This window comes from Brachyhypopomus gauderio, chromosome 14 (assembly GCF_052324685.1).
Source record: "Brachyhypopomus gauderio isolate BG-103 chromosome 14, BGAUD_0.2, whole genome shotgun sequence".
Classification (NCBI taxonomy): domain Eukaryota; kingdom Metazoa; phylum Chordata; class Actinopteri; order Gymnotiformes; family Hypopomidae; genus Brachyhypopomus; species Brachyhypopomus gauderio.
In genome coordinates, this window is record NC_135224.1 from 8,152,211 (window position 1) to 8,224,299 (window position 72,089).

Here is a 72,089-nt window from a genome sequence, read left to right on the forward strand (position 1 = left end):
ATTTCAAAGGGTGTGTAGGTACAAACCCTTTGCAACCTTTAAACATAAGTAAATTAATTTAAAAATACATTTTACACTCACTGGCCACTTCATTACATACACCTGTCTAAACTGCTCGTTAATGCAAATCACAGCAACTCATTGCATTTAGAGATGTAGACATGGTCAAGACAATATGCTGCAGTTCATACCGAGCATCAAAATGGGGAAGAAAAGTGATTTAAGTGACTTTGAATGTGGCATGGTTGTTGGAGCCAGACGGGAGTTTACAGAGAATGGTCCAAAAAAGAGAAAATATCCAGTGAGTGGCAGTTCTGTGGGCCCAAATGCCTTGTTGATGCCAGAGGTCAGAGGAGAATGGCCAGACTGGTTCAAGCTGATAGAACGGCAACAGTAACTCAAATCATTACAACCAAATTGTTACAACCGAGGCTTGCAGAAGAGGATCTCTGAACGCACAACACATCGAACTTTGAGGTGGATGGGCTACAGCAGGATGGGCTACATTGGGTGCCACTCCTGTCAGCTAAGAATAGGCTAAAATTCACACAGGCTCACCAAAATTAGACAACAGAAGATTGGAAAAATGTTGCCTGGTCTGATGAGTCTCAATTTCTGCTGCGACATTCAGATGGATTTCTTAGAAGGGGTCAGAATTTGGCTTCAAGAACATTACATTTTTACATTTACATTTTATGGCATTAGGTAAACACCCTTATCCAGAGCGACTTACATTTTATACAAGTGAGCAATTGAGGGTTAAGAGCCTTGCTCAGGGGCACCTCAGTCATGGCCTCAGGTCTGGGAATCGAACCCACGACCCTCCGGTCACAAGACCAATTCCCTAACCACCAGGCCATGACTGCCTGACAACATGAAAGTATGGATCCATCCAGAGGTTCAGGCTGGTGGTGGTGGTGCAAAGGTGTGAGGGATATTTTCCTTAGTACCAATTGAGCATTGTGTCAACACCATAGCCTACATCAGTATTGTTGCTGACCATGTCCATCCCTTTATGACCACCCATATGTGTACCCATCATCTGATGGCTTCTGATGACTTCTAGCAGGATAACGCGCCATGTCATAAAGCGTAAATCATCTCAGACTGGTTTCTTGAACACGACAATGAGTTCACTGTACTCGAATGGCCTCCACAGTCACCAGATCTCAATCCAATAGAGCACCTTTGGGATGTGGTAGAATGAATCTCCAACAAATTCAGCCAACAAATCTCCAACAACTGCGTGATGCCATATATATATATATATATACACTACTACTTTACTATTACTGCCTGACTAGATTTAGATTTAGAATTAAATGGATTTGTCTGGATTTATGCATATTATATTTGTGTTTCCCTATAAAGGGTAATATTAGAATTGGTCTAAAATTCCTTAAGTTTGATGAGATCATGTTTCTTTAGCAGAAGCCTTTGGAAGTATACATGTTGGAAGTGTGCCTGTTTCTATGAAAGCATTTAAACATTTAAATATGAAGTCATTTTAACACTAAAAATAAGTATTTAAAATTTTCAATGTTTTTAAAATGGAGTTGGAATTGGATTTTTAAAGGTGTCTTCTAAAGTGCAGTATATTACTAGTCCCAACTTCACTTTTGCTCCACTTTAAAACTTTCCACAAATAGCTGTGTGGAAGCTACCACCCTTCATATTCTACCCTCTGAAAAAAGTCCTGTATATCTGTCCCTGAATATCCACGCTGTTTGACCTTTTCTCTTAGGATGCTGCTATTATGTTTATAGGGCATCGAGGAGTACTTAGAGAGTCACCAAGCTTCATTTCAGCAAAATTACTTCTCTACCCTCAGGTCGTATGTGCATCAGTTTTATCCACTTTCAATATCAAAGGAGGTGGGAGGGAACTGCAAAAGGCAATTGAGTCTTTTGACAGTTCCATCTTGGCCAATCAATAAGCATTAACGTCTAAACCTAGCAACAATCAGGCCTTACATTGCATCAATCAATTTACTTTGTGGTGTGTCCCTTTCTCTCGGTTATCTTACATTCCGAGTGTGGCACTGTGATTTAAAAACAAATGCAGATTACTGTTATAGAGACAGAAAATTATTCTTTAACAAAAGCATTTATGCATTTATCTCAAGGTTAATATATATATATATATATATATATATATATATATATATATATATATATATGTGTGTGTGTGTGTGTGTGTGTGTGTGTGTGTGTGTGTGTGTGTGTGTATTTATTTGAATTGGAGATCAGTACTCAGTAATAGGAGCTGGATGTTCTACATTAAAAAAGAAAAAGAAAGGAAGAAAACCTTGAGGTAAAATTTGGTTCATTTTTAGATAAATCTAGGATTTTCTAGTTTGTTACTTTTTATTCCATTCATTATAAATCTGACACTTTTCTGTTCCATCCCGAAGACAGCAGTAAATGCCAGCCTCTTTTGACATTCGACTTCAAACGACTGCAATTTTCTGCTCACAAAAGCAATTTCATCCAGCTGAAGTAAATAGCACTTGGAGGTTAAAATGTCAAACAGTTTATGCTAATTCCACCCTCATGATTCTTGGTCTGACTTATTAACGGCCAGTCTTATATTCTTCTATAATCTGTGAAGAGATTTTTTCACCCCACATATTGCTTAAGGGGCTTTTGCTAGGACCAGGTGCATATCAGTGATAAAACCAGTAGTTGTGAACCATGTCAAGCTAAGTCAAACAGCTTATGGGAAACAATACTATGTACACAAATGTAATCTGTTTATCATTTATATGGTCCACACTTTCTACTGAAGTTCTTAACTCCTCAAATCTTTTCTACATACATTGTACATATCATCAATCATCATCTGAGAATGAAGAATACTAATCACAGTCCAAACTGATTTGAAAAGAATGCTCCACTCAATATCTCCATTCAAATTCTATGTGCAAAATTATTTTGTGGAAGAAAAGGCTTAAAAAACTGATAAATCAACTCCAGAGAAAACTTCCACTCCTATTGATTCGGCCATATTTCTGTCTTACTTTCTTTGTTTTATTTTTGTTTTATGTTTATTTGTATCCAGCTTTAGCTTCAAGGTTGTTTTTATACAAAGATAAAAAATCTTGTGGTTTAAACAAGGTCGGTAGCCAGTGACTGGATGAGGAGGGCTCTCTTTCTGTCTCACACTCACACCTGTACCATCAAACACACGCTGGCTGCCTCTTCTCACAGGCCTCTCTAAGATCAAGATATTACTTTTCGGCAAGAGCCTCAGGCAATTGAACGGCATGTTTGCCAACGCTGTGCGTTTGCTCAAATTGGTGTCATTTTTATTACCTAAAAGTGGCCCTGGGGCACGAACGGAGTCTGAAAGGGGACCCCGTGGACTACTTCTAAAGTTAGACTCCCGGTATTAAGTGGACTGAATTAAATCTCCAAATGTGTATAGGGGAGAGGATAGGGCCTTTAGGACCACCGCAAGCAAGGCCATGATTGGCTAAAGGAGTAATGAGAAAAATTAAGGTGGATTCTCTTGGGCCTGAAATATGATTAGGTTACTCAAATATTAAGCTCCTCTTTGTTCACCAATATGGTTGACTAGGAACATGAAACAAAGAATAGAGGCAACATACTGGACTTCCACAACAGCAATAGAGCACAGTATACTCTTATAACAGTTTGGACTAAACTCAATAGCCGCCATATTCCTCCTCTTGATATATCCACACAGAACCTAAATGTGGAAACCTGCCACGCCAGTTCATCGGTGAATGGCAACTTCCCACGCTGTAGATCTTTCCATTTCAACCAAGCACCTGCAACACCAGAGCCCATCATCAAAATGAAAATGAAACATTTGTTCTGGGCTCCTATGCGCCGCTCTTATGAGGCAGAGCATTAGCGTGAGCTAAGGGACGTGACGGCCTGTGATTGATGGCGAGCAGGCAGGGGCTAACTTTAGCCCTTAATGGTTTAAAATATGCTTGCGTCGCTCTCTCGTGCTCGGGCCAAATGAGCCCATGTGCCGATTTATCAAAGTGCCTGGGGCCGCGGCTGAAAATCAGACGCTTGCTTCCTAATGCCTGTGATGAATGTTCTTCTTTATTTTTCTTTATTTATCCCTTTCACTTGCGTCCTGGTAACGGGACGCTTTTAGCGATTAATTTTAATCAATACGTGTTTGGATGGAGGGGACCTCACTTATCATAGGGCGTGTCTTTGATGCGTTCCATCATCGGAGAAGATAGCCTGGATGTTGTTCTGCGGAGCGATGGCCTTTGGCAGAGCATCTGAAGCAAGCGTAACCAAATTGAATAGTGCTAGCAGGTCAAAAACAATTTTTGGATATCAAAATGCACAATTGGCTTTACAGTCTAAAAGAATTTGAAAAGTATAAATTACAAGCTTAGACAACACAATATTGTGTGCTGTAGCGAGAACTGTTATTTCAGAGTTGCTAGCTATCATCCCCCCCTCCAATATAGTATTGATATAACAATCTTCCATGTCCATCCGTTCAACTAAACGATTGTGGACTTCTTGTTGAGTCTGGCTCTCATGAACAATCTGTCATCTGTGCATCCTGCCTGATCCTGGGCTTTCTGTTTCCCGACCAAGACACACCCCAACTCTCCTGACCCCTGACCTCTGGAAAGGTCATGCAGCATCACCTGGATTTGGACGCACAAAATGCCATTACCCTGTCGGGAGAAGTAACTGTTAAACGCTACTTCACAGAAACCCATCAGAACCAGCTGGAGCTCTGTACCGTGGTACACGCACATGGATTTTTTTCCCCTGACAAAGTCGGTGAAGAAGCCCTTCTCTTTGTAGAAGAGAGAATTGTGCCTGAATAAACTCAACCAGTGTCACCCAAACACTGCTTTGAAACAAACCAAAAAAGGCAGCATGAATGCAAAGCTTTTTATACAACCCAATACCTAAGCCTTTATTTTTAAAAAAAGTAAATGTCAATCATTATTGTTTGCTGAATAAGTGTGTGGTCTTACGACAAAGTTACAATCGGAAACACTGCACATCTTACTTCAAGCTTCTGTCGATGACCACGGGCATTTATTTTGTTCTTCCTGTATCTCCTCATTTGAAGCAGACAATTTTATTTTGACAGCAATTTGTATGTAAAGTGTAGCCGGGCAGCACTGCAGAGTCTGATCACTGCCTTCTGCCATCTGCTGATATTGCTTTCTCTTTCTAGAACATTCACAGACATCTGCATTGCATTTCTTAGAAGGGGTGTTGGCATCCAGCTAACTGACAACCAGAAACATTTTCCTGGTCTCACTTTCAATTTACCTTTCACATTGTTTTATATTCTCCTTAATATTTTTTTTCTGATATTTAATACGCAATTTCACAACAGAAAATGAAATAGCCTATTTGCTTACTTTCTCTCTCTCTCTCTCTCTCTCTCTCTCTCCATCTGTGTTATTCATAGGTGTATTAAGCCAAAAGCTCTTACCCAAGTACTTAAGTTGCATTACTTTTGGGTGCTGGAGGTTTGTTCTTCAGTCTGCTGAAGATATTGAACAGTAGTTAAAGGGATGTAGTAGAGTATTTCTCTCTTCATGTGAAAGTGAACAGGTGAGTCTGCACATTGTAGGATGGGGCCCAGAGTTTATCTTCAGAAAGGTGATGCTCAGGGTTTCAAACCATGTCAGCAAAAATGAATATCCTATGGTCTGAGATTCAACACAGATTTGATCTCTGTCACTTATTACACAAAAACAGGATGTTAAGTAGAACTGTCTATAACAAAACCACTTAATTACAAATGACAAAATACATAAAAAAAATTTTATTGATCATTTTAAGTGTGTGGCGTAAGACTGAGAAGCAAAGGGTTATGGCTGTTATAGAAAAGCTTTTCTACACCCTGTGCTTTACCCTACCCTTGAGATTACCCTATTTCACATGATCAACCAAGTGACTAAACAGTAATCGGTACTGAATTAGCACCTTTTCAAGAACCTGAAGACCTTGGTTCTTTAGATGATGTAAAGAGAAAACCACTAGCATCTCTAATTGGCATCTCTAAATGATGTAAGCACCTTAAACAACAGGCACACATCAGACACATCAGGCACATTCAGTACACAAGAACCATAAATAAACCTGCCTTTAAAAGAATGCTTTATTATAAATGCTCTCCTTGTATAATGTCCTCTCTGAATAAGAATGTTACCCAGGCCACCTCAACAACCAACAGATTTTTATAGTTTTATTGAAACTGGCCACTGTAAGCTGAAATGTGAGGTCTTCAATGTGAGGCCTGTGGTCACAGGAGAAATGTGGAGCCATGTGGTACAACTTGTGTTCACTCTTCCAATCCATGCCACCTTGACAAAATTTAGCCTCTCACCTGATTTACAGGGTTGTCCAGGTCACCCTCTTCACCCCCCACACTGGACACTAAAGCAGAGACAGATTTACACCATCCAAAATCATTTCCTAAACTAGAACTCATGAGCCTTCCATATATTAGCAAGCCAGTGCTAGCCCACTTAAGGTTTCTGTCGATTGCATCACAGTGCGCATGCGTGTTTGTGTGTTCATTTCTGATCTGATGGGTTTCTTTAATTAGTTAGTGTGTTGGTCTATTGTATATTGGCCTGTCAGACTGCTCACCACAAGACTGTCTGGGTTTCATTGGATTTCGCCACTACTTACAAAGTTGAACCAAGCTTAGTGAGTTTAGTGCAAATATTTTGCTGTATTAGTGTTGTTTTAGGCTTGTGACCTGACTATTAATAAAATATAATTGATGGCATTCAATGAACATTAAGTTCATTAACTGTACGTTGGCAAAGCAAGATGGACATTTTATTTGACTGATGACACAAAATGAAATCTTCAAGTTATTTAGACTCAAGAATTGGTTCGTTCGGCTGCACATCCATTGACACAAATGTCTGTAAATGGATAATAAAAAGCCAAGACCACAGAAAACCCCTCTTGAGAGGATGCTGCAGGAGAGGTTTCCTTGCTGACATGAGTAGACCTCCGGGAAGCTCATTCTGTCTTCAAATGGATCTTCAAGAACTCTACTGGGATCTCCACACAACCTATACACCTGAAACTTTTTAAAATGCTGAGTACCTTGAACTTGAGATTCCTCTCCATGAAATTCACACTCATCCAACAAGAAGGAAAAAAAAAAGATTTACCATGTTACGTTTCACATGTCTGTTTCCTCAAGTTCTCCTCCTCTATGTTTTTCGTGTGATATATACTACATATAAAGGCATGCGGTGAGGTTTCTATCAACAACACGTATACATACAGTATCCACTATTCTGAAGGAATGCAATGGGGTTTCTTTCAGACACCCACATGATTTTGATTATTGTATTGTATGCAGCGCTCCAGAACACAGGCGGAAAGGAAAGTTCCTCCGGTTCCTCCCGTTCCTCTCCTCCTGCGGCCATATGGAGCATCAGACTCAGGTTCTGCCTCTAGCACTCTTCCTGTAGTGCAGCATTCACAAGTATATGATAGTCTTACAGTCCTAAAAGTCCCTATGTATACACTGACATAAACTGACATTTCTGGAGCCTTGTGATGGCTGCTACCTAGTTGCCATGCCTGTTTACACTGGCTATGTGTAATGAAATCCAAACTGACAAGCAAACAGCACTTAAATTCCATCCCATGTTTAGCGATGCCACATATTCATTCCCTTCCTCCAACTACCTGGACTGCTGGCAGATACATGTTCCCTAAGGCTGTTTTTTTTTATAAATAAATAAACTCTTGTGACTATAAAGAAATGAATTTTGATCTTGATGTACTTGGGAATTTCAAACCACCCAACTGAATTTTCTAAAAAGATAAAGGCAAGACTGGCCTGTGATCAGCATGCAAAGCCACCACAAGGTACCAGTAAGACTGTCCTCAGATCAGCCTATACAGTAAGAGCATTTTTTAGCTCACCACAAGGTGAATGCAAGACTGTCCTGAGATCAGGCTATAATACCATGTTTTACCTCACCACAAGTCCAGTGAGCTGGAGCCCTGTCTCACCTCATTTAACAGAGCAGTAAAAAAACACTGCAAAACCCCCCAAACAGCCATATTAGGGGAAAAACATTGCAGAAAATAATAAAACAACTCTAATAATACATTAAGCAAAAATGTTCAAGTTATATAATCGTATTGAGTAGATTTAATTTAATTCTGGCATAAAAAGTCAAAAGGGCAGTTCTCATTTTGAAACTTTAATGCTTTAAAACAATGAAATCATAACAGCTAGATACGCCATTTATTTATTTATTTAAATAATATTATTCATATAATATGTCTATTTTCTTGCATTTGAAAATAGCTTCTGGTCCCCCACCAGGGAAGAGACTCTCTGCCAGCAGAGGTGTAAAAAACGGGACCCTTGGAGATAGCAAGAACACCGAAGCCCATCCAACCTTGGAAGAAGCTTATGTGCTTGAAGGCATCTAGCTGTGTGTCGCCTGTGTTAACGGGCTTATGTTTTATTTAACATCGCATGCGCTGTGTTAAACTCAACCACAACACCTCAGCCCATGAAAGTATTTTCTCTTCCAAACAGGGTGCAAAGATGAGAGGGGTTTTTTTTTTTTTTTTTTTTGAGATCTGGCAGAAAATAGCTTCCTGAGATCCATCTCCTGTACCAGCTTTTGGAGATTCGTTTCCTGATTTAACTCCCTGTGAAAAATGCACCAGAAAATAATGTTCCCTAAATTGTCGTGTCTTGGCTATTTTCTCTAGGAGATGAAATTTGTAATGCAGCCTTTTTCTTGCTTTTTCATTCTCATGTTAGGGGGAGAACTTAATGTTTCTGCATGACTTCAGCACATGGGCTCAGGACGTTTTCCCATAATATGCACATGGTACATTTATGGTGCCTCATATTTTAAAGCCAGTGTTCTCCAGAATTATTGAGGAAAAGATGAGCAATGGAGTCTATGGAAACAATTTTTAAAAATATATAACATGATGCATTGTAATATGTAATATAAAATAAATGTGGGAAATAATCACAGAATGCATACATAAAAAAAGGCTATCCTTTATGAACAAGACATTGGCTGTAATAAAATAGCATCACACCTGAAAATGCTCTACTTAGAGCAAAAATTAAGTTCCAAACAATTGGAGCAATAATAAACCTGCCCTAAGAAGAAAGGGTATTTGGCCCCATGCATAATTAGTACGATGGTAAAGAAGCAAAACTTTCTCCAAAGATCACAGTTGAACAATTGCAGGAGCTCGTTATATTCTGGGTTCACAAAACCTCCAAAACTACAATTAGAGACCCTCTCCATGCCAATAAATGATTTAGTAGGCTTGCTAAAGCTTCTGCTGTAGTCCAAACCCAAACAAAAATGCCAGGAGGTTCCTAACCATTACTGAACGTTTAATAGAAACCGTGCTCTATGGTCAAACGAGACATACGGTCAGTATGCTTTTGGTCAGTAAACACCTGAAGTGGTTTGATAAAGCTAAAAGGGTACATAGCAAGCTTCAGGAACAAACCTAATTGTCTAATTTAATTGAATTCCTTTTAACTTTGTATAAAAATCTGGCTGTCTTTTGGCGGGAGAATAGGAATGGGTCGGGTTGGATATTCTGGCAGGACACAGATCCAAAGTACTTGGGATAAGACAGACTGTCTACCAGTGGGGACCCTGGAGAAATGTTATGTTGAAGGATGGACTCTGATACATCTGTGTGTGATCACGCAGTTCATTCAGCAATATATAAGAATCAGTAAGCAAGATATTAGCAAGACGTAAGAAGTCCATGTTAAATGCAGAGGTTGAAGTTGATTTGGAGGGGAAAAAACACATGTTCTGTTTGGTATTTGTTGTAATGTGTGTGTTCACTGAAATGTCAGACTGCTCTCATATTTAGTGCATTATCAAGATAATGAAAATAAGAAGCACTGACCATTTCTGCCCGTTCAGAAGGGCAGCCAGCATTCTGACTTCACCATCAACATCACTGCATGTTCATCAAAAATTTGCATGCTATCATTATTGTTAATTATTCTGAAACTACAGCTGAAGAAATTACGCTGTCACCTAATTGTTTATGGATCATCTAGTCTTCTTTTCAAAAGCTGCTATAGTTTGAAATTAAATTCAATTACTGCACTAATTATCAGACAGTCAAATCAGGAGAGGAAGAGTGAGATGGACTGGTTCATGATAGGCCAGCACAATAAAAGAGAACAATTATCTTGGAATTGATCGTATACTCTGATAATTGAACTTTGCAAGGAGTAAAAATCAATTATAATCAGACTGAGATTCCCTGCAAGTCCACTTTCACCAGACACCTTATTTTTCACATCAGCTCTTGCGTAGCATTGTGGGTAGGTCAAGTGAGATGTGATAATCGCCGGAGCCGTTAAAAGGTGTCCTTTTCATTCCAGTTACATTCCAGCTAATATTTCTGCAATGGGTGGCCTAGTTCTTACATCTGTTTAGAGAGCTTTAGCCCTCTGCCCATTTGAAATCAGGAAGAGACTGCCCACTGTGGCAGCAGTTGGCGTGTTTGCACACTCGGCACATGCATCATGTCACAGGCCTGTGCTACACGGCTGTTATGTCATTCTGAACCGTCATTATTGGTCAAAGCCAAACAAGATAGCCCTCATCAATCCACATTACCCTAGCGTCACCTGCATCGGGGGGATTAGGTTGCCATTACCAGGATTTCTTTTATAGTAACCGCGGTGTACGTGCAAATCCACTCACCCTTTTACTTATCTCCTCTTAGCATATCTTTTGCCACTGACTTACTGAATATGAAGCCTCCATCTCATAAGTCCTATATACCCCACACTGCGTGTGTTAAAGTTGCAGACTGTGAAGTTGCAGACACACTTAAGGAGCCTAAACAGTGAATTTGCTTACTAGTAAGTGAATAAAACATGGTATCCAGGATTTCGTCCATGACAATACATGTTTCATAATGTATATATGGTGATGCATTCTGAGTCAAATTCAGGCAAGCTATATCATTTTCTCAGACAGGACTCAATTATAGTATTTCATGGACTGGTATAAATTTATACAGGGTTCTCAAGAGTCTAAAATCCTTGAACAAATCAGCTGGCATAGCAGAAATCTCCTAACTAGTTTTATTTTTTTCAAGTACAACAACTAAACAAGTTGGGTCAAATGTCAGATACCTTAAGCCAATATCTATTTTCAGAGAATACACTTCATGCTATCCAACTATCATTTCTTGTTCTTCTTCTTGTGTGTCAAATAATAATGTGTGGGGCTTTAAAATGGAAAATGTAAGTGCCACATATTTTTATGTACTCACAAGGCCAGTGTAGCCATTAATAAATGAAATAACAGTGTTCTGACAACAATGCACTCTATACACTCTAAAACCATGGCAATTGGCAGAAAACAAATTATAATACAACACAAATATAAAAACAAATAAACAAAGATCTCAATAAATGTTAAATGAAGTAAATAAAGTCCTTCAGCCCTGCCCTATGGTTTTAGTCTGATATGCTTTTAATCGCATTCTTCTATTCAGGCGCATGAGCAGGTACTCATAGGCTCAGAAGCCTCACTACACCAGATATAAAATCAATTTTTTGTGCACAAAATTACATGAAATTACATGGAACCAATGCTTCTCCAAAACCATTGGCTTGTCCTCAGATGCCACATATAACTGCCATAGTTGAACCAGCTGATGTATGTACACTATGGGGAATCATTATAGTATTGATACAAAAAAAGAAAAAAAGAAAGAAAAAAGAAATCAATTAGCCTATCAACTCCAATATCTTCTGATAAACAGGCTGGATCAGCTACTGTATACATGTTTTGTGGGCCCAACTGTAACAGACCCTGCTCCCCTCATGGTGCAAGCCTGGTCCCAACATATCTTCAAGGCATGGACTCAGCTGTGAGATCACACCATGAAGAAACAGGCTATCTGCTTAAATCTTAAAGCATGAAGTTCTAAACTTCACATTTGAAAATCGGTCGACCCTGAAAGCTGCTAATGATTCAGTAATCCATGCCAGTCGTTCCTGTAGGCATATGCCTGGGATTATGGGACAAGTTCTTGTTTTCTTTATTTCAGACTTTTATTTTATTCGTTATATTTTTCATGTGATTTCCTGAAACACAAAAACCACTGAAAATTACATTCCCCCCTTTAGACTTAGAGGGTCTTGGCACCCCTGCTCCTTTCCTCTACCATTTCCCTCGGTCATTTCAACCTTGTCAGAATAGGTCGTTTTATTTTTCAGAAGTCATTTGTCTGTGCACATGATACCCTTCCCCTAAACTTCACACGTGATGTTCTTTACCAATTGACAAACCAACCACACATACTGATGAGTTTAACATGAAATACCTCAAAAACACTGGACCATGCCAAATTAGTTGTGATGCAGTGGAGCACAGGTCTGAGCTGATAACGCTGTAGTGAGATCAGTAGTGGTGCATATCACTAGGAACAGTTTTAGAACCTGTCAACACCCTTGAATGGTCAGTTATACACAGAGACTTCACACCTATAATTGCTCCTTTGCATTCTGTAAAAGAGTGTAAAAAAATAATTTCTAAAGAATGCCATATATATTTTTTAAATGTGATCTTTTATTAAAAAAAAATCACAATCTGACAGATACCACCCTCTACTCTAATTATACCAGCTCTGAGGTTGCATTGCTCAGTACGTTTCCATTGCTGTAGCTATTTTCCTTCAGAACAACATCTCCCCTGAGATTCCCCTAATGGGAGATATTTTGTTCGAAAATGTTTTGTGTGTCCACTATACGTTCTAGAATACATACAGTAGTGCTCTCTACTATGGTTCTTTTAACTGGAAGGTTTATCATCTACAAAACTTCCATTTTGCCATTGGTTCAAAAAAGGGGGATGTCAGTATGATTTTTTAAACAGATTTTTAACAGGTTCCATTTTCAAAGGTATTCTAATGACATCTTAAAAATCTGAAAATCTGGGATGTTCCCCTTTAAGAGCACGCAGAGTACAAACTTGACAGAGAGAGGGCAGGAAGAGAGAACACGGCTGCACGCACGAATCCCCCGAAGAGTGATAAATTGGATGATCTTGTATGAGGGAATGCTAATAGATGTCCGAGGTCAGAACGGACCCCTCGACTTCAGTCTCCTCCATTATTATTTCTCACCTTGTTAGCCCCAAAACCGGCCGCAAAGCCCGCCAGCAAGGCCCGTGCTGCGTGATCAATACAGCAGTGAGCCAATACTGCAGGAGAAACCAAGCATGGCATACTGAGGAGAACAGCACCGGGAGGTTAGTGGGGAGAGATAGACAAAGGGGATCAGGGGAGGGGAGGGGAGGTGTAGGGGGGGTTCACAGTGATATAATGGTGGAAGGCTTTGAAATAATTGGCACTACCTCTTCCTGGTCTGATGGATCAAGAACCACCAGGGAAGGCCTGTACTGTTCAATTATTCATGTGTGTATATGCCCGTTACTCCAGCCCAGTGTAATGCCCACCCCAAATGTACCCTTTAGTTTTTTTTTTTTTTTTTTTTTTTTTTTTTTTTTTGTTGCTGTTGCACTGCACAATCAGTGGCAATGGTTCAGGAAATAATCTAGAGCCTTGAAATGTCTTTGTTTTTCAGATCAAGGCTCCCGAAGGTTGTCTACACAGTCAAGAAGAAGAAGAGGCTGAGGGCATGCTTGGATTTCCATTTTTAATGCTGCACAGTCTAGCCGTCTAGCCTGATATAGACAGAAGTAGCAAAATTAGCCAAAAAACAGCGAGTCTTCCACTAGAGAATGTGTCAAGTTGTTTTTTTTTTTATTCCTCTCTAAGGCATGGTGCTTTTTTTTTTTTTTTTTTTTTACGAGACACTGAGTGCTCCAAAGCACGATATGGAAGCACGAAGCTTAACCGTCGAGGTCCTATCTAGACTCCTCGTTTCAGAATCTAAACATGCTACTAAATGAAAACAAAGCATTTTGCTCTACGACTCCCCACATCTGAAGGAATAGTGAATATCGCACTCAAAATTAATAATACACCAGACAGATCTAATATATTAGCCTATTAAAGTAGCTTCCTGGAAGCCATGTAAACCACAGATTTCACAGAACAGGACCGGTGTTCGGTGCCAGGCTCACGGTGTCATTGCGACAATAATGGGGCAAACGTGCAAAGGTGCACACCTCCAGCTCAGGGCCAGACGGACTCCTCACTCTCCTCTCTCACCACGGGTGTCCATCTCTTGATTGGCCAAACTGATTCAGAAGGAGAGTGATCATGACCAGGAGTGACCCTACTTCTATGGCCCCTTTAAAAGTCACAGCAGGGCGTACGATAATTGCATTTGTGGCTCAGCGCTCTGGAGCCGTCCTGAGGATCGGGGTGGAAAAAACACATTATTGTTCTTTCCCTTATTTTTCAAACCCTGTTTCTATGCTGTCTTTCTCAACTCCCAAAGGAACTGGTGCTTAAGCTAGAGGTGTGTAGTTAATACTGCTCATGAGGTCTGGTTTAGGAGGGGAGATTAAGGCAGGTTCTAAATGGCCAGAGAAACTGCCAGTTTTCCCAGCAGGTAACTGATGGTTCTTAATGCAATACAAATTGTCCCTTAGGGAGCAGAAGTCAAGCACTGTAGAAACCCTGCAGTAGAGACACAATAGTTTGGACAGCACCAGGACAACAGCACATAAGATACACTACAGCGGCTGATTGAATAATCTGTGATGAGGTAACATTTTATCAAGCAATACTACAATATTACTTTGACTATTTTTAACTGTCAATTTAAGTAATATGCAATTTAAGGAAAAGACTGGAAGATCATTACTTTGCCATAGTTTAATTAAGAAGCGCGCGCACACACACACGGAAAATGAAAGAAGATGAAAAGTGGTGAAATAGTGTTCCTTATTGCGTACACCACTCTGCATGACCTGTCTCTGGGTTAGGTGGATGGATTTGTCCATTAACACTCTCCATCTCCAGGCCGTCCACAATTGGAGACTCTCCCCATCTTCCAAGGGTTACAGGAAGGTCTGTGCACGGTCTGTCATTAAGTGTCAATGCTCCCAAGTTACAGATTCCTCTCCCCAAGTCTATTCAGGGTCCTCACTACACTTCACTGCATTACTTTGTTGACTGCATGCTTTCTGTTTAAAACGTTTGTTCATCCTATGATTGGAAAGTATTAAGATGCTGTTTATGATAAAACCCTGAAAATGAAGAAAAAATCTTTCTGAAAAAATCATTATCTAAAATATGTAAGTAAAGATTACATAGTGATCCAAATTAATAATGACAAGACACAACACCTGTCATAAAAAGGGGGGGGGGGGGGGGGGGGCATATAAATAAAATCTACCTCGGACATGCCTGTCTCCAACTAAACCCTCTTTCAGAATAACCTGCCGTATGCAGATTTAGAGCCATCTTCATTTACACAAATCCTCAAGATAATCACCAAAATTCTGTCTTCGATCAGTGTAAAAAGATCCTGACCATAAATCGCCACCTCATCTCTAAGGATGACCCGCTACCGCCCTTTACCCCTTTACAATCTCATCCCTGAGACCACCCAGTATCTCATTACACTTCATCTCTCCTGGTCCGCCCCTGTAATTATTCCCCAATCTCACACCTAACCTTTCGGTTCCTGCTCATTTATTATGAGCTTCTCTCACCTCTTAATTGACTACAACCAGGTACAGTGACATTTAGACAGTGCATATGGGTTCACAGTTCTGCACATATCGGGGCTCCGTAGAAAGAGGAACAGGTGACTAATGATGATTATGATGTGCAATTTGAGCCTGCTCATGACACTGTCATAGGTGCGGGACCCCAGTGGACCCCGGTGAGGAGCCTGGTTATTAGATTTGCTCAGTACCAGATGGTGGAGGAGCTGGAGTTCCTGTCCAAGGGTCAATATTACTGTGTGAGATAATTTGCTATGCTGGGTCAGGAAAGTGATGAATTAATTATTAATGTGCTCAGATGATTGAATTAAGTTTGGCGAAATTGTCAGGGATTCCAGATTTCCATTAAGGGCTACCGTGCACCTCTATCTGTGGGACCTTTGACTTGTGCCAATTAATTATTTAAATTTTCATCACACCGGCCATAGTTACATGCACATTAATACAGTTATGTCATCCAAATATAATGCAACCATGACTTTACTATAGTTTGAACCAGGTGCACGCTATCTTTCAGTAAACATTATGCCATGAATAGTGGTGACAGTAAATAAATCACATCAAAAGATGTCCATTACCCCAGTGTACTTTCCGTTATTCTATGAGCATTATAACATCAAAAATACAAAATAATTTGCAATTTGTTTCTTAAATCTGCAAAGTTCTTTGGCGTACTGCATTTTGTGCCACAGCTAGTTGTTACAGAGGAATACACTGACTTTCACATAAACCTGCGTGGAAAATAACTGCCCGAGAAAACCCTTGACCTACTAAATGCACCCTCATTAAAATTCATTGCCCTAATCATTGGGCACTACCAATAAATGTAATGGCAGTTTACAATGGAAAACAAAGGAAAGAAAAACATTGTTACAGTCACCCTGGTTGAAGTATTGCAAGGCTTCCCTTCTACACAGTAAACCATAACACAAGCCAAACAGAGGAACTGAAAACTCAGTTAAATCTGTAAAACCATCCAAAGAGTTTCATATGATCGTCACAACACAAGCAAGCAAAGAGTTATGCACAAGTAACCTTGATCTTTATCTAAACAGAATCTGGGTTCAAAATGAAATATTATACTGTCAAGCATTATTGCTGTGAAAAAGCCTTTGTGTTTTCATTATCATGAAAGTATTTAAAGGTCTTCTGCAAAGGAAGAGTGTGAAAGGGAAGGAAGAGTTCTCGTTCACTTCAGTTCTGACTTTCCACTTCCTCCACGTCCTTCTCCTCCATTTTGCAGGTTTTGTTTTTGCCAAGTTGAGAGGGACCCTACAGGCCTGCGTTTGATGTTCTAAAAGGGACTCACAGGAAGGCTGCTGAGTTTGCACTGACTCTAAAGATAGTCGGGGGGTAAGCAAAGGAGGAAGGCGGCCCAGCTGAGCTGAGCTCACTGATGAGAACTGTTCAGAACATGCCCTGCTTGAATATGGGCCAAGAGAGAGCCTTTAGCTACAGAGAGAGAGAGAGAGAGAGAGAGAGAGAGAGAGAGAGAGAGAGAGAGAGAGAGAGAGAGGAAGCTAATGCGAGAGGTAATGATGCTTTGTGCAAAGATTATCATAGCATGCTAGAGTGGGCACCACTTTGAACCTCTCTAACAGCTACGATGATCTTTAGAAACACAGCTCAGGGCAGGTGAGGGCAGAGCACAGTAAATGAGCAGAGAATGCAGTGCTAGTCTGCCTCTGCCAGCATGCTAACTACTGCGGTAAATGCTGTGTTTCTGAAAAACCCACAGGAGTGCATTTGTGGTATTTTGCTGTTTCATACATCTACATATCCCACCAACATTCTGTGCAATCTAAATAAGTCAATACAGATTTCAAATTAGGCTCCTAATTTTGACTATTTCACAAGTTACTTATTTAGTTTGCAACTGACAGATTTGAATGTCAGTGCAAGTCAATGTCATTTTACAGTAGTACTGACATACTACCTCCAAACCTAAACTACAGATGCATGCTAACGCAAGATCCTTTAATAAACCAGACTTAACAGATGTTTTTCATTTGTTTTTCTGCTGTTATTTTAGTAGTAGATGTCTTCTTAGACAGGTGATTATCTTCACTGGCAGTGGAAGCACATAGGTCATAAATCTAAGGTGAAATAAAACAAATCTAAGAAATAACACACCCTAACCCTAAGATGAAATATAACAAATATATGATGAAATATAGATCTTTTGAGATCACTTGATGTCTACTTACTTCATACTTAAGCTGTTACTTCTTTCTCTCTGGACATTGTTGTTTCAAAACTTATTTCTTGTTTCTTCACCATTTCTACTGCATGAGAACGTAAAGCTCACAGAAGAGTCGGCTGAAGGCATACTCGTATTACGCGGGCTGGCCACCAGGGGGCGCCCAATATATCATGATGAGCCTATTAATTACATAAGAATTCGATGCTGAGGTGGTGGTATGGGGGGCTCCCAAATGAAATTCTGCTTAGGGCCACAAAAAGGTTTGGGCTGGCCCTGGCTCATAGGCTACACCTGGTGAACAGTAATGCTGCTCTGATGAAGACCCATACCTCTCCAGACATGCTAGATGCCAGGTTCACTGACCATTTTAATCAGGTGGCCAGGTAGTCCGCTCCCCAGCAAGCTGTTTGAAATGAAACTCTGATGACGATGCAGACATTCTTGTCAGAGTTATTCATTCTATTAGGATGTAAGGCTCTGTGGCCTGCATTAAATCATTTTGTCCTATACGTTTCATAATGGTAGAAATATAAACTTGATTAGTTCTGAAAAATGAAGCACTTCTCAAATATTTACAGACACCATAAAGTAAGTGTAAAGAATACACCATGTCTGGACATAATAAAATGCTTCAGTTTGTTTGTTTTGGCTCTGTAGAAGACTAAGATAAACCCCAATATGTACACAAACAAGTGAGTGTTAATCAAGTCAAGAGCCGTTTTGTCTACAGAAACAGAATTACTGTGACATGAAATTCTACTGGAGAAAGTAAGTGTACTGTACTACGACACAAAACAGAAAAACATAAAATTAAAAAATAAAGAACCCCCCCCCCTAGGTTTTTCAGCTTCAAAAATGAAGTTTATCAGCTTTAAGCAATTCAAACTGAATTTGATCATGCTGTATATCAGTATAGCTGAGGATGTTTAAGAAGTTCTTTACATTATCTCAGGATTACCAGTGTAACATTCTGAAGACAAATTGTTAATGTCATTATGCAGCTTTCTTAAAGTTCTTCTTCCACGGCCCCTACTACCACCTCTTTGGTTATTTCCATATAGCACTTTACAAGATCGTGCAGTCTGAGGGGGATTCATTAGCTCATCCCACCATTTTAAACATGCTGGAAATATTCCCAAAAGCCGATATGATTAAAATGCGGCAATAGACGCTGATTCAAAGTAAAGGCCTCAGACTCATCTCTATAGCCAGGGGCTTTGTGGCTAATATATACTCAAATTAGGACACTTTGTCTGATTAACCCCCCCCCCCCGGCTTTTTAATGCAGCTCAAAAGCAAAAGCCAATTAGCTTTAAGAAACAATCACCACGACAATGCCATTAATCCAAGCAAAGATCTAATGATAGCAATCAACAATAATTAAAAGAAAATGATCGCCACTCTCTTGGACAAGTCATTAAGATGAGCGCTGTTACACCCTGAGTGACCTTTTAGCAACTACACTAATAGATAGGGGGTTATAATTATACAACAGTAGAGGAATTGTTTAAGATGTGTTGGAGAGTACACCCAGTTAGTAAAATAGCCTATAGATTTGTCATCCTTAGAATTATACACAAAGCTCTAAATGCAAGCCCACTGAGTGAATGATCTAAAATTTGTTTTGGTACCCTAATCGCTCTGTTTACACCAGCAATTGATGTTATCGATGGAACTAAATCACTTTGTCTGCTTTCCAAAACTTTTATATGAAATAAGCCTAAATGCTTTTTATAATAATGGTTATACAAATAAGATCATTTAAAAGCCTTAGTGTGGCTTTAATAAAGTTGGTGTAAAGATATGGATTTGCTGCCCTCAAAGTAAATTTGAACAGCACAATCTCGGTAACTCTCCTAAAGATGCTTGCTTAGTTTCCAAGAAGTACAAATAAAAAAATAATTACTTCGAAATGTTAGAAAAATTCACGGGAGCATGGTTTGAGTTTTATATTTGAAAAATACAGCCTAATCTTTGTCAGATAATCTCAGCCACTGCTTACCCTAAACAAAAGAGTTGGCACACTCCAGTGGAAAATGCAACACACTTTACCATCAAAAAATGTTTTTTTTTTTTTATATTTGCTTGATTGCACTAGATCAGAGAAGGGGCGAAAAGTTCTTTTTCACAAAAATGACAATTACCGACTACTTGTTTTGGAAGCAAGATACAACACATACACAACCGAATTGAATTCTGATAAATGAAAATTGCTGCCTTCGGTGTCTGGGAGGTCTTATTATTCACTGTCTTGAGCAATTTGTTCTAAAGGCAGTTACCATTTGAATATTTTTGTTTCAAATGTAATTAAACCTGCTAGGGATGCCATTAATACAAACTGTGAGGAAAAAAATGGTATAATTCTCCCCTCAAAATAAAGCTTTCCCCCAGCTAATACTCTCCCTGCCTTAACACCAAGCCACTGCATGCTAATATGACACTGTCAAAGGTGACAGGCATGCGTATTAAATGCTTAGCAGATAATACTTTATAAATAACATAATGCAAATCCTTCACTTATTTCATTTTAATGTGATTGGAGCAATGAAAGAAAAAGCTTAATAGTAATGCTCCCACAGTTCAATGAATAATAAAATCCCTTCATTTAAGGTGAGTGAACATATCTGGAGAATTGTGAAATAATATAAGTAATTCATGATTACAGCAGAATCTGTAGAGCTGGATTAATTCTTTTTAATCAACAGTTTATGCCAACAAAGCTATAAACCTCCAAAAATGTAATGCAATTACCAAAGCAAATTAAATGTTCTTTAAATCAGCTTCTTAAGCTCTGATAAAAAATTCATTGCAAGGATAATGGTGAACCTTTTCTTCATTACCTTTACTCTTCCCACTTCCTACTTTCATTCCAATTTGATTAAACTGTTTTTAATATTTACATTTTCTGAGGAGAGAAGAGAATAAGGTTATGATAGAGGAAGCTATCATGGAGGGCTGTATTGAGTAGCAACAACATGTGCTTACAGTTACCTACAACCATTTGAAAAATTGGGCCTTAAACCCAAAAATTGATTCTTAGAATCACATTAATATTCCATGATTTGTAATAAATTTTTTAAAGCAGCATTATTCGCTAAGATCACTAATCACTGGCATCCACCTGTTATATGTGGTATATGCACATTATCCTGAAGTTTAGACCTTGCAAAACTATCTAAAGTCTTTTTTGCTTTTTTTCGTCTGCTTTTGAGCAACAGCTCCAATGCAAGAAGTGACTGAGAATAGTGATTAGGCTTTTAGGAGGATGGACTCGGAGGTCTTTCCCACAGAAATCAATTAAAACTGCCAATTTTCATTGATTAGACTAGCAGGAGATCAGTTAAGTCAGATGGGGATTGCGGTGGAAGCAAAGAGCTGATTGGATGTGTGCAGATGAAAGAAGTATTATTTACTGTAACTTTTTTTTTTTTGAAACTTTTTATTGTTGTGTTTGAGTAGATTATGAGATGTAATCGATTCTGGAAAGCAGAAAGCCAGTGAGAGAGAAGAATATGGCGATTTGCCAGTGTTTTTTTGCCGGGAGCTAGGAAGCTAGCTAGCACTAGGGCAAGAATGCCTTCTCAAGAGGCTTCAGCTGGGCACAAAATACTATCAATCTTAAAAAAGATTTAAGACAAGTGCCTACAACTTTGCATATAATGAAAAACACATTCAGTCCCCATGGTAAGCAAGCACTTACTTACTTCAATATCCTTACAAAGAGTATAGATTTTATTCTGCTGAACACTAATTATTCCAATTAAATGTTCAGAATAGCTAAGCTATGCGTCTCCATTTATTACAATGTAAACATTTACACACTCAACAGTCACAGATCATATTTAAGGATGATGGCTTTGGGAGTTGTTGGTCAGGTGTTATGAGAATTATTGCATTAAGAGGTGGATAGTGAGGTATAAAAAAAACCTCTTACTTCAATGGCTGATGGGATCCATTACACCTTAAAATTTTCCTCCAGAACAGCAGGTAGTTTTAGCTGGGGCATCTGTGGACGATCGGTGGGGTCATGGGGTCAAAGGCATCGTTTGCACGGACTTCAACAACCACACAAACGTGTCAGTACGAGTGGCATTGTATGCAGCAGTACAAGTAACATTGTACTGCTGCACAATGTAGTCAGAATGTTAGATCACAACAACTCCCCCATTGTAAACACGTCCAGGAGACATTTGAGATTTATATTTTACACAAGCTTGCTGGATTTGTCTGCGTCACCAAGGCTGCCGTGAGTGGGGATATAACCCAGTCCGGACATCCTGTCAGCACCTCCCCTGTAGGAGCTGCAGGGAGACACCGAGATAAAGACCTCAATGGAAACGGCACTACATGGACTCTCCACTGGGATCCCACGTCAAATCAATGCCACTGTCAAACCTCATCTTCTTTTAATTGGAGGCAGTAGGTCCTGACTATAAATCACGTTTGGATGCAAAGCATTCTTTTCGTCGCTCCTATTTGTCGTTCTGTCCACACTATTTAGAAACGAGCCTGGTGGAAAAAGAGAAACCTCAGCATGCCAGGGGCTCCTCGGCGGCGAGCGTGTCCGGGGCAGATGCGCTCGAACTGTCGGAGCATCGTCTTGGCAGTCGCACCAAGTCTATGGGCTTCTGCCAAGTGCGGCCCAGGCTAACTAGTCTGTCAGTCAGCAGATTCAGAAAACACATGGGGCACATTGGTGTTCCCCTCAGCCCACCAGCCCAACAGCTAATGGCTGGCTTGAGTCACAGTGAATTTCATGGGAAATTCAAGGCACGCTCCTATTGTAATGGTAGCACATATATAATAATTACGTACAGCTGTTGCTGCATTAAGTATTTTCACTGTCAACCTATTTAATGTTTTTTTTTTTTCTATTAGTACAGCAAATTAAATGGAAGAAGAATGGCAGATTTAGAGTTTAACACATGAAGGTTTGAAACATGTGAATGTGGATGTCACAAAAAGGTCAGTACAAACTTTAAAAAAAAGGAAAAAAAAAAGACTACTGAAATATTTCTGAAATCGTTTTATTTTTGGTTAATGCTCTTCTGTTGTGCCTTCATGTTTCAGTGCTTTTCATGTGTTTTGTGTAACCTGATGTTGTGTTGGGAGTCTCAACGCTATCGCAGGTAAATCTCTTTTGGAAACTCTCTTCATAAAAAGACTTCCAGTTCTTTTGCCTATTTACAATGCAGCATGGTGGCGTTACGCCTCCCGAGCTTGTAACGACACTGCTGGCTCAGCCTGTCTCCTATAGGGCATATCTGCCAGAAGAACGAATTTCAAATATTTATTTACTGCTTGAGCGGTCCATCACTCTCTCAAGATATTTCATACAGTCATAGTTTTCTCAGCTTGACTGGCAGGTATGGAAAAGGCAAATATGACACTGGGCGACAAAGCCAATGCAATAATTTTAACTTAGTAAGTTCAAGACAAGTTATACTTTATCATTACACTTTATAAGAAAAGATCCTATACAGCACCAGTACCTCTTTGAAATATAAAGGTCATGATGATTTAATTTAATAATTTGTAGTTATAAAATAGTGAAATGTCTCATTTTTTCTCATTTTTGTACATCAGCATGGATAGCCTGGAACTTATATCAGACATGGAAACAAATTATCTAGCTAACTCAACGGTTAAGACAGATGAATCTTGCATAGTGACTGTAAGGCTTAAGGTGTGATGGCTTTCCTCACAGAGGTTTTCCTCAGAGTGCAGGACACTTGAGCAGCACACATGTGCAGAGGCACACAGACACCGTGCTTGATGTGGGCTTTGAGAAGCGAGAGACTGCGGTGGAGATGCGGTGATTAAGGAGGAGTCTCTAGAAAGTGATGCAATGTCTTTGAAGCAGTCTGACTTCAGAACATTTCTGAGCCAATGAGCCTTGTACCCTCAGTGGCAGTGTGTGCCACTGGGCATTGACATCTCTGCTTTCTCTAGTGGCTCTTCTGGTACTTCAAGATTTAAAGCTCTTCAAGCTCTTGAAGATCTTACTAGCATGGTCTTCTAGAGCTTGCCAGAGCACGTCTTAAACTTCTTCAGAAAAAAATCAAATACTTAGAAGAGATGGTCTATTAGGCCTTTTACTGTCATTTTGTCCTCCGTTAAATACATATTGGATCAGGTCAGTAAATCAGTCACAGATGACTTTAAGTGCAGATAAGCACAGATGAATGTCATGTATTGAAGGGAAATGGCGGCCAGCTTTGGCCCATTTTGGAAATCTTATTTACTGCTCCAATCAAAGAACATGCTGTCAGTTTTTTATTCTGTGAGCCAACTAAAAAATCAGCAAATGAGCTTTTTAAGAGATTTTGTTGTGAAGTGAAAGCATTTGGTTAGTGTTTTGGTTTTGGTAGGAAAAGTCTGTTCCACAAATAAATAAGCAAACAAGATTCTGTGAGGCATCTGTAGGCAAATGCCAGGTCTTGTAATGGAGATAAAGTGTGTAGAACAGACAATATGTAATCAAAGAATGACATTCCCTCGAACTAAGTGATGCAGATATGTACGTATATGATCATGTGTGCTGGTACACAGAACATCACCAAGGTCCAAGTCCTTTGATGGTTTAGGTGTTGACATGCCCCAGACTCCTCCAAACCACAAGCATTTAACTTATTTGGGTGCATTTAGAAATCTTTAGGTTTAGAAGGTCTCCAATAATTCTGTGATTTCGCTCAGCCAACATTGTGAAAAAGATGTCAAACTGAATGATTTGAGGAAATGTATCCATTATGGAAACTGCCTGAAAACTTGGATCACCCTGGGATACTGACAGAGATAGTGTAGGAATTTAGGATGTTTTGCTGCATATTAGGAATTATTCTGCCTTCTTATCTTGAGATATATATAGAGAGAGAGTGGAGAAAGAGAGAGAAGAGAGAGAGAGAGAGAGAGAGAGAGAGAGAGTTTTGAGCTACTTTACTCTGACGTTTCCATTTCAGTCAGCTTCAAACTCTCATCATCATACTGGCCGTGACAAATATTTGTGTACCATTTTAGTAGGATATATGGTTGTATCAGATTTCCGCCTGCCGCTCTGCGAAACACCACCTTTCAAAAGCTCACAAAAAAAAAATGGTGAAAAAACCTGAACACCCACATTTTTGCAGGCTGTTTTTATGACTTGAAAAGACATTAATCAGTTTTCCAAAGCTTTGAAAAAACTGCCACTTCGTTGGACTGCTTCCCGCTGGGCTTGCAATTAAAAGAGTCAGAGGACAATACAGGAAAATGCAAACTGAACATTGGGCCATCAATCGCTTGACAGGGAATAATATTTTCATCACTGGAGGTAACATTTGGATGGCTGACAATACTTTAGAGTGCTGTTTTGGATTGTACACTGTTTGTATTATGGTTCCAGAACATCTATGTTCCTTCCATAGGAATTTAGTTTAGACTTCCCCATTATATACAAAATCTTATTAGCAAATTAGTTATTCTGTTTATGTTTAAGTTTCAACCATAGCACAGAAATGCCTTGTCCTACCTTATAGGTTTTTATTACAAATTCAGAATGCAATAATATATGTACCATGGAAATAGTCACTTAAGTCATCTGTCTTTGTCTGTCCCTTACACTCATTTACTACAATGATGTACAACATTTACATAATCTTCAGAAACGATGTAAATCTACAAAAAAAGAAGCTTACAAACACCTGCAAAGATTAAACATGAGCACAACATTTAAATGGCACGAATACAAACAATACATATTTTGTTTCATGTTATGTAATTTGACAGTAACAACAAAGCAACAAAAAAAAGGTCAGAATCTGTCGTCCTTGACCCATGACTAACTTAATGGACTCATACAGCCCATCATCATGGGCATTTTTAGAGAAATTAGACTGATCGAATCCTCCCTAGTATTTTGCACCCCATATGGCAAAAATAGATTAAAATGTTATTTCAAGTTACAATTTTATTTGAATCATAAATGATGCAAGACTTAAAATATATTTTAGGTCTCTACCAACTGTGACGGATAAGGAGTGCGAATAAAAAAGGAAGCCAGTCTCAGGAAAAAGGGATTTAATGGATAAATTGCACATACTCAAAACCTGTGAACTAATCCAAATGAAGGATACAATAACCAGCAGTCAAATGGTACAAAGACATGACATATATAGACAGACAAACGACCCTCAGGTGTTGGGTTTCCTAATGGGCCCCGCCCACCTGAGGGATGAACATAATGTCACTACAACAGGACAACATGAAATATTGCTGCTACTGACAAGGCGGCCGGTAGAGGGCCTCCGTAGCGAGACACCAACATAGACATGGTAGATGTATTCCCAGTGTTATGTTTTAAACTAACTGCCAAAGTTTAATTATTGAGCCCTAAAATTGATTTTTAATATATGGATTTAACCTGTGTACTAGATGACTAGCCTACATGTCAGCAAGGCAGTGACTTACAAAGTTACTGTGAATCTGAGCTTTATTTAAATGATGAAAAGGAGTTACATATGTCCCATGGGAAGAGTTAATCTATGTCAATAAAAGTCAACTGGGTTCCTCTTCTTACTGATATAGCTATCCAGTATTGAACCAGATGAGGATATTTTTCTTTTATCAATGTGATACATAAAATGCTGTATGTTGAGGAGATCTCACTTAAAGCAAAATGTCAAAAGTTACATATGTATTGAAAAGACTTCATTTTTTTATCTTGCATTCTTCCTAGATGGCTAGATGGGCTAGCACAGGAATGGTCTCAATCAAATCATTTTCTCTCATAATACTTCCCCTTGACCAGACACTAACATTAACACTGCAAATGATTTGTTCTACCACATGTGCTCTTATGTACATGGGTCTGTTGAATGGGAGGCCGGGTTCATGCATAAAGCTCACTGTCATGAAACCAGTTTGTGCTTTGTGACACGGTGCATTAACTATAACAAATCAGGAAGGATACATTATGACACACATGGTCACTATACTCAAATACTTTTGGCACCACAATTGCTCAAGTACTGTGGGAGTCGTATGTGTGCCAAGGCAACCATTTCATCACCATGATCAGCCTGGACTATTGACAGAAGGCAAGTTGGGTACATGGATTCATGCTATTCATGCCACTTTTAAAATTCTGACCCTGCAAGGCACAGCAGAAATCAAAATTTGTCACACCATGGAACATTTTTTTAATCTTCAAATTAAAAACCGCATATGTCCACAGCGGTCTTAGATTCTTGTTCTTGGCTGAATGTATCTCTGCTGCTGTAGACCAACTTTCAACATGTTCTGAGATCCTTTTCCGCTAACCACAGTTGTGAAAAAATGGCCATTTGAGTTACCCAACTATGTTATCACAACTCAAACCAGTCTGGCCGTTCCCGTTTGACCTCTCGTTTCCAGGGTGATTCCACCTGCAGATGTGCTGCTCACTGGTATGTTTTTTTTCCACAGAATTCTGTGTAAAATCATAGGACTGTTGCACAAAACCAGCAGTTTCTAAAACACTCATGTTGTTCTGACATGAACAACAACGTCACAGCCTATATATATATATATATATATATATATATATATATATTAACTTGCACCATGTCGGCAAGACCTGAAGAAGCAGGAGGATCACAGGACACCTGAAGAAGCTGATTAGCGCATTGTTAACAAACGCACATTAACACGAAAACTAGGCAAACCTAACTTTGCTGGACTGCCAGACAAAATTATCATGCATGTGTAAAGGACACGAGTTGAAACTCAAAGACATATCAAACATTTCTGGAAAACATTGGAAACATGTCTAAGATGGTGATGAAGTAAAACACAGTGGCCACTTAGGGTGCAAACCATGTTTACCGAGACATGACTCAGAAACACACTCATTGTATAAAGTACCCCCAACATATCCATTATCACCAAAACCTGTTGGAGATTAGCAAACATAGATCAAATATTTCTGATGAGGCACTGTTGGGGAAGCTATGTGGCCTCAGTGTTAAGGCAGTCGTGTTTGATACCGGTGGAAGAGATGCCCAAAAGCAGCGCGTGAGGAAGCAGAACAGTGCAGTAATTTCCATTCCCAACATTTACACCCTCAAAAATGAACTCAGACTACAGTTTATTACCCATCGTGAACTGAGGGACTGCTTATTTTGTCTTGTAATGACAGCATTCGTGTTCCAGATGCAGCCATTGAGTTTGCCAGGCTAGCTACATATCACGGCAACAGAACAAAAGGTCTTTCTTGTAAGACTCATGGTGGTAGTAAGTGTCTTCATCATCAATGAGGTCCAGGCGTCCTGTAGTAATCTTTAGTTACTACATCATTGGTGGAGTAATGACTGTAAAATGCTGGCCACACCACCTCTCTAGAGGATTTATTACTGGTCTAATGACGGTGGTGTACATTCCATCTGGCACAGGAATGAATGAAGATCTGAATGAACTGTATAACTCCATATAACACCATCAGCAATCTACAGATCATGCACCCAGACAGATTTCTCATTGTCACTGGTGACTTCAGTCATGTAAATCTGAAGTCAGTGCTGCCAAAATTCTCCCAGCACGCTGACTGAGCAACACACCGAGTAAATATACTTGAGCTTATTTACTACCAGCCATTGCACTGCATAATTAGCCGGCACCCTGCACCCACCTCAGCTGCTCAGACCACACCTTTGTCAAGTTCGCTCCAGCATAGAGATTGTATCTCACATGGGTTTTGGAATTAATGAGGAACTGGACTAAGGAGCCATTGCACCACTTTTTTTTTTCTAGAATGTGAATGTTCTGGAATGTTCCAAATGTTCAGGAATGTTCCGAATGTTCAGGAATGTTCCGAATGATCAGGAATGGTCATATAAATTATATGGCTTCTGTCAAAATCATCATGCATGCATGCTAAGCAAGCTCTGATGTCCGCATAGGTGTGTGGACCGCTGAACACCCAGGATTCTGCATTCAGATCAAATCACAAGGTAGCCCTTTTCACTGCAGGAGCATATTTGCCCTGGGCTATCAGAGAGGCAAAACCCAACTGTGCACAAAGGATCCATCGACATTTTCTTGACACCAGAGACACAAGACATATGTGGCAGGGTTTTCAGGCCATCACTGACAACAGTGTGTCATCACTAGTCTGAGATGGAGATGCCTCACTCCCAGACACACTGAACAATTTCTGTGCATGATCTGAAGGGCAGAACAACAAGCCAGCGAAGAATCCTACACTCCCCTGACCAAAGAGTTTGTCGGATTGCAACGGATGTCATGAAAACTCTCGCTAGACTTAACCCAAAAGGCTCCTAACCCTTAAACACACACCTGGCAGGGTGCTGAGATGTGTACAGACATCTCCTACATCTCCTCGAGTCAGGCAGTTGCTCTTGTACTATAAAACAACGACCACCATAGCAGCAACAAACTGGACATGTTCTGTCTAAATGACTGCAGGCCTGTAGCACTCAATCACAACAATCATGATGTGCCCCTTGCACCCAGTCAGGAAACGCTTACACCGGATCCTGTTCCTCCTGACATGGCTAACCTCAGTCTGTCTGGATCTGCAACATCTCCTCCAGGATTGCGTATGTTACCTCGACCCCTCTCGGTCCCTTCAACCTCCTGCCATCTGACAGAAGGTACCAGAGAACCCAGCCACCACTACCACAGCTTCTTCCCAGAGGCAGTTTGCCCACGTCATTTCCCCACCCCCACCCACCTGGGCTAATCAAACATATTTCAATAACCACCAGGGCTATCGAGACTCCCTCACCCAGCCCCACGTCAACATGCACTTCTCTTGCATTGTGCTGCATACTCGCTTGTGATTTAAAGCAAATAATTATCTTGCGTTATGCTCTAAGAGGGAAGATATATTATGCTGTCACAGCCATTTGCCCCCTTTCTGTGGATGCTATTGAAGATGTCCCATCCAGCCTAGGTTTTGATAGTATACTGGTTTTCCTCAGATGACACTACTTAAGCAGCCACCAAACACACAACGTTACTCTTACTTACCAGTGTGCCATCGCTCGTGATAATGTCATTGTCTCTTTTGTGCTTTAAGTCCTGCATTTTTATTGTAGTTGCTGCTTGTTTCTTGCATTGCTGTGTTGTGGTTTAATAGTTTGTATTTTTTGTGTATTCCGCTGCTGTAGTGTTGAGTTGCATCATGGACCAGAAGCACAAGAAACAACATCTAGTACCAATATATAAAAACTTAAAGAAGGAATGACAAAAGGCCTACATTTTAAATGGCTTCTCAGTAAAAGTAGAACTCACAACTTGTTTAGTTATCTTCTCCAGCAACGCTCATAAGCAAAGTCAACTTCGTGCTTTAACAATGATTACAGCAGTAGCTAATAAGACGTGGTGTACATGAATTTCCTTGCGTAGTCTCGTAGGGCATCGTGTGCCTCAGGGCCCTGCTGGGAGAGGCATCACACATCTACCAGAACAAGGGTGACTCTACGGTGCATTCTGCACAGTTGCAAGTGGTCACCTTTCATCAGAACTGGACAATGGCCATAACTCTGACACAGCAACGTCTGGCACAAGAGGGGCGGGGATACGTCCTGCAGGTGTTTGTGGATCAGCCAACAGAGCAACCCAACAGGCTCCGGAGAGCCAGAGCGGACGGTCAGCTGGCGTCAGCGGACCAGAGCGACGGTTCAGCGGGCACGACTGGCATTTAAGAAGGCTGCATGGGAACAGTCAGCGCTGGGAACGCTTCCTGGACGCCCTGCTTCCAGAAGAGTCAGGGTAGCGTGTGAGGTCCACCGCACCAGCCAACCTCTGTCACCAGAACTCCGCCTACGAACGAGGACACTGGAGAAAACGGCAGCGCCACAAGGAGAAAGCAATATGCCAAGCGGACCCCAAGCGAGTTGCAATGTGAGCAACTGTCACACTGGCGGTGCAGAATGAGGAGATACTGTGCCAGTCAATAAAATGAGCCTGAGCAGGTGGGACCCCGGGGGCAGGGCCACTCTGTGAGGGGCTGAGGGCCTCTGGAGAGAACAACCCTCAGTATTGATGCCACAGCTAGAAAGACCTCGAACTCCAAGAACTGCACACTTGTCTCCTCAGAAGCATTGACTCTCCTCATCAAGACTGGCGGATGAGTGGAAGAGAGGGTGGAAGTGACTGCCAGATATAGTGGAGGGTGTAACCCAAGCGCATGAATTCTGGCTAATACCTGTAGAGGATAATTTTCAGCCCCGATATCCTCACAGCGGGCAGGACCATCCATGACCTCAAGCCACCAGCTCTAGAAGGTCTGACCATGCAGCATATGGGTGCTGGTTGGTGGATCCTCAAGGTCAACGTGAGCAGCACACTCATCAGGATCCAACGGAGAATGCAAAAAAAAAGCACAGAGAAGGAGATGTGTGAACCGTGGCAGCGGAAACAGTGGCTGTGAGAGCGTCTGTGTCATTACTGTGACACTTCTGTGGCCACAGAGGAAGACCGGACATGGAGTGTATTATTACAGCACTGCATCAACACCCGTGACACTGCGCCAATTGCACTGTCCCAGTTGGCTTGCATTCATTACCAAAAGAGACTGTCGGAAAGTGAGGGAGAGGAGTCACTCAGCTACCCCACAGCCCCTGGGAGTGCCAGTGGTCCTGGCAAACAAACAGAAAAACACCTGATGCTCCTCTCTGGATTACTGGTTGCACAATGATGTCACAGAGCCCATCTCTTACCTGCCTTGGATCAGATCGCTGGCTCAGCTTGATATGCGGCACAAATATTGACAAGTGGCACTCACTTCAAAGTCCAAAGGGAAGATGATATTCGTGCTAGGCACCCTACTGTTAGGATGTCATGGTAATGGATTCTGGGCTTTGTAATGCACCAGTTATGTGTGTGTATTTGATGGATGAAGTGCTTGTGGGTGACCACAAGACACTATAGCAGTATCACTACACTATCCATCAGCATCCTGGATGCCTGTTTGGTAACGCCAAAGCCCTCACCAAGAGAGGGAATAGGTGTTTGAGAGGAGTGTTGATGCTGTCATCTTGTCATTGGCGTGGTACACTTCAGCATCCACATGACACTGAAATGGCCATGGTTCTACTGGCTGGCCTGCTGCAAAGATGTTGAGCTATTTGTGCACCACTGAAACCAGTGCTCCAGAAACTGACCGCCACAGCCCTCATCACTGCCATCGACACCACCGGGAAGAGGTCAGGATCATTCCTGCCCTGGTGAGGTCACAACACCCATGGACAACAACAGCTCATGTTCGGTTGCCCTACCAGGACCGAGGCCACCGGTGCAATGCCAGCTCCTGCTGAGGAGAGAAGCTGCCGTGGTTAGTCATGTGTTGTGAAGGCATGTCTAGGCAAGCTGCTGTTCTGTGGGGTTGGTGCCCTGTTGTCGTCCGTAGGGACTGGCTCACCCCACACTTATCCTGCGAGAAAGTGAGTGTGGTTTGGGTGCACTGCAACACTCGTGCAGGCCAGGATGGTGGGTAGGCTGGACGTTCAGCTGCAGGGGGGCCGTAGCATCGGTCACCTGCGCAGCCGACCCTTGAGAAGGAAGCTGTGTGGCGTCTGTCTGGAGTAGTGGGAGTGGACCAGGGAAGAGAGGGAAGGAACAAGCAAACGAGAACTCCCACAATACCACACTCCTTTCCACAGACTTTACATTATATTTAATCTTTAGATGAATTAGAATTGTGTGTAAGGTGGGACGGTGAGGTGCAAGGTGAATTCTTATTAGTTTATGAGTCATATTAATGATCATCCTATCATTCTCATGAGCTGTGCACATCTATGTTTTATACTGGTTTATAAAGCGAATCTACCTTTTATACTGGTATTTAAAGCAAATCTCTGCTTTACCCTTCGAATGCTGTACTTGCCTTTGAGTTAACTTTGCCTCATTATCCTCATTAAGTACCTTCCTTTCTGCTTATTTGCTGTACGTAGGTCTTTTTAAAGATTACTCTTGTAATAAGGAGCACACTGGCACTACACACATTTCAACAATGGGAGTGAGTCAGGGTATGAAAACATATTTTCCAGGTCAGCCCCCTAAGCCCCCAAAACTTTAGTTCCACAAAATTCACAAATTCACAGAAAATGCAGAATTCACAATGCTGTCCAAAAGTTGTGAACAGTTAACACCTGAAGTTAGTACTTTTTGTCTAAGTTTCTTAATCAGTTTATTTTTTGTTGAAAATACAGGCTGAAGGCTAAAGCCATTTATTCAGGCATTAACTATGGTGGGCTGATTTATTATGTATTATGGTTTCTAGGTTAAGGATTATTTTCATCAGTAGCATGAAGTATATGTTTAAGATCTCCAACATCTCCATGTTTGCCAATCTAGATACAGTCATGAATTTTCACAGAATTGTTGGTGTTCTTTTAGTTTAGTTTCTTACTCTATGCACACAACATTTTTGCAAAGTGGTTGCTGGGAAACAAACTACTAATTCAAGAAATAATCATTTTAGAAATAAAAGCACTGAGCTTCTTAAAAGCCTTTGTAAGTAAAAGAGACATCAACACACACAGAGATACATTCATTAAAGCTAGCAAGACACAAGCTTAATGCATTACTGGGAGATGGAGGCATCACAGTCTAGGGTCAACCATGAAAATATTAGCCTGTACAATTAGCCTGTACAAGCATCCCAAACACACATGAACTCAGAAAAAGATCATCATCATTATTTCCTCTGCGCTCTCCCACTGAACCGAAAATGTGGAGAATCTTAGAAAGGAATCCGTGGCCCGTGCTGTGTGCTATAAGAGAAGGAGCATGTTCTTTCTACGGCTCCCACTAAACTGGCCTCACAAAGAATCGTGCCGCTGGTCTTCAAGGGCGCAGACGAAGATGGTGTGCAGTTCTTGAAGGTGTGAGGTTTGAGAACTTGAGGAGCCGGGCGTAGTGAGTGAGTTTTCACTGCTGAGGCAGCTATGGTCATGGCTGATAAGTTGAGCTGAGAATGCAGTGGGTCTGATGAGTTTATAATGAAACGGAAGTCTGGGACCTACAAAATGCCTCTGCTGGTTTTGCTGACCAATGAAATGACACAGATCACTATTCACACACATGCATACGCCATTAAGCGAGGCTAGCAGCGATGCTCTTCTGCAAAGTGCCGAATGCAGTATTACACACATTATCTTATCAACAGTAATGATAGTAATAACAGGATGATAAGAATGATGTTGCTGATTACAAAAATGTGCAATCTCTTTTGTTGTCTTATTATATGGTTTTCAGATGAGGTTTATAATTAGGATGTCATTATTGAACCATTTCCTATTTTTTGGCTGCCAAAGTAGTATAATAAATAATTGTCACACATCTGCATATTTTCATTCCTCATCCATTATGGGTGCCAATCAAATGTGAATAAGCTTTTTTATGCGTGTTTTGTAGAATGACCACAGGACAGTGTATAGCTAAATTTATGTCACGGATAAAGCTGGTCTAGAATACCTGATAGACGTTCTAGAGTTTAAGAATGTAACGGGACAGAGCAATGAAAGAGTGGAGACCACACATGTCAGACTCTACTCAGAGGTCCACATTATATCTGACACTTCATCCAACAACCTTCAGGGTTGATCCCAAAAGAGAATTCTTTCTTTCTTTCTCTCTCTCTGTTTCTCTCTCCCCTCTTTGTCTCTCTCCCACATTTCTGTTTCTCTACCTCCCTCTCTGTCTCTCCTGCTCTCTCTGTCTCTCTCCATCTTTGTTTCTCTCCCTCCCTCTCTGTCTCTCCTGCTCTCTCTGTCTCTCTCCCTTTAATTCTGTTTTTCTCCCCTTCCATCTCTCCTGCTCCCTGTATCTCCACCTTTCTCTCTGTCCATTTCTCTCTCTATCTCTCCAATTCTCTCTCCCTTCCTCTCTCTCTCCTCCTCTTTCTCTCTTTCTTTTTCTCTCTCTCTCCCTGTCACTCCTGCTCTCTTGCTCTCCCTGTTTCTCTCTCTCTATCTCTACTGCTCTCCCTTTTTCTCTCTCTTTCCCTTCAATCTCTCTCCCTCTCTCTCCATCTCTCCTGCTCCCTCTCTCTCTCTCTCTGTCTGTCTCTCTCTCTCTCTCTCTCTCTCTCTCTCTCTCTCTCAGGAGAGGTCCAGTAGGCGTACGTTGCCTGAAGAGCAAATGAGACTCCAAGTGTGGTTGCTCTTGGAGCTCATTAAGCCGGACACCTGCACGCTGCCACGACTCACTTCAGTGTCCGTTTAATCTCGTCCCTCGTTCCTCCACCCCTCCGTCCGCTGGCTATGTCCTCCCTGTCCCCTCTGAGACGTTTGAACACAGGCCTTAAGCAGAGGAGACGCTGTCGGGGCGGAACGATAATAAGCAGAAGGAGGGTCTTAGAGAGCACCCCTCCACAGGCTGGGTGGAGGGAGAGGTGTAGGCTGAAAGAGAGTAAAACTTACTCCCCCCCTCAGGGCACCCTGGAGCAGGGAGGTGAGCATGCCCACAGAGGCCCAGAGAAGGCACCTCCTGCGTGGAGTGGCCGCTGTCTACCAGGGCATGGTGCGGCCATCTGAACGGCATCATCAACAGGTTGCTCCTGTCACGGAGGGGCACGTCTCCACGGCAACAGCATGAATAATGCAGCTTGGCCTAACGACCTGTGACCTATGACCCACGCGGGCCTCATCTCTTATGCATGGCGGGTTCCTGCGCCACCAGGGGAAAAAAAGCTGCTTAATATTGGACTTCAAACAAGAAAAAAAAAACGTGAAAACTGAGGTTGAAAAATTTGGTGTTATCACTGAGAAACATTATTGGTATATCATATATCATACTGACATATTGCAGACCGCAACAAACGACAATATTTTTTGGCCATTATAGATGTTCAGAAGCTCATGTTTCATCTTCATAATATTCAGGAACATGGATTGCATGAGAAACCTGCTGTATTTAGATATCAGATATAATGAGGTCTGCATTCACCTTCCTCTGCCCTGCTGGTAGATTCTCTTCCAGTGATCTGCACCACAGAACAAATGTCCTGCTAGTACACAGGGCCCACTGTAAACCATAGGTGGGTAAGAGTTCAGCATGTAAAAATATGTATATGTATGCAAACAGTGATGGTGTTTTTGTTTTGTCAGATTCACGGTTTGAAATTGTCTTGAATGTCAATTATAGTGCTTAATCAATTAGAAAATGGTGCATAGCATAATAAAAAAACAAAGAGCTAATTCTGAGTTCAAACATTTACAGAACAACTTTACAGAAGTACTACATACACAAACATAAGTGACAGTGATGCTGAGAGCTGGACTAGGGACGTCTGAAGGGTTGGTTGGAGTTTGGTTGGGGTTTTGTGAGTGTTTTGTTGAGGTTATCCTTAAATGCAGTATAGTTACTTGATGAAGCTTTTGCTAAATCCATTCACCATTTGAACATTATTACAGCTTGGCTAGTCAATCAGCAAGATTAAGAGTTATTATAAATTAAATATCATTAGCCTGAAACAGTGATTTTTGCTCACTGATTTCTTTTAGGAGGGGGGTAGATTTCAGTAAAAAAAACACAAATGGATGCTTGCAAATTTGTAATATTCAATTGAAGACATTACATAAACACAATATTTAAATGTTTCTAAAGACATTTTCTCGAATATACTCTCATGTAGTCCAAGCACACAACACATTATGACACAGAGCAGCAGTGTCAGGATTCACATGAGAAGGATGTGATTCAGTGATTCTGAGATTCAGCGTTGGTGATCTAGCACACAGTATTCCAGGGCCCTTATCTTGCATAACCACACAAAACTGCTTCTGACCCTAAGACCCTAAAACTCTGCCACATCAACACATATTGGAGTAAAGGCAAACAAAATATAGGCACATATAAGACAATTTTGTCTGCTCATACTCTCCTATCTACAACGCAGATGTAAAAAACTACAGGAGTAAAGACAAGGATCCAGATATTTCACAAAGATCCAGATATTTTCACAATGACACAGTTATTTCAAAAAGATATTTCACAATGATCCAGACATTTCAAAACGTTCCAGACATTTCACAACGATCCAGACAATTCACAACGATCCAGACATTTCACAATGGTCCAGACATTTCGGATGTAGCACATGCCCTTTCTCTTCATTAATCTGTGATGAGTCCTAGCAGTAAGGTGCAAGACATGGTGGTGTCGGGTTTATGAGTCCTCTGCTCGTGGGCTGGACAGGTTCCCAGCCCAGTGAGACTCCACACACCCAGCACCTGAGGTTAATTAAACTGGCTAACCCTCCCATGGCCATCAGCTAATGCTCCTAGCAAAGTGAGGGGAGTGTCGAAGGGTTGTAGGACCTCGTGTAGGCGGGGCACGCCTCTGCCAGCAGGCCACGGTGCAGGCCCGACCCCCAGATGAAAAGCCCGGACAAGGCGGCGGGAGTTTGAGGTTCGTCCACCCTGACCGGCAGCGTTGTCAATCCTCCTCTCGCACCTCCTGGCCTCCATGCCCATGTGGGATTCAGCCCCACCAGTTCTCCTGCAGAGCAGTGTAGGGCACGACCCAGAGTAACACCACTGCTCTCCTGCATGGTCATAAACTTCTGTTAAGGTACAAATAGAAGGACAGAGACCTTTAATTGACCTCGGCTCTCCCTGTGGTTCCCCATAGTTACACCCTTATAACAGCTACACAAGTTGAAGTAACTGCACCTCTTTCAGCATGACAGCTTAAGCCAAGGTGACCTTGACGCTTTGGCCACAATCCCAAAGTCAAAACTGCAGATGTGCGGATCATAAATATCTTGGCGGAGAACACACAAAGAGCACACGCTCATAGTCTAGAGCCTCTTGTTCGCCTTTGAATCGGGCAGGAGTTGCATCCCTTCTTCCACTTGTCAGCAGATCGTGCCGAAAAGTTCAAAACAAACAAAACTGTTCGTTTCTTTTGTAACTCATTGAATCATGCCACTTTTTTTTTCCCCCCCTCAAGATTCAATCATGTCTTTGATCTGATGGCACCTGGCAAAAGCTTTTGATGTAAGAAAACAAGAAACATCACACCGCCCCTCTGTCCCCCAGGAAACTTTCTTATGATCATCATAGTTTGAATTGAATATTCCATCACACTTTGTAGTGCAACTCATCAGCAAGATGGGTCTCCATGCATATCACTTAAACTAACACCAGAGAGATCTTTCAGCACAAAAGGAGACGTCTTTGATGAACCCTCGGGCATCTCATTACCATTTGGTGCAGCTCTGAAGTACAGTTAGCCCACGCTATTAGCTTGCTAATGGGCCCCATAGTGATACTGTTCCAGGCACGAGGCCATAATTGCCCCCTCCACCATGCCCAGAGGAACTGGGAACGATAACTATGATCCAGGTTGCTATTCGGACAAAAGCATGCCTCGTCCCCAGGGTATATTGTTAAACTTTGGCCTGGATTTTTTTTATCCATCAAGGAAATGGACAAACCTGGAAATGTTAGGAAGGAGTTGGAGATCGTGTTGGCATGTCATGCATATAGCTTTGATGGCATGGATGATCAGATGACATTCTCCCTTCACCTCAGAATCTTTGTTCTTCTTCTCCCTGATCACTTTTTAACTTTCTCTCTCTCTCTCTCTATCTCCTCTGCATATCTCATAGCAATTTACATCTGCACACCCAAAACATCTCTCCTTCTCTTTTCACTCCTTATTTCCCTCTCATTTCTCCACAGGGATCATCACGATTCTTGTGCAGTTGTTTAGCTGGTTTCTAATGTGACCTTTTACAGTATTCACCATTAGAAGGAGAATGGGCTGGAAAAACAGTGTTCTAGAAAGGGCAGAGAGGAGAAAGGGGAAGAGTGGGACAGCAGGAGCAGGGGAGAGATTTGCTTGTTATTCCAAAAAAAAAGGCTTTACTTTCTGATTAATAACACTTTTCAAAAACACTGAAGCGGTGAGAATAGCTAACAACGTCAGGGCCCGTACCTTTTACCACTGCGTCCTTTAGGAGGAAGGGAAGCTAGCTTGGCACAGAGTAGCACTTCTACAGGAAGAAGTGTTACGACCTATCTAGGCTCTAGGCCGTAACAGGGGTGTGAAGGGGTGGAATATGGATGACAGTGATTCAAGAAAATGTAAAGTATTGGTGTATTTACAAGTATTCACAAACAGAATATATATACAGGACAAAGTGCACACAGGTACAAACGTCAGAAGTGACCCAGGCCAAAACAACTAACAAAAACCATACTAGAAAGAAACAGACATAACTACACTAACAGGGTGAAACAAAAGACAACACTACTCTGACTCCCTATGTCCAAAACAGATACGAACCCACCACCCAAACAAAATGGCAGCCACTTCCTACTCACCGTGTGCACACACAAACCACCAATATACATATATCTATACACAACTCTATATAGTTATAGTAAAGGAGCACGCAAATCCAAATCCAAATCAAAAGGTCATACACAGTATAGCAATATCTCAAAGTTCTCAATCTCTACGAGGTCGGCAAGGCTGAATCGCAACGGGAATCCTCTCATTTCCTCCTTATATATCAGGAAGCCGAGGGCGGAGACTTCATGTTCCCAGGGACATCAGGGATTCCTGGAGTGGAACACGGACTGGACAAACCTGTAACAAAATGCTTCACGCGAACACATAAAAAGACAGGGTCATAACACCCCCCCCCCATAAGTGTGAACTTCAAATAATGTTCACAAATAATACACTCAGCAGCACCTGGACAGGGCATCAGCCACCACATTATCGAGGCCTCTTTTGTGCACAATGTGGATGTTAAAACCTTGGACAATAAGAGACCAACGCATTAGCCTTTGGTTTGCATTGGCCATGCGCTGCAGAAAAACCAACGGATTATGGTCGGTAAACACAGTGATGGAGTGAGCACTGCCACCGAGATAAACTTCAAAATGCTGAAGGGCTAAGAGAAGGGCTAGGGCTTCTTTCTCGATGGTACTATAGGCTAGTTGGTGTTTGTTGAACTTACGAGAAAAGTAACATGTAGGATGATCCACTCCAAACATGTCCTCTTGCACCAACACAGCACCAATGCCAGTACCACTAGCATCAACCTCCAGTCTAAATGGTCGGTCATAATCTGGTGCAGCAAGCACAGGTGCACTTATCAGTAAGGACTTCACAGCCTCAAAGGATCTCTGACAGGCAGGGGACCAGACAAAAGGAACATTTTTGCACAACAAGTTTGACATGGGTGCCACAACATCGGAAAAGTTTGGACAGAAACAGCGGTAATAGCCAGCCATTCCTAGGAACCGCCGTAGGTGGCGCCTCGTTTCTGGTGCAGGGAATGCACATATAGCATCCACCTTGGCATTCAGAGGACGCACGGTACCATTACCAACTACCTTACCCAAGTATATGATTTCCCCTTTACCAAAGTCACATTTCTCCATATTCAACACTAGGGAAGCATCCTGCAATTTCCTAAAGACATTATCCAAAACTTGGATGTGGTGGGCCCAAGAAGAAGTGTAAATCACAACATCATCCAAGTATACTTCACAGTTTTGCACGTCACCCAAAACCATATTCATTAAGCGTTGAAACGTGGATGGGGCGTTTCTAAGACCAAAAGGCATGACTGTATACTGTAAAAATTGGTCAGGCGTAGCAAAGGCAGAGATGTCTGAAGCACGAGTTGTCAACGGGACTTGCCAATACCCCTTCAATAAATCAAGCTTAGAGACAAAACGAGCAGAACCTATGCGGTCAATACAGTCCTCCATCCTGGGCATTGGATAAGAGTCCGGGACGGTGACAGCATTAACCTTACGGTAGTCTGTGCACAATCGAAAAGTACCATCGGGCTTGGGCACCAACAGACATGGGGAACACCACGGACTAATACTAGGGACAGCCAAACCATGTTCTAAAAGATAGTCAGTCTCTTTTCTCAACAGGGAGCGTTTGTGTGGATTTACTCTGTATGGGTGCTGCCTAATAGGGGCAGGAGAATCTATGAGTATGTCATGTTGTAGCACAGACGTGCGAGTAGGAACATCAGAGAACAAACTAGGGTATGTGTGGATCAGCGAGATCACATCAGTCTGAGCTTCTGTAGGAAGGTGCGCTACTTTCTGTGGCAGGGTTTGTAAGGCTAAGGAGTTTGGGAGGCGAGCACAGGGCACACAATTACGACCTATCCGCAAGTCATCTTGCTCAGGTACATACTCACTAGGAGGTACCTTGGCAGTCACAGCGACAGGTACCGTAGAAATCACAGAGGCCTCAGATTGGGTCAAACTATCTGGCTGGTGGCGATCAATGTAGGGTTTCAACAGGTTTATATGACAAAGACGTGACTTTCGTCGACGATCAGGCGTAGCCAAAATGTAATTAGTGGGAGAGGTTTTCGCCTTAACCATATATGGACCTGAAAATCTGGTACAAAGGGGAGATCCTGGAATGGGCAAAAGTACAAGCACACGATCACCAACCTTAAATGAACGTTCAACTGCTTTCTGGTCATAACGAATTTTCATGTCGGCTTGTACAGATTTCAAGTTCCTGCTGGCAATCTCACGAACAGTGCTTAACCGTTTACGGAGGGTTTCAACAAAATCACAAACAGGCTGAGTTGATGTAGACTGAGGAGCACCCAGCCATCGTTCGTACAGAAGTCTAAGGGGACCACGGACTGTTCTACCAAAAAGCAAGGTGTTAGGACTATAACCTGTTGAGTCCTGCACAGTGTCACGGATAGCAAATAGCAATAACGGAACACCCTCATCCCAGTCTTTGTCACAGTCATGACAAAAGGTCCTCAGCATTGTCTTAAAGGTCTGATGAAACCTTTCCAATGCTCCTTGAGATTCTGGATGATAAGCGCTTGATACTTTATGTTCTATGTCCAATTCCTTAACCACTTGTTCAAAGAGCTTAGACATGAAGTTAGAGCCTTGGTCTGACTGTATGCATTTCGGAATGCCAAAAGTAGTGCAAAATTTTATCAAGGCCTTGACAATCACTTTGGATTTCAAGGAACGCAAGGGTATTGCCTCAGGAAATCTAGTCGTGGCACACATTAAGGTAAGAAGGTACGAATTACCTGAACGAGTTTTAGGTAGGGGTCCTACACAGTCTACTAACAGTCTCTCGAATGGTTCTCCAACAACCGGTATTGGGCACAGCGGGGCAGGAGGGATCACTTGGTTGGGTTTTCCTACCAATTGACAAGTGTGACAAGAGTGACAGAAACGAGCCACATCGCTACTCAGAGAAGGCCAAAAGAAATGCGATAGGATACGCTTAACAGTTTTACGAATACCCAAGTGACCAGACAGTGGATGTTCATGGGCCAACTGCAACACGTGTGACCGAAAAGATGTGGGAACAACAATTTGATGTATAGCATCCCACCCATCAGTAGCATTAGACGGAGACCAAGTTCTTATCAATACCCCATCTCGTATGGAGTAACGTTGCTGCTGTTTTGGGGTACCGGACTTTTTCTCTGCAAGGTTGAAGTATTGCAAGAGGGTTTTGTCCAACTTCTGTGCAGCCACTAAAGCATCCCTATTCACATCTGTTATAGGGGACGGAGGAGACAAAACAAGAGTGTCTGAGTCAACAGGTTGGGAGACCGGGGGATCACACATAAAGGTATCAACCAATGACACTGTGGACCCGGCCTTACGTGCCTGGGCACGAGTCAAAACACAAGCAGGATAAACTGCAGGAGAATCACTTGCCATGGAACTAGATATGCTCTCTGAAGGGCGATCAACCACTATGGGTAAAGGAAATATACTGCTACCTGCGATATCATTCCCGAGAATGAACGAAACACCACTCACCGGTAAGGCAGGACTAACAGCTACACGTATCATGCCAGCGATACCTTCCATGTGGAGGTAAATGTTGTGTAAAGGAAGCCTACGAACTCCTAATTCAATGCCTTGAACTAAGACATCTTGGCCAGTGTATGTGTCCTCTGACAAGGGCAATACTGTATCCAACAGAAGGGACACTGCAGCGCCGGTATCACGCAGACCTGTGATGGTTTTGCGTGCTGGATCAGACTCACATAGGGAAACTGTACCATCAAATAAAAAGGGCTCAAATACAGAGTCAGCACTGGAAGAAGGGACCTTAATATTTGTGCAATGTACCTTTTTAGCTGAACGTGCATTTTTCTTCTTAAGAGCTGGACAGTTCGCTATTATGTGTCCTTGCACATGGCAATAGAAACATTCACGCGAGTCCGGAGGGGCAGGTGCTTCGGTAGCTACAGGACTCACCGAAGTCCTTGAGCGAAGGGAGTGAGAAGTAGACTCACTGCGGAGAACAGGTGTCGTAAAGACAGTTCTATGAGTTAACACAAACTCATCAGCACAGATGGCAGCATTCGACAACGTACTAACTTTATGCTCATTCAAATACATCACAACACTATCTGGCAAACAATTTTTAAATTCTTCAATCAGAACTAGCTCCTTGAGCTGTTGCAGGGAAGTCACATCACTAGCAGAACACCATTTGTCAAATAATACAGTCTTTTCTCTGGCAAATTCTACATGTGTCTGTGTGGGTTTTTTCTTCAATTGTCTAAAGTTCTGACGGTAGGCTTCTGGCACAAGTTCATATGCTCTTAGTACAGCAGCTTTCACAGTGTCATAGTCTACACTCTGCTCAAGTGAAAGAGATGAACACACATCTTGGGCTTTTCCCACTAGCTTACATTGCAGGAGTAGAGGCCATACTGCTCTTGGCCAACTTAGTGTGGTAGCAATGCGCTCAAATATTGCAAAATATGCATCAACCTCATTTTCTCTGAAGGTAGGGACCATGCTAATCTGTCTACTGATGTCAAAACGTTCAGCAACAGACACAGGAACAGTTGGGTTACCGGAAAGATGAATGGAACGGGGCTTAGGTACAGGTGTAGCCAGAGGAGCAGGGCTAGTCGGCGTTGGGGAGGCGGCCTTTCGAGGTTGTGGTAGGGGTCTCTCCAGACCCATACTCAGCCTTTTAAGTGTCACCTCCTTTTCCGCATCTATTTGCAAAGCCCGCAGTCGTAACGACTCTGCCTCGCGTTCCTGTATCTTGATCTCCAACTCCAACTCTTTCAATTTTATCTCCATACGTGGATCAAACATGGGAGAACTCCTAGGTCCCATCCTAGGACTAACCACAGCTTCTGATTCAGCTCCAGCTGGGTCTGTGCTCTGGGCCAAACCAAGTGCAATACCTGGAACTTCCTCAGCCACAGGCAGCACACCACGTTCTACTAGAGATGACTCTAGCAGCTTCCTAATGTCCCTCTTGGTAGCAGAGCGAGGTATAACCACATCAAAAAAATCAGCTATAGACAACAGATCAACCTTACGGCAACGATCTAACAGCTCATATGATGGGCTAAGAACAAACACAGACAGGTCAAATGAAGCCATTATGGAACCCTCAACAATGCAACAATGTGCACACAGCACAACACGCCCACCCACAAAAATGCCTAAGCCAGAACCAAAGGCAATGCCAGCAGAAAAAAAAAATACACAAAGCAAAAAAGAGGGGAAGAGACAGAAAGAAACAGGGAAGGACGAGCCCCCAATTCTGTTACGACCTATCTAGGCTCTAGGCCGTAACAGGGGTGTGAAGGGGTGGAATATGGATGACAGTGATTCAAGAAAATGTAAAGTATTGGTGTATTTACAAGTATTCACAAACAGAATATATATACAGGACAAAGTGCACACAGGTACAAACGTCAGAAGTGACCCAGGCCAAAACAACTAACAAAAACCATACTAGAAAGAAACAGACATAACTACACTAACAGGGTGAAACAAAAGACAACACTACTCTGACTCCCTATGTCCAAAACAGATACGAACCCACCACCCAAACAAAATGGCAGCCACTTCCTACTCACCGTGTGCACACACAAACCACCAATATACATATATCTATACACAACTCTATATAGTTATAGTAAAGGAGCACGCAAATCCAAATCCAAATCCAAATCAAAAGGTCATACACAGTATAGCAATATCTCAAAGTTCTCAATCTCTACGAGGTCGGCAAGGCTGAATCGCAACGGGAATCCTCTCATTTCCTCCTTATATATCAGGAAGCCGAGGGCGGAGACTTCATGTTCCCAGGGACATCAGGGATTCCTGGAGTGGAACACGGACTGGACAAACCTGTAACAAAATGCTTCACGCGAACACATAAAAAGACAGGGTCATAACAGAAGGTTCTCCACTAACTCTGCCACCACTTGCACACTTCAATACACTGATTTGTTCCATTTGTTATGCAGTTCATTTTGAATATGAGCTTTATTTTCTCCTCATATACATTTCCAACCTTTTTCATTAATGGAGGAGGTTCTTTACTTTTGCTTAAGTTCTGTATATTTGTTCCAGTAATGCCCCGTTTGTGCTTTTTCGCTTTGATCTTGAAATGGCAGATAGAGGGTTTGAGGCACAGACCTCATATCCCTTACCCCTTATATCTGTACCTTACACATCAGGGTTATGGAGGGGCTTATGGGATATGTGCTGTAATAGAAAGGTAATCTACTGCAGTTCAGTGTAATGTCTCCTGTTTAATGGGGGGGGGGGGGGGGGGGGGGGGGGGGGTACAACAATAACTGGCAACCAGGATAAAATAGCCACAAAAAAATCATTAAAACTTCGGGGGAAATTAGCTTTCATCTCTACATTCTTTTGTTCATCTGCACTTGTTTCGAGAGCTCGTCTCGATCTTCTGAGACAAAGAAACAAAGACAAAATGGAACACAACTGGGTTTGATGTTCTTTAACAAATAAACCACGTGGTTAACATGTGCAGACAGGCAAGGGCTTGGGAAATGCTTACATTTCATAATCATAATTACCTCATGAATAATCATGCTTGTGAGATCGGCAAAGCTTATTGTTTGTTTGTTTGTTTTTGTTTAGAACTGTTTGCTAGATGTAAAAAAAAAAAACAACAATGATTGTTTTTTCCACTAATTTAGTCCTAATTTAGTTTCACCTTATAGAAAAAGTTGCTCAGTTGCACTTTTTTAAAATGGCATTCTTACCCCTCACCATTTCAGTTCTCAGTCCTGGACCATGTGCTGAAGGATATCACGTCTTCCTCACATGCCGTGTCTGGCTCTGAATCGTTCGGTGAACGCTGACCGTGCAGAAGGTCAACAGTTCTCCCGCCCTCGTCGAGAAAGGAAGCGTGGTGTGCTATGGCACACGTCTTTATCTCACGCGCTCTGGTTTGCGGCCCCGCCGTGGCGTGGATGGCTCAATCAAACGACATTGGAGGAGGGCGTCGGCTGGTGGGCGAGTGCATCACGGGGCTGAGATAAGGGATGACGGGGTGACGGAGTATCGGGGTGTCGGGGGTGACAGGTGTTGGAGTGCTGGGGTGTCGGGGTGACGGAATGACGGGGTGACTCCCCCAGCAGCCCTTGCCGATTGCCACACAGGCCTTAGCGCAGGCGCTCCATTCGACAATAAGGCTGTTTTTAATCACCTCAGCAGATGTAGCTCCTGTTACGCGCTGCAGCTACTTGGCTCTGCCTCGGTGAGCGCTGTGACTCAACAATCTGTTAACACGCTGATACAATCCACAGGAAGGAGAGAGAAAGGCCTTCCTGATTTTATTTAGTTATTTTTTATTTCATTTTCCCCCTTTGAGGACTTTGATTAAAAGTGTCAACAGACTCGAATGTCACCCTGCGGGGTGAAAACTAAATTGCAGTATACCTGGGCGAGTCGAGGGAGAAGCTGATTGAGGACACTCACCATTTGGCCCCTGTCTTGGATCACAGGAGACGGTGAGGCGGAGGATTTTTGTTGTGTAGTGGGTCCACTAGAGGACAGGTTCAGTGACCAGCGTCTACTGGTGGAGGAGTACGAATGTGCGAAAGCCTCTTCCCTCGGCTCTGGAAGACACTGTCTGTTTATTCGTATCATTTCTGGCCTTACATCATATTTTTATTCGGTCCTGCAAAAGAGCAAACATATCATGAAGCTCCTATTGCTCAAAGCCTTGTTTTGCACTCGGCAGAGATGTGTCACTCGTTACCCAGTTCAGCAGATAACCCAGTCACTTACAATAAAAGCAGCCGTTACTGGGAGATTATATAGCCTGCAGCGGAGAGGAGAGCATCTTCGTCCTTTTGTTATGGCTGCGCCGTCGTGCTTCCAGCAGCTTGTTTATGTCTCTGCCCCCTTAAAACTCGCTGTGAAGTTAAAGGTGTGTGGTTTAAGGTGTGTAAAACTGAACTTTATTTGCTGTTTATTTGAAGAGATCCTAAGACAAGGGTGCAGAACGTCCCGAGCCAGATCTGTGGCTCGCCCTCCCCGAAGCTGCTTCACGCGTGCAAACGCCACTTAAAACGCGCCACTACTAAGAGGCGTGATAAATCTGACAAGTCGAACTGCGCCCCAGATGATTAATGTTGCATTATTTATGGCCTCTAACTTCAGCTCCCTCTGAAATATTGGTCCTGCCGGGACACCGTACTTAATAAAAATTGGCGGCAGGAAGCAAGGATAATGTATTTGTTTTACATGGACCTCAGCATGGCACAATGAGGTGGAGGTTGTGTAAGAAAGTGGGAGATTTTGAGGTATGGGGTAGGATCCCACTTTGGTTGGATAATTAGGCCACATATTAGAATGCAAAAGGAGCACAGTAACAGGACTGTTAAGAGCTGAGGGCATTACTTATCCACTAAAAACAATTACACCATTACGGACTTCATGACTAATCATAGCAGAGCAAAGCTGCAGTGCCCTACTAACACCTGCTCCAAACACTGCTAGCTTATCCCTACCCTACTATCACCTGCTCTGAACACTGCTAGCTTATCCCTACCCTACTATCACCTGCTCTGAACACTGCTAACCTACCCGTGCCCTACTAACACCTGCTCTGAACACTGCTAGCTTATCCCTACCCTACTATAACCTGCTCCAAACACTGCTAGCTTATCCCTACCCTACTATCACCTGCTCTGAACACTGCTAGCTTATCCCTACCCTACTATAACCTGCTCTGAGCACTGCTAGCTTATCCCTACCCTACTATCACCTGCTCTGAACACTGCTAGCCTACCCATACCCTACTAACACCTGCTCTGAACACTGCTAGCTTATCCCTACCCTACTAACACCTGCTCTGAACACGGCTAGCTTATCCCTACCCTACGAACACCTGCTCTGAACACTGCTAGCTTACCCTATCCTACCATCACCTGCTCTGAACACTGCTAACCTACCCGTACCCTACTAACATCTGCTCTGAACATTGCTAGCTCATCCCTACCATACTAACACCTGCTCCAGGCACAGCTAGCCTACCCCAACCCATCTGCTCTGGGCTAGCCAACCCATTTTTTCAGTTTGACCCAAAATGATTTCATCCCTTATGACAACAACAGCATAGATTATTCAGGTACCATTGTTCAAACAATCCTAAATCAGCCAAAGGAATACCTTCCCATGGCTTCTGTTCACTAATACCGCTGTAAGCATGCCCGCCCGCGTCTCTCGCCTACCCACCTGCTAAATTTGTTTCCATCCAGCTCATCTCTCTGTGTTTCTGTCCCCGGCCCTGCACACACACCCCTCGTCTCTATCCTGCTGCAGAAGCCAGTGTGTCACTTCTCTCTCTCTCTCTCTCTCTCTCTCTCTCTCTCTCTCTCTCTCTCTCTCTCTCTCTCTCTCTCTCTCTCTCTCTCTCTCTCTCTCTCTCTCTCTCTCTAGGATTTTAAACCCCCCCCCACACACACACACACACACACACACACACACACACACACTTCTGCTGCATGTCGGAGTGGTGCCCGTGTTTGTTTTCCCGATGTTTGAGCGAGGGCACATTCAGAATGAGTTCAGCCAGGTTGCTTGGCATCCCCCCACAGCTCCGGGTAGGCCTTCACTGTCCTTCATCTCTTAATGTAGTTCCCCCTCTCCACGTCTCGGCACCGGCGGAGAGAAAATAGCCCTCTCACAGGCCGCCCCGCTCTTCCATTAAAGGAGGGAGTGGGGAGGGAGTCGAGGGAGGGGGGCGAGAGGCGGGGAGGCGAACAAGGGAGGGCGAGGCGTTCAGATCAATAGCCTCCTCTTCTGCTTCTACAAGGCGGTGAGTGTGTAAAGCTAAGTGTAGCGGTGGGCCAGTGCAATAGCTTGTGGGAGGAAGCATCCTCCGAGACACTCCACTATATAGAGAAGGAAACTAAGAAATGGGTAGACATCAAATGGTGAAATAGCTTTGTGCTGTACCTTTGCTTTGACTGAGCGGTGAGATGGTAGTCAAACCCGTTTTTAAACCATAGAAATAATAAGGGGAGAGAGAGGTTACGAATTCATTTTTATTAGAAAGTCGGGGTTTTGGGGGGGGATTTTTTTTGCTGCGAGATCAATTACGAAGTAAGCTAAACTGTCAGCACCTTCATTTTAAGTTGGTAGAGGTTTCAATATACAGACAAACCAATTTGCTTGTTCCTAACTTTTTTACTGCTGAGGTCTGCGATGTACGTTCTGAACTCTCGAACACCCAGAACATACACACGCAGACATGCGTACGAGCACGCGTCCCCTTCTCCAGGACGCACATGTGCACACAGCTACACCAAATCTAAATGTAAATGTAAATCTGCAGCACAGGAGCAGAGAGCAGTGCCCCAAATGTTTGCTCGGTCCAGATCTGGGTTTCCACGTGGCAACCCGAAGCACATGAGCCTCTCCTACCCTCTTGTGCTTGACAGTTAAGCTTGATAACATAATCTGATAATCTGATGTATATCTAATAAACACCCAAACCTGACGATGATTTACAGTCAGAGTGTGAGATACCGTGAAGCAGTAATTGTAATTATGCTTAGGATATAATTACCCTAGGATACGGGAAGTTGCAGTTTGAGCAGTAAGGATGGATGTAATTTGGTTTGAATGCAGTAATGCTGGTTGGATGATTAGGAAGAGAGAGGTGACTCATCTCAATAATAACGTAAGGAGGACTTGATAACTTTTGCAAGAGATTGCTAATGTTCACACATGTGCACGAGACATTCTCAATTGCACCTAATCAAAAAAATAATACTACCATTTCAGAAGTATGGAAAGTAAATATTAAAACTGATTAGCAAAAAATATTAGAGATTGCTTAAATTATAAATTTGCGCTCTTACTCTTCTCTACTGTTTCAGACGGACCTCGATAAAACCTTATCAAAGATTTTATTCTTCTGTATATGTTTAATGAGGTCCACCACAAAGCACTAACACAGTAATTTGCAGCAGAGGATTTGTGTGTGTCATGCATTCCCTTCTCCATATACGAAGCCTGCTGTTTGACAAACTGACCGTGCTAGGCCCCCTAGTGGACAAACTGTCATAACATCCACAAAACACAGCATGAAAGGCTACCTGCAATGCCAGTTTCTATCTTTCTCTCTCTTTCGTCTTTTAATTATTTTTCTTCCTCTCTGAGATGCTCATAGTAATTGTCACAGTACACAGTGAACCTTAAAGCTCCGCCTCCCCAGTGTCTGTCCATCAAGCTCTCGTTGCTCCGCCCCTCCCCTGCTCCACCCGTGTGAGAGAGGCCGTCTCAGCTAAGCCAGTGGGTAAAGCCAGTTCTGCTTGGCTTCAGTACCAGGCTTGAGCCAGAGCTTTTAAAGCTCTGTTTCTGCTCTTCTGTCACTCTGCAAGCCCCACGCGCACAATTCAGCACAGCACCAATGCATCCTTAAAGTCCTCCTGCACACCAACGTGCACACACACACACACACACACACACACACACACACACACACACACACACACACACACACACACACACACAATTACACACACGCTCAGACACACACACATGCACACACACACTCACACACACACACGCTCAGACACACACATGCTCAGACACACACATGCTCAGACACACACACACACTCATGCACACACACAGAGGTTTTCATCTCATTCATTCATCTTCTCATGCCTTTTCTCTCACATACACATGCTTAACATAGGACAATACACATATATTTCTCCAGCAAACATGTGATATCTGTCTACTTACTGTACCCACCACACACACATACACACACATACATATATATAGACACAGACACCCAGCCCACACGTCACCAGGGAAAGTGCACTGTAGGTCTGAATAATTCAATGGCCTCAGCATATCTCACAACAATTTACACCTGCACAGACACCCCCCCCCCCCGCCCACACACACACACAGTCACACACTAATACATATAAAGAAACATACACTGCACATCATATTATTTTACATCTCTTCATTTTTTGTTAAGATGTGGGAAACTAATTTTCTCCACATATGAAGCCCGTATAGTGTTTATGTGGCTGTGTGACTGTGTGCTTGAGCAGGGTGTGTACCTCGTGCTGCAGTGCCATGGCTGGGGGGGAGGATGCATGCTTATTTGCGTCTGCTTTGAAGTGCCTCGCTTTCGGGTGCTCCAGCATAAGTTTGCCCTTCCCTGCAGGCCTGCGTTTAAACCTTTTCCTTGTCGGTGCGTATCCTCTCCATCACTCACGGTCCTATCAGGCCCCCGCAGGGCACGGCAACTGGACGTCCTGGGACCGCGGGGCTAATGTGGCGGGACATCTCGGAGCAGCAGCTGGTTCAGAAAGAAGGTCCCATGCCAGCCGTTACCCACACCTCGCGGAGGAACCTGGCGAGATGCAGCCTGAAGCAGTAGACCCTGCTGAAGCAGCAGAGTGTTGGCGGAGGACACAAGGCTGTCCGGTCATCCCGGTCTCTCTCTGGCAACTCGAACTCGCCTCTTCACTGTGAAGTAGCTCTCCACTAGCACTGGGAAGTTCAGACTGAGAGACACTCCAGGTCCTTCTGTTATAGAAGCTACTGAGCTTCTACTCTGATCTCGAGGTGCAACATCTCGTGGTAGTTATTAAGAATCTAAAAAAAGCTATCGCAAAATCCCCTAGACCTAATGATGTATATTACCAGCTTTTAAATAGAAGACCATTATCTACACATAGCTACAGAAAGAAAATCTGAAACCACCGTTCAACAATCAAAGGACGCAAATCCATTGGTGATATTGGCATTGGTATGTCTGTTTCTGTTGGTGTTTGTAAGGTGTAGGCAATGCTCGGTGGACAGGTGAAAAAAAGACAGAACAAGTTGTCATGGAATAACAGTGTGGCTCTCAGCATGGACAGTGCAATGGTCGGCATGACAGGTCTATTTCCAAAGCATCTTGACAGTTGCTATGACGAGCTACAGATACTGTACTGCATATGGCCGTGAGCATCCCACTGGCTTTGTGCCAGGGGACGTCCACCCCTCCCCCGCCGCCACCATTACCCCTTTGTTATCAGTTTTTATTTTTTTCATTCAGAAAATATCTTCAAGTGTAATGCTCCAGCATTTAGCCGTCTGGGTGGCACCATGTCAGAAAACTTCAGCTTTGACCTTGAAATTCAGAGCAGAATAAAAAAAAAAAACAAGCAACAGTTGCCTTGAGCAAACTCGGGCGCAGAGTCTTCTAGAACAAGGTTCTCAATTTGCACACCAAAATCTCAGTCTACCAAGCCATCTGCATGACAAGCATTTAAAAGATACCAAGTTGAGTGCCTTCAGAGCTTTCTTGAAGGGGGGGGGTCACCTGCTGAGATAATGTACCGCATTCCCAAACGCTTGCCAAAATAAACTGTTGAAGTATTGTGGTCACATTTATGCTACGCTGCACTGACCGCCTTATTAGAATGTCCAAGAAGAGGGACACTGAGAAAACAGTTACTAGCCAAGCTCACCACAGCCAGCAGCTCACGGGAAGACACAAAAATGACTGAAGGACCAATTAAAAAACTGCCTGCAAGAGGTGCAGCATTGGACCAGAAGGCTTAGAGAGTGGAGCCACTCACCACTCTACTACGAAGACCACAATGGCACGATGGGTGGAAAGAGAAAGAAAACAGCTGAGGAAGAACACAGATATGTCCACCACAAGTGCCCTAGATTGCACGTGCTCCCTATGCAACATGGCGGTCATGCCTCATCTCCTCAGTCCCCAAAGAACTCATCACTAGACTCAGAGGTCTGGACTACACATCGTCACTGGGTGTGATGGACCACCAGCAAACAAGCTCAAGAGCTCCAATTATATGGAGCAGGAAGACAACACAGATACGCCATTGCTGTTTTTTTGTTCATTGTATAAAATTTGTCAACTAGACTGCTAAGAAAAGAATATATATTACTGTAACTTAGTAACTGTCACCGACACTGTGGGTCCCTCCATGCAATATAGTACAGGAAATCATTGATGACTGTTAAGGAGGCTAGAAAAATGTTGACAGTTCTAAAGTAATGTAAAAGTTTTACGTGTAGCCAGGCTATGTTTACAGGGGCTGTTAATCAAGTTAAATTCTTGTTGGTCATTATCCATCAAAAGCCATAAATGGTGTAGTTGTTTGATAAGGAGGTAAATTGTACAGGTGGCCAACTGTGATGGAACACAAAAAAATATACTGTCAGTAACAGAACACACTACTCAAACAAAGTATCATTTAAGGCTTCTAGCATTACCCTCTACAGAAATGGTAGCTGTGAATATATGGCATGTTGTGAGGTCTCCTGGTTAATATTCCATACAGCTAGTCTGTGTCTTATTGACCATTGGACATATTTTCTCTTATCACTTGTCTACAAGCTTTATCCTACACCACGTACACCAAAGTGCAGGCTACAAAACAGGATTTACACTCATTACAATACATGATAACACTATCAGAATCTCTATACACAGACATTTGCAGACTTTCAATGTCCTTTATAGGTGAAATTAGTTCAATGAAGAAATCAGGCTGCCAGGTATAATCTGAAATAGTCTCTCTCAGTCTCTCTCCAACACACACACACACACACACACACACACACACACACACACACACTTGTTCGCGTTAGATGCAAGGCCAGTGTGAGTTGTTTGCTGGGCCTGTGCTGGTTGATCTAAAACCAGATCTCCTCTTCTAGTTCTTCATAATACTCCCTACATTCATCCTTCCGCTGCACTACTAACGTGACTCGTGCCATGGCCCAATGTTCATCAGTGGTAAGTGCTGTTCCCGGTCTTCACAGTAGCATCGACGTCTGCGCCTCGAGTGAGATCAAAGGCATTCTGGTAAGAACCATATCAATGCCATTAAACTCCATTACCAATGAAATGCTGGCGTCTCACTCCACTCCTTGTTTGTGATGGACTGGAGAGAGGGATGGTGAGATTCTGGAGGAGGTGTAGTCAAGATTGCCCCCATCAGCCCCGTTTCGTTCAAGTGTCGGCGGCGAATGAAGCAGAGGGTGAGAAAAGGTGATGTTGTGCGTTCGGGGTTCCTGTTAGGTTCCTTGACGTTGCCATTTTATGTTGAGATCAATTTGGAGGCACCTTACGTGAAGATCTGGGTTTGAGAAAGGTGAGACGGCATTAGATCTTTATGAGAACCTTCTCACCATGTGCTCGGAGTGTACAAGTACCACCGTCATAGCAGTACGGCACAGGAAAGAGAGCAGATGCACACCAGAGAACGCATCGCATTGATTGCCCTTAAATACCTCCTACCATGAGAGCCACTTGGCCATGGAGAAGGGTGGCTGGTCTAGGCAGGAGTGAGTTCTCAGGGTCATGAATTATGTGCACGACCAAACGTCTCCTGGACTACATGACTCGGCAGCATATACACCGGTTTTGGGCTATAAGGGGATGGGTTCAGTTGGGTCTGTTTGTGTGTATCTGAGGGAGACGGGAGGTAACTTGGAGGTGGGTACACACTACATTGCCTATTTTCCCCCCCAAGTCCCAGGAGTGAGTTTGTTGTGCGTGTGTGTGTGCGTGTGTGTGTGTGTGTGTGTGTGTTCCTCACTCTCTCAGGTGCAGGCAGGGATGTGCAGCGCAGAGTGTATGTAGGGTAAATAATGCAAATTAGGGACAGCATCTGTGTTCTTATGCATAATGTATGTAGCCAATGAGGAGCCCAGCAAGGCTGTGCTGTGCTCTTAACTAGTTTACCTGTGACCTTTCCACACGACCTTTCCACTCAGGCTGGCAACACAGACTCACTGCCATGTGTTTACTGGTGATGAAATGCATTATGTCTCCCATATTCTATCATTTTAGAGTGGGGCTTCTTCAAACGTCGCACAATCTAGCACTGTCCATTAATTAGGTTCTTGATACATATATAAAAACGTATTCTATACATTATTTTTAGTATGTGTATTAACATCTACCTGTGTATCTATGTATCACTTTATTTATTAAGATAATACGTCAGTGCTATCTACACAGAGATATTAATTCAGAGCGGTTTTATTTGGACTAGTAAGACCACAGAAGAAATGTGAGTTCAGACATGTGTGGAGTGGGGCTGTGTTATTTATTAATAGTGATTCTTCCACTCATTTCTGGTGAGACAAACATCTAGTCACCCTCCATTATTAATTAATATCTTGACAGGTAGCATTAGTGCGTTCCCCTGTCACAGGAAAACCATCTGTTTACCAGGACTTCATGTGATTAACAGCATATGCTGGGAGTCAGAACATATACTCAGTGCAGTCAGATTGCTACAAGAACTATTTTACTATTTTTTTCTCTCCCCCAGAAGAATTCGCTAGACACACAAAGTGTGATGTAGAGTCATTTTGAAATGAACTTCGCATTAATTTTGAAGGCAGGGTCTACACTATTGTACATGGGACAGACATTATGGTTTGAGTGTAAACTCTTGTTCAAAGTTAATCCCTTAGGTGATGCTGTGTATGTGCATTAATACAGTATATAAGGCAAGCAGCAAGGTACTGTCAAAGAAGAGTTCAAAGATTTTCCTTTCTGTACAAAAACCCAACAGCTATGTGATCTATGGAGAAAGTCTTACCTTATTTTAAAGCACACAGCTTTTCAAAACTACCCTAATTGTAAATCTGGAAACTAGATAAAATAGAAAGAAAATACTTCAGTTGTGGACCAGTGTGCATTTGGACAGACTGGCAGAGGTTGACATACTGCCAGCTATTTTCTGAAAATCAATAGCTAAAATTCAAATGAATCATTTCTTTTCCTCCATGGGCGCTATTGCTGAGAATGTATATTTAAGGCAGAAGCATAAGTAATTTGAGCTTCAAAGTCAAAATATATTGTGTTGCGGAGGTCACATCACGGTGGGCAGCGGCACTAGATTAGAGCCGTCTGCATCGTAATTAGCACACTGAGGCATCGTGGGAAGGAAGAGTGATGTGCTGCATATCAGCAAGTGAAAGAACACAAAGTCGTCCAGTCATACTGAGTCTGGAACTACACAGCACACTGTCTGTCTGAGGAAAGCGCTGCTGAGAACAGGACAGTCTGTAAAAGTCTGTAAAATTCAATCAGGTATGCAAAAATTCAAGTTAAAATCCAGGTTCAGGTCGAAATTCAGGTTCGGGTCGAAATTCAGGTTCAGGTCAAAATTCAAGGTTCGGGTCGAAAAAGAACACAAAGTTGTCCAGTCATACTGAGTCTGGAACTACACAGCACACTGTGTATCTGAGGAAAGCGCTGCTGAGAACAGGACAGTTGAACCTTGTTGAATGGGGTGACCATATTTTCATTTGAGAAAACCAGAACACCTTGGAGCGGAGGGGGGGTGTTCGGCACATATACTGTGGCATGCGCTCACTTAACATAGGCCCACGCAATCCTACAATAACATGATATTTACAGTTGGTTAATTAAAAATGCTTTTCAGTAAAAGTCAACAACAAAAACAAAAACATTTCCTCACTTAAAAAAAAAAAAAAAAAAAAAAACCCAGGATGTCCGGGACAGGATGTGAAATACAGACATGTCCTGGGAAATACGGACATGTCCCGGCAAACACGGACGTATGGTCACCCTATTGTTGAGGAATCTTGAAAATGATATAGATTTATGAAAACAGGCCAATAAGAAGTGCAGGCCTTTCTCAGTCTCCGCTATATGAATCAGATAATGGCTTCTGCTTCCCCGTTCAGAAGAGTTCTGTGGCCCATGCATACCTGGTAGAGCTTCAATGAAAGCAGGTCCAAAAGGGGTGATCAATTTAAATCAAGCATGTGTCACACTGGCCTACAGTGAATGCAATCCCAAACAATTAGCTCGGTAGGAAGCTCACAAAAACAAGAACCCAAGATTCCATGACCATTAGAGCATTAGTCCGCCAGAGAAGGAAATTCCCCGTTTTGCACTCCAACTCAGCGTGTTTGACCCGAGGAAAGTTAGCTGCACTCTGCTGAAAATAAATATATATTTTGTTACTGGCGAAGAACGGTTTATTGTGTCTTTATGAGTCTGAATTTCACAGCTCTAATGTGGCCTTGCACAGTTAAAAAAAAAAACTGGCGTAGCGAGCGCTCAACAGTGTGAAAGGGTGTTTCATAATCAAAGCACAAGCGTCAAAGCCGAGAGATAAAAGAGGAAGGGCTGCGAGGCTTGTCTGACAAGTCTGCCAAGTCTTTTCCACCTCTTCCCGTTTCTGTTTTTTCTTTTCCTTTCTTTTGGAAAGAGGGAGAGAGAGAGAGAGAGGGAGAGAGAGAGAGAGATGCCAGTTATTAAAAGTAGAAAGATAGGGAGTTCCTCCATCCCTGGTCATGGACAGGGGAGGGGAGGCCTGCGAAGGGTCAGGATCACTGTAGCTCTAATTGAAACGTCCCCTTTCTGGTCCGTGGTATGAGGTTCTATTTCGTCTGCGTTATGGAGTGCACACACACAAGCACCCCAAAACACATGTCCGCCACACCCACGCGCACTTATCTTTACCCCCAGGCGTCTGAGGGGGCGGTAGTTAGAACGACTTCCGTACATCCTGTCACTCTTTGCTCTGATGCCAAGGACAGACTGTGGACTCAAACGCTGGGTGGTTGCACACCCTTGGTGAACATACTGTGGTTTCTCAGTGGTAAAGAGGATTTGATAAAGTTGCTCTCAGGAGGGGAATTATATAATCATATGGTCCCGCTATCTGCAATGCGCATTAAATACTGTGTTGCACATTCCCCCACCATAAGTCAGAAGAAAGAGGAGGAAAAAAGAACCCCAATCTTGAGTTGCTACCGCTCCCGATTTCCTGTGAAATAAATCCTAAAGGTAAATTTCTGAGTACATGTATTAGCGCTTTTGGAAAACCTTAATGAGTGAAAGAATCACCTTCACTAACTCCCTCCAAAAACATGGAGCCAGTTAATATGGATGGAAAAACCAGTGAGCAGTGATAACCCCGGGTGGCACCTTGGCTTGTTTGACAGTTGCATAAGAAAAGCATCAGCAAACAACTGTATTAAGCAGCCAATCAGGATCGGGGCCGTTGATCCGCATCTTTTGCAGCTCCGCCTGAAGCTCTCAAAAGCTTCAACTTTGCGAGCAGAAAGTGAAAGAAATTAGATCATCGCAAATAACAGATGTTGTTGTTCAGCTGTAGAAGACAATAGCCGTGCCCTAGCGCGCCACCGAACGAGAAACAAACTTGGGACAACACGCAGGTGGCGGGAGGAAAAGAAACAGAAAAACTTCTGGATGAACTTACGCATTCGACCTTATACGCGGTCATATCACTCTGAATAACAAACAAACAACAATCGCAGAGGAAACGAAGACTCTGCCTGCGTCCATCGTAAAGAGGATCGGGAGCTGCAGGTGCCGAGTCACAAAAGGGCACGATGACGGTGCCTAACCCAAGCATCGTACATATTTGTATCGTTTTCAACTTGTGTTCATAGTTTTTTCATTTGTTTTCCTTAGCTGACTTTCTTGTGAAAGTGACACCATTTGCACACCCACTGGGACTCTCCGTTGGCACTGGGTCTTTATTTTTCACCACCCCAGTGGCCCACAACAGCTGGTGCTCACTCAATTTCACACAGCACCCAGCACCAACCAGAGGAGTCACAGGTAGATAACATGCAGAGACCAGATATGCCGTATGGGGCATATTTAGCGCAACACCTGAGAATGTGCCAAGGAAATGTTCCCATAGTGTTGTTTGTGGTGGTAACTTGTAATAATCTTGCAAACAGCTGGGCCTCCAAATTGAAGCACCACAGATGAACTAAAAAAAACATGGTGGTACATCAAGTGATGCGTTTTGTTACACCCAGTTCACTATATCCACCCAGTTCACTATAAAATGTACATCAATTTTGGAGGATGCTTGGGAGGTGATTTATAGCAACTTTAAAATAAGTTTTGAAATCAATTTCGAACTTAATAAATACATATTTAGAGATATGCTCACACCGGAGATAATAATATAAAGACCCTGCCAACTCTCTGTACAGCACCAAGCATCTACTGGGTGTACAGTCTCTCAGTGGCATCAGCTGAAATGCTGACAGTGGAATTGCCTGATAAAATATGTGCATATTCTAAAAAAAGGCAAGGCCAGAGTTATCACACAGTGAAAACTCAATCACCCATTTGAATATATGTATGACCATTAAATATGAATGCATTATTACTACAAATGAATTATTGATTTATTTACTAATTTCATTAGGAATTACATGGCTGGATGCTGGTCAGGAAGTGATGTGATAAAGATGGTATTAATATTTGACATGATCACAACTGGTTGGGTCAAAAGTCAAATGAGCAGAAAGGTAAACATAACCAGTGGGGATGGGGGTTGGTGTGTTCAGCTATTTGGGGAAAATCAAAACAATGATGGCAATATAATGTGAGTGAAATGTGTGTGTGTGTGTGTGTGTGTGTGTGTGTGAGAGAGAGAGAGAGAGAGAGAGAGAACCTCCCCACGCCACTCCGCACGCCCATAATATAATCAGGAGAGAAGATTCGCATTAGGCAGAGTGGACAAGGACAAAACCACTCCACAGACGAGAGCTGCACACTCACACAGCAGAAGAGAGGCTCTCATCCTCCCTGCCACCATGTGACTCCAGCGCACAATGTGGACACTTCAGGCAGGAGCTAAATGATGTGTGGTACTGCAGTGGTGCGTGTGTGTGTGGGGGGGTGCGTCTGTGCCTTCAGCCTTTGCCTGGCCCACTGACAGATGTGTGTTTCTGCTGACAGTGCTGATCTACAGTGAGTCAGTCTGGCTTTTCACCAAGCTATTACTTAATTCATTGACATTTGCTGTAATTGCCTGGGGGGCAGTTTGCAGGGGAAGTGTAGGGTTCCAACAGGATTAGATTAGAAAAATACAATTACCATTTCAGATTTAAGAGGAGTAATCTGGGAGACGTTCTGAGGCTTTTGGTGGAGGGGGGGGTCAGGCACAGGGGGCCGGGTCAGGTGGAGGGGGAGACAGACGTTGGAGAAAAGAGCTGGGAGGCTCAGGTAGGTAGCAGGAGGGAAAGAAGCCAAAAGAAGATGATTTCCACAGGAAATGTTAATGCATTAAGGTTAGCGCGCTGAAAGGGAGGATGGAGTGGTGGTGGTGTGAGGAGAGGCGTGCGGCTGGTCGTTATGGATGGCTCCTCGTTTTTCTCCGCTGTTTCTCGCCGGCTGGCGGTTTATCACGGTGGCTTGTGCCGCTCCTGCAGAAATGGCCTGTCAGGGCCGCTTGGATGTGTCGATTCAGAGATAATGACATATTGAAGGCTATGAACCACATTCGTGTCACCCTCCTGGTAATTGGTTCCTCCACCAGTTTATTGTCTCCTGCTGCAGTGCTCATCGCTTATAAAAGGGGTGTGTGTGTGTGTGTATCATAAGGAGCCCAGAGAGGATCTTATATGCTGTGTAAAGAGTTGATTCAATGTCTTACTTTCTCTCTAGCCCTCCCACTGGCTATCAGCATGTAATACAATACATTCCAATATGGAATTCCACCTGGGCCATTTCTGATCTATTCATCAGGGGGGGGGGGCGCTTTTTCCATGCCTGGACAGGTGTGGATTCATAGATAGTGTGCTTAAAAATATATTCCCATAATCTAAACTCACATGCACATAAACATGACCTGACCTCAGTTTGTGAATTGCTTATATGCTATGGAATAGATGGAATAAGAGAACATGTATATAAAAGTTAGCACCGCAGCACATCAGCACATCCAGGTCTTTTTTTTGTTGTTGTTGTTTGTTAAATTCCAGCGTCACCTTTCAAGGTCTGAAAAGCGGAGCAAGCCTGTCGCGTTCGGATTTGCATTTGCCACCCGAGCTGATTAAATACCACCCGACACGTCACACGGCTCCTGTCTCGTCTCCCTTCAGAGAGAAAAGCTCCGGAGTTATTTGCATTCCAGACGACCTTGCAGTCTTCCCTAGTCTCCCATGAAGGGTAAGTCTCACACTCCTGATTTGGTCAAAGGAGAGACTCTCACGGATAATTCATCAAGCCCGATATTAATTTTTCATACACAAATGACGGTCATGAATCAAACAGGGCTGCGGACACACCTACCTGACCTTAGGCGACTCCTGCATCCGTCCTGAAGTGTCCCTCCCCCCACCGCACACCTCAAGCGTTCACGTAGTAGTTGAACTTTTTCTCACCATGGCAACTGCGAAAGAGCACTTACCTGTGCTGTTAGAGAAAAAAAATATGATTTTCCAGAACTTTCTCACAGCTTGAGAAATCACCTGGCCAAACTGGCAGTGATCACTGTTATAATAAATCTGTAATTAGGCACAGTTCTGTCAAATTAAATGTAGCCAAAGAACATTTTGACACTGAACAAATCAACATGGACGTGCCATTTCTAGAATCAAAGAATAGTTGTATTTCATGAGGGTGAGGCAGAGCCTTTTAAATTAGTGAAAGACTGGTGTGAGCTACTCAGTCAGATGACATTAACAAACAAGCTAGCAAGAGGAATAATATTATATATATATATATATATTTGAAACTTTCCCTTTTTTTTCTGGGCAGTGCAGTGGTAAATGTGGGCGGGGCCAAACCACGTCTCCAGTGCCAGCTGTGCTTCCCACGTCTCCCTGGGCCTCGAGCTCCGCCCCCAAGTCTGACAGAGATGTGTCACCGAGCGCTGCTGGCGGACACTGACTTTTATGTGGCCTCCATTCCTCGTGATTTATCCTGCCATTTTCAGAAATGAGGATGACGTAGATGGTCGGTGCTCTTGTCCATGTCTGCAGGTTATGCTCTTCTTCCAATCCTTAACTGCCGATGTCAGCAAAACCCGTAACTGAAGTGTGGCCCAGCTGAACAGCTAGACCGGAGCAAATGTGTTGTTTCTGTATTTCGTATTTTTTTTATATTCGAAATCAATTCAAGTGTGCACCATCTTATTCAATGTCACATACAGAAATGTCTTTATATGGTAAATATGTTAATCATGTCTGCTACTGGACACAGACATCTCAGTGAGACACGCATCAAGACTGTGCTGATAACCGTATTAAAATAAATTCAGATGGTTATGAAATTCACATTTTCAAACGTCATTCCCAGTCGTTTTTATGTATAGGCTTTATGTTATAAGTCTGGGGCTGCTTTGGGGGAAAATATGCTAACTCGTTAGTTTTTACCTCTCTCTGTTTGGGTCAGTCTTTCCCCGGGGTAACCAGTGCATCCTGTGTGTCTGATTTTCAATTACCCACATGGTCCTGTCCTCCAGTTGAACGTCTCAGTGAAACCATATCCTTCTGTCTCTCACTTACCAGCCAAGATCCCATCTGTGCTCTCTGCTCCGTCTCTGTGGTCCTATCAGGGATTTTACATATACTCCTTGGTTTCCTATGGCCATGCCTGCAGTGTCTTGGTCTGGGACTTAGCAAGTGTCCTGCCCTGTCCTGCTTTTCAGGCTCTGCAGCTAGTGGCCAAGAATTAATCAGGACTGTGTCATTAAAGCGAGACTCGTTCATTTTGACAGGAGCGTCTCGGGGCCTTCCTCTCGGGTGCGGGCACAGTTGTGGCGGCTTCACTAACTCTTATTGTGTCTGCGCGCTGAACAGTAATGAAACACACCCAGTATGGGATAAGTGGTACTGATATTTTAAATCACTCTGCAAATATCTCAGGTGAAACAGACAATTCTCAAGTGACTGCTGAGATGGGGATCTTTCCCTCTATGACTTTCTCCGTCTGTCGACGCTGCTTTTTATTTCATTCACGCCGCCGTCACAATTGCGTCTCGTCTCGACGTCCTGTTCAAACAAGGGCGCTCACACTGATACCACAAGAAGTTTTTTAATCTTCTCGAGCGCCATCACAAAATCACCCTCCACATCAAGTACCCCGTCCGGACGGGCCCTCTGATCCCATTGTTCCGGCGACACCTCTGCAAGCGAGACAGATCCGCAGTCAGCCACTTCCCCCCGATAAGCTGGCGCGAGCACCACAGAGAAGCATTTCCATTAAAATAATCAACGGGAGAGCAAAATGGCTCAGCACTTGTGTTGGACACACTCGTATCCGCACCCCCCCCACACACACACACACACATATATAACGAATCAGACACACTCGGATACACACCCTCAAGGAGAGACGCCTGGTGCAACATGGTAGGAGAAGCCTGTGCAAGGCGACGTATTATTGTCGACAATCCCCAAAAAAAAAAAAAAACCTCTTCAGCTTTTCAGCGCACAGTGTTATGGAGGAGCTTTATGGTTCATCCCTTAATGGGGGTTTGAAGCAGGTGTTTTCAAAGCTCCGACAGCATATTATTTGTTAAATATGGTCGTTTTGAGTTCTACATACCTCAATAATCCTGCCTGAATGTTTTTAATTTCGACCCAGTCAAGGTGATGCAGTAAGACAGGATCTCACGCTGAGTCCCTATCAGCTTTGAGTCCTTCCCACCTGTGTTGGTTAACAGTCAAAACAACCAGATGTCAACAGACACATATGCAATCGATAAAAAAGTTGTGTCTCTGAGGTAACTCATTTCTCACAACAGAACAATACCTATTATTTGTGCCCTGAAGTTACAGCTCATTCTCAGACATGTCCCAGAGACAGAAAACTGGCTGACAAGCATCACTAAAAAAAGAAACCTCCCTCCTCATCACGCTCACAGCTTCTTCTGATGGCTCACAATCCTTGAGATTTATCCCCCCCATCCTGCCACTTCAAAGAGAGGAAGCTGAGGAAACCCATGTACAGGCACACAGTGACTAGACACAGTATAAAGACAGGCATGCCTTCATTACTGCCTCTCTCCTGGGCAGAAGGGCTCACACGCACAAAACACCAAACAACATAAATAGTCTTCTGTCCTTCGCTAAACTATTATTCCTGGATGCATTCACTTCTAAAGCAAGAGTCCTAATAGTATTTTAGACCTTCAGTGAGGGAAAACTCAACAATGCTATATGCTACGGTAAATGAAAGGCAAGAAACTGGAAGCATCAGCATCTAATTCACGCAAGCATTTTCTCTTCCCTTCTCAGTCCATCCCCCCCCACCTCCCCCTCCACCCACCTCTCTAACCTCAGAAGATTTTTCCCGCCTTCTTTGAGGAGAGCGTTAACGGAATCTGTCAGCGATTTTTTTTTGCCTCATGTCTCCATTCCCTACACCGGTCCTCCTCTTTCTGTTCTTAGTCCTGTATCACATTTCTCTACAGATGAAGTCCCGTGCATCCTCTCATCCACAACGCCTGCCTCCTGGACCCCATTCCATCCTAGGGACCCCAACACCCAGAATCCCCGGCGACAGCTGCCCAGATCCTCCTCACCTCACTACTGATTCACACATGCCAGTCATTAAGCTCTCCCTAGTGAGAGAGATCTCTAGTCCGTCACGAAGTATTGCCTACATGTTTTTTACAAATAAAATGTTATTATTATTTATTATTATTATTTGGACCGCATACAGAGAGTCATTCCTGCAGCGATATTCCTGGTTCTGCCTGGTTTTGGATTGCTCACAACTTCGACTTCGGATTCCACCCGCGTACCCCTGCTGCTAACGTACGGCGTACCGCCGCTACTAATACGTCTTTCCTGAACATTAAACTTTGCTCAGTTAATGTCTGCGAGCGTCTGTGTCCCGTAAGGCTCCCTGCATCACAGACAGACACAGATTTGGAGGTCCTGACTATTGAATCCAGGCCCATTCATCTCCCATGAGAGCTTACGATCCACCAGATTCCAAAGCAACCATAGCAATAGGTTTCCTGCTCAGTACCATAAATTCACAACAGAGCTCATATCCCAAAGCAGCCCATAATATGTGGCAGCCAAACCCTTTTCCCTCCTGACCGGTCTTTCCATGTGTGCCGTCAGGTCCTTGCGATTGAACCAGAGAGCTGCAGCATAGCTGGACTTCAACGATTTCAAAAATGTTCCCATGTCACTCCATTACTCTGTTCATTTCACTGGTTTCCCTGACATCTCATGTCAGATATAAAACTCCTGATGCCTGGCCACAAGACCCAAATGGACCTGCTGCCTCCCATTTAACAGAAACGATCCAAACCTGATGTGAACCTCAAAGCCCTCTGAACTTCAAGCTTGGCCCAGCTTCATCCATTGTGCATCAAAACATCTAGTCGGTGTGACGAACCTCCAGACTGCAAACAGACTGACAGAGTTTCTGTTATATTCTATAGCACTGTATTGCACTGTAGGTTTCACTGTTCTGAAGTGTCTCGGTTGTGGGTATTTTTGGACACAAACCTGTTTGTGCTTGCAAAGGATACTTTGAGCAGATAACTAAAGAGCTATTCTAAAGTGGTGTGGATCAGACTATCTGAAAAATCTCATAACTGTGACTGCTTTTGGGTCCCTTGACAGACAATTCTGGGCTTCAATTGACTGCTGTAGTTCAGTGCAGTTCAGGGCGATTCCACCAACTGATTCAGACACACTGAGCAGAAAAAGTACAGTCGTACCTACAGTCGTACCTACAGTTGTACGGTTATACAGTTTTCACATTCAGAAAACATAAAAAGGTCTTCAGATGCTGCTGAGAAAACCGTAGTTTTGTTATGCACGGCTCAATAGCTCCATTGCCTGTCCAAACCGATGTTGCTATGCCTTCATTTCTAACGCATCGCCTCACACAGTGTCTCCCAAAATGCCACTGGTGTGTGAGGCTGGACATCAGAGAACTCGACTGGCCTTCTGCCTGGCTGGTGGGGGAGCAAATTGTGGGTAAATCAGCTTAGAATAATCCACAGGCTTGTTGTATGGGTCAGCTGAGGCAACGTGACGCTAATGTGCAATTCAGAAAGCGATGAGCTTCTTAGTGGACTGGCGGCTTTTGCTGTACAAGCAAGAGTCTGCAGTGTTGGTCATAGCGTTGCAGGGCAAAGGTTAAAAAAAAAAGTCATTCTGCAGCCTGCAGAATTCCTAGAACACTCGATCCCCCAGATTATGTCAGGTCCTCAAAAGAAATGATAATAAACCAAGACAACTAGCTTGTCCAAGCATCCACAAAAAAAAAAAAAAAAACTTTTTCAAATGGAACTGAACAAGTCCAGATTTATTTTTCATAGCACCTTATACATGAATTCATCTTTATTTTCTTTGCTAAACAAATGAGTAATATCATGGAACTGTATTTGAGGTTTTAGTGTATTAAATAGTTGTGTCTAACTCTGTTTAATGAAGACTAGGCGTGTTATCATATATCGACTATACAGGTGTAAAGGCAGCAACTTCAACCTCCTATTGAATTATTATGATTTAATTGATCTGATTAAACGTGTATGCACTCTCTGTGGTAAGGGAATTAATTTCCTTTGTTGACAGAGTTTAAATGAACCGAAGACACGCGGCTAATGTAAAAAGGAAATTGGATTGCGTATTTAGTATTTGCATGCATTTGGCAGGCAATGGCGAAATTAAGATGATAGCTCATGGAATCTTTCGGAACTATACAGGTGCTTATATGTTTCAGTAACTAATGTTAGATCCATGGCTAAGCAGTCTCTTTGAGAAGATTGCATATGTGGAATGGTGCAATTAAAACATAATTAATCTTTGATTAATGAAACTAAAATGAAACGTAAAGTACATGGTTCCTCCACCGTCGGTCTCCTTTCACAGATGTTCTCACCTCCTCTTCCAAGCGTTGGAACAACGCCTCCATAAGAGCAATGAGGGGAAACAGTCTGTTTGCCTTTACAGTAGCATTCTTTAATCAGAAAAATTCTCAATAACAATCACATCTGAGAAGGTTAAACTACCACTGTGTAATGAGCAGTGAATGCTAACGAAAAGTCCCTAATTAACCTGAAGTCTGTGGCACTATATGAAAACTGTCACTCGGGCTAGAGATAGTGGCTTTTACAGCACTTGTGTTGAACTGCTGCAGAATTTATCTGAGGAGCATGTTAGCTCCCAAATAAATTCAGTGAGATTTTTACACTGCTGTGAGGCTCGTCACCTTCCATTAGCATCGTCAAAACCCCTCTACCATCCATCCGTGCTAAAATGCATTTACAGAAAATTTACAGAAATATCCACAAGCATATTTAGGATGTGCGTGTAGTTCCATAAGCAAGTATATAACACTATATTATAGAAAATCCCCTGACTGGATGGTGGATCAGTTTATATAACTGTCCCTCAAGTATTTAACTGCTTCTGTAATTTTTCATTTCTGAAGTGATTTAGAAAGTGGATGAAAATATAACTTTTAAAGCTATTAAACTCATCTACCTAAATACATACATCCAACACTGAAAGCAGAATTTACAGATATAAAAAATTTATAAAGAGCTTGTGGTGAACTTTGTGAAGTAAAAATAGGTTTTGTCAACTTCAAATAATTTACAAGTTTTTATTTATAGACTCTGATATTGTACAAAGAACTCTATCAGATCAGATACTTATCTAGAGCATAAAAACCTCTGTCCTCTAAAGATATGGTATAATGTTGCTTGAAATTAATTAATGTGCCATAATAAATATGCAGGATGAATATTAACAACACATTAACCAAATCCCACTGAAAAGAAAAATTCCATAAATCATTACAACCTTTTACCTTGGATTCAAAACCTGGCCAGAGGGGTGTTACAACACTGTCAGTTGTCACTTGTCAGTTGGCAAGAGAGTTGGGAATCTCTGACAGACGGGCAGCCCTGCTTTACAGGTTAATAATCATTTGTTTAGTATTATGTTAATGAAGTCAACAGGGTTTTCACCAATAAACCCCACTCAGTCCCTTTGGTGATTCATAGTTATAGTCACAACTGCACAATACCAACTGTAATTAATACACAGTCCAAAAAAAAACAAAGGCTTTTCTCATTTAACTAATTAAATGGGGGAAGAGCAAAGAATAAACAAAGCACTGTGACTCTTGTCTTAAGGGAGAGAGACTTGATGGGTGTGTGTGTGGGGTCCACTGGGTGTTTATGACAATCTGCTCAATGGCAACCCTCGAGCATTGTTTGACTTTCAGATGGTGTCCTCCATGTTTTCACAGAAGCACAGAAGTCACCATCAACATTCATAATGCTGGTCTACATAAAATTTCAATATATACGCACACACAGGCCTCTGATCACCTCAAGGTATTTAACATTCATATAGCATGAGGATAAAAACTATTGCACTGTCTTGCTGTTCTTGATTTAATCAACATGTATTGCCGATGCTATCAGGTCTCTATCTGCCACAATGTTTAGTGCTCATGAAGGTTTTTTTTTTTTATGTGCAAGAGCAGCACCCATAATCCTCTCTGATGCACACACACCCTGTGCACGCTTTTTTGACCAGGACAACTCAAATTCCAATACCAGATTAATATAGAATATGAGAATTACTTTCTGCGGTGCACTGATGACAGAAATTCCTCAGGATTCTTATCTTCAGTCCCACGTTCTTTAAAATCTTAAAAAAAAAAAAAAACATAAATCCTTTTGAGCTTTTGTAATCATCAGTGAATTAATATTAATTTGCCATGAGAGTACAGATGAAATTACATTTCTAAAAATCTGACACAGGCCTCCATTTCTACCGCTGTGTTGTTTATAATAACAGGCTTCAGATGGAGCTACACTTGCTGAAATCCAGAATCGTCTCCTTCTTTTTGTTAACATTCAAAACAGGATTATTTGCATTGCTCCAATCAACAAAGTCCTCTGTCTCCTAGGGGGACCCGATTTCATCTTCCTGAGAGATAAAACCGATTATTGAGGTGTCATCAGTATACTGTATTTTATAATCAAACTTGAATCATAGTGTGCTCGTCAGTCATAAGTGTAGAGAGAGCAGAGCCATGAACAAACACACACACCCTTAATCCTGTAGAAGTGGACATACAATTATTAAATCTCACCTTTAGAGGCTCATCACAAAACAGCTTCTAATCTAGTTGCAGAGAGAATCTCTTGCTCTGAAGTAATTTAAAACCAAATCCAAAACACCCAGAGTGTTCAGATATAAGTATTCCCACTTTCTAAATGTGTGTAAACCCGATGAAGCACTAGAGATACCGCGTCCTCAGCAGAATTATTCTATCTGTATGCAAATTGGCAGGGGTCAATAACCTTAGGAATTAGAGACTGTAAATATCTTTTAATCAGACACTCTTCCAGCACTACTTGTTTGCTGTCTTTTAAACAAGTCACTGTCATTTTTTCAGGCGCTGGGACAATAAGAGATTTGGGTATGTGTGTGTAATGCCACATTTAAATATACTTGTGAAAATATTTGCAAGCTGTCAGGCACACACTTTGAGGAGTTTGGCTGGAAGTGTCTGGGGTCCATGTGCCTCATGGGGGTGGTCGCAACAAACATCCCTCACATGTCTGCTTCCAGCTCCGTGCCACATCTGCTCTGATCAGTAAGATTCTTGGGGTAAAACAGCCCCATATTCTCTATCAAAGCATGAAAATGGTCACATTCCTCAGCCAGTAATTCATATGTGCACTGGGCGTGGAACCTTTTCTCTTTATATGAAGTTAAGGACCCAAGTTCCTTCCACAGCCGTCTGGGATCATTACATTTAAAAGGATTCTCCAGTTGTAATTTATAAAACCTCATTACACGTCTTACAGCCTTATCCAGGTCATATCTAGACCTTTTACAGAGTTCGACAACCCCAGATTTATATGCAGTGTTTTGAGACTTAATTTTCACTTTAACAACATTATTTAAACATGGTCTTTGGTTTTGATAAACAGAAACAGATTTAACAAGAAAGCAGAAACACTAATAGATCTGATTTTTCATAAGCTGGCTGGGGAAATACTCAATAATAGGTGTATAGCAGTGGTTGAGCATTTTTTTCCATTTTTGTCTTGCATTACCATCTTTAAATGATACTGGTTAAAATTTCTAGTAGTAACAATAATAGAGACAGCCTCCGGACATCCGTTTTCATGCCTGTTAATAATGTTTAACAGCTCACTTAATGCACCTGGCCTCCCAGCCTATCGGCCTGGTGCAGAATATGAACTCCAAATAAAGGCAAAAAAATTCTCTTGGGGGAAAAAAAAGGTTGACATTTGACCACCAAATATTTAAGGCCAATGTTTTTCAACAGGCCTTTAGCATTACAGCCCCAGATAGCAGAGTCCTCCGCCTACCAGTTAGACCAAGAAGCTCCGCTACTGCTCAGTCGGGTTGGGAGTTCTACCTGACAACCAGGGTTCTTTTAGGGAGACCACACAGCAGGCCCCTCAGCTCATGCTGGGACCGAATCTGACCTAGAAGTTCCTGTAGCTAGTTCTCCAGAGACTGCACGCTATCCAGGTGCATACTAGACAGAGGAGGACCAGAGGGTTGGGGAGGAGAGGGTTGGTGGTGGAGACTCAACCCTCTTCATCCATCCCTGCCACGGTGCCTCTTACACCGGTGCTGTAAACCTGCTTTCCTAGCTTGGCAGACTGCAGTATTATTTCCATGTAATGTCGGAGGTAATTGTGGTACTTCTACCTGGTTGTCTCAGCTGGCTAATAAATCCGGCAGAGTTTAGACAATTAGGGCTGACTCATGTTATGCAGAAAATGTTCAATTTAATACAAGCAGAAACAGGAACGCTGCACACCCGACAACACCGTTCTCCGCGCCACCCGGAATTCTCAATTCTCAAATCAAATAGCCTTTGAATTTAATATCATATATTTGTATAACTTTTAATATACATTTTATACATTATGGCATGCTCTGGAGTTTCTGCACATTGCTTTGTCTGCATTGTGTGTTTATATGATATTAAGTACATGTTACTGAGAGTCTGATTAAAGAACTGACAAAGATAATGATACAAGACAGAAGTACAGAAGTGTGGGCATATCCTGCTTTTTTTATTCTGTTTATGATCCATCATTCTACCAAGACCAGACAGAGGCATCCGGTGATATAAAAGCTTTGCTAAGTTGAAATACCGCCCTCTCTCCATCTGTTCTTATCCATCCAGGCTACGTCTTTCTTCCTCCATCTACTGGTGTGTAAAGCCTGAAACCACTCTGTGAAAGTATAAGTTGTCTGAGGAATAGCCCGCCTGCATGCTTCAGGGTAAGAGGTAATAAGAATACATGTCTACCTCTCAGCATGGCAAGGCTAGGGCCGCCTAGTGCACTTCTCCCTTAGGTACGTCTAAGAAAAATAAGTGAGATCTTTTAAATGAAATTCACGTACTTCTTGGTAGCGCTAACGGCGGTCTTCAGTCTTTTAAGAAAACCTGGAAGCTCAAACTCAGGAGCCTGCTCGTCACTTTCTGGAGCCGTTGGACAGAGTGGAAGAGACTCTGACAAACAGATGACCATCGGTCTGCAAAGGCAAGGCGATCATGTCCTCCAAAGACAAATTGCTCTGCTAAGGTTCTTCATAATTTAATATCTCCTCCTTCCATTGGCTTCCTCCCCCTAGACCCCCCCCCCCCCCCCCCCCCCCCCTCTGCCTTTCAGTTATCTGATTTGCAGTCTGACCACGGAGTCAAACTGACTTCTTTAAAATCTATAAATCTATTAAATTATGAGGTGTCATAAAATGAATTCTCCCTTGGGAGCATGAATCACATGACACGTCCCTCATGTGCCCTACCTCTGACACTTTGTATGCACATTTCAACAAGATGGATTAAAATTAGCCCCCACTACTTAAATTATTGACCCTGTCCTGGTTTCTTAGTTTCCATCTGCAGTCAGTTACTAGAGACAAAGAAAGAGGAAAGTGTGGGGGGGGTGAGAGTGTGTGTGTGTGTGTGTGTGTGTGTGTGAGTGTGTGCATGCGTAAGCATGTGCCTGTGCACGCACATGTGTGCATACGTGTGTGTGCATGTGTAAGGAAGAGTGCAGATAATGACAAAGCAAGATGGTGAAAGGAAAGAGGTCAGTGATAGTACCAG

General features: G+C 42.6%; 1 long non-coding RNA gene across 1 annotated transcript; it reads right to left on the reverse strand.

Annotated features, from left to right (window-relative positions):
- Positions 1-36,492: 36,492 nt before the first annotated feature.
- LOC143475733 (uncharacterized) lies at positions 36,493-47,188 on the reverse strand. The gene is made up of 3 exons (XR_013121104.1): positions 46,949-47,188; positions 46,637-46,838; positions 36,493-37,437 (listed from the first exon to the last, which is right to left on the reverse strand). It is a non-coding gene; the product is annotated as an uncharacterized LOC143475733 (long non-coding RNA).
- Between the last annotated feature and the right edge of the window lie 24,901 nt (positions 47,189-72,089).